The 72,089-nt window shown below is 37.5% G+C and overlaps 1 protein-coding gene across 1 annotated transcript; it reads left to right on the top strand.

Annotated features, from left to right (window-relative positions):
* The first annotated feature begins 23,467 nt into the window (after positions 1-23,467).
* On the top strand, positions 23,468-27,569 carry LOC130880805 (zinc finger BED domain-containing protein 4-like). Its single transcript, XM_057780023.1, is given in 3 exon segments — positions 23,468-23,940; positions 24,024-25,794; positions 25,796-27,569. Coding segments are annotated over 3 exon segments (3,516 nt in total). The 5' UTR covers positions 23,468-23,743; the 3' UTR covers positions 27,344-27,569.
* Positions 27,570-72,089: the final 44,520 nt, after the last annotated feature.

The following is a 72,089-nucleotide window of genomic DNA, read 5'->3' as shown; positions in this document are numbered from 1 at the left end:
CTACATATTCACATTGCCATCACCAACTCTGTAGTTAACATTTCTGTCTTTCATGACAGAATATGAGCCACTTCCTCTGAGAAATATTCTAAAACTTCTAACTGCTGCTGTCTTTGTGTCCAGAGCTCAAAAAGGTTGTTCTAAAAATGATCTTTCTTTGTTCTCTTTCAACTTTCCCATTAATATTCCAAGATATTTTTTTACCTCTGAACACCATGAAGGCTCCTTTTTTTTCCCCAAGGCAACACAATTTCTGTTCTGCCTTCCTATGCTTATTACAGCACACTCCCTAGTTGGTTTTAATATATGGTAATTCATATACCAGATATGATGGGTTTCATTTTCATAATACATAAAATTCTTGGATGCAAAATTAATTTAGATCATGCATCTCCAATTTCTGTACCTAATAGGAAACTTAATATCTTGAATTTCCAATAAACTTCATGTCATCTAGTAATTTTTAGTTTCTTTTGTCTTTTGATTTAGTTACTTCAAGGTCTGCAGGACAGTAAGGAATGCATAGGAAACAGACACACTGCATCTTATTGTCCTCTACCCAGAGACACTTACTATTTATATTTCAGAGCAAGGTTTTGGAAGAAGGCAAGGTCAGCAGTGAAACTAACTTATCAATATACATATGGCTCCAGACTGGCATGGATTTCTCTATTCTGACCAATAAATCTAGCCTTTTGCCTTCAGGGGCAGGTATCGAGTCTTTTGTGTATTATTTTCTATTCAACAGCAAGATTTGTAAAAGCATAGATAAGCTGTACGAGGGGGTTATATTCCATTTTTTTTCACATATTTATCTTCAGCGCCCATTGTGATGGTGATGGTGACCACAAGTGTTCTGTTTATTAAGCACACCGTGTCACGTTATGTGACATCCTCACAATGACTATCTCTAATAATCCTGTCAATGATAAACAGCGTTACCTCTGTTTTATAGCAGGACAAAAGAATAAGAAGGCCTGAAAGCCATGATAACATAAAACTTAAAATGTAATTTTAGAAGACATCCTGGTAATTCAAGAGGTTGTATTCACTTGCCTTCATTGCTGCCCTTCATTTTGAGCATCCAAAAATTTATATTCATTTGTGGGTAGCTTCAGTTGTGTAGTGCTATCATCCTTACACATTCCCTTTTTAGCTTCGATCTCTCCCCACTCTGGACTAAAAGGCAGGATCACATGTAGCTTGACTGTTTCTAACAACAGCTCTGTTCATACAATGCTTACAAAATATGGTTCACACAAAGCTCACCTTCACGTATCACACCGCTGTTTACCATTTAGGGTCAAAACCAATATATAGAATTTGAAGTACCTAATCATGCATTTCTTACTCCAATGCCAAGGTGGCTTGCACATGGACATTGCCGAGTACTTTCTTGTAAACTTGAATATTCATTCAGCCTCCTCCACTTCTAGTCGGTCAGTTTTAGAATATGATCTCTTTTTCCTTGTGATGCATAAATTCATATTTTATGGTGCCAGAGAATTTTATATGCAGGACCACAATTCTCTGTTTTTTCATTTGTATCCCTTTTTTATGATTTTTTTCTAATTTATAAATGATTTTATATCTTCCTCTCCGTATTTAGTAAGCAAAAGTGCCTGACTTACCAATGGGAATTACTTGCTATCGCTCGACCATTTCGTTCATCTACTCCCCTGATTTGTTGCATTTTGCCTTTACACTGAAGTCTCCTTTTTCTTGTCTAGTTAACAGAAACTCAGAGTTTGAGTATTGTGTTTCTTCTTCGTCTTTATTGATCTTCATTTACTGTGATTATAACTTTATTTGAAATTTATTGAATATTTATTTCAAACATTTTATTCCCTAAATCACTTTCTACAGCTTATGTTTCCTTCATATATTTAGTAATTGTGTTAATGTATTCACCCCCAATTTTTATGTTTGCTTTCAGTGCTTTTATAATTAACTTTTAAGATATAATTAAATCTTAGATTAATCATCATTGGTATTATATCAACTATGTTCCTCAAATTACTCATATCTAAAATGTATTTCTTTTCCATATATGTAGTCTTATTAAGTTTTCAGATCTCAGACTTTGCCTTCTAAACCTAGACATTCAAAATTTGAAACTACCCCAGTAAAATTGACATAAGTTCTTGTTTTCAAGACAAAATACATATTTTTGTCTCCAATTAAACTCATCTTTGAGGTTGGCTAGTTCTATTGAAAAACTCTGCAGCAATGGTAAGATATTCATTCCAAGGACTCTGTCCACAGCCACAGTTTACTTCATCTATATACTTAAAGCTTTCCCTATTCTCTGTACACGTTGATATAAAATAACAGTTGGGAGGTACGATCCTTATTAGATCTTACAGCATACTTTCAAAATCTGCCTTTGGAAAATGTGTAATTATTTTGAGAGAGTACATTGTGTGATATGGCATGTCTATTTTAAATAGAAATAGAAAAGTGAAATGACCACTATCTTTATGTAAATATTTCCTGTTGAGTCCCTACTTTGGCATTTATTCAGTGCGGCATTACTAAATCTTCCCCATGGTGAATGCCTCATTTTTAATCCCTAATATTTGTTTGGTTCTTTCTCTACTTTTAATAGCAAAACATACTTTGTCGAAAAAAATAATCTTGAACTAATTATATATTATTCATACATAAAAAAACCTTACTTCTCTTATGGTTCTGCTGTCTGTACCATGGTATTATTCTGTATCCACCTTAGGTGACACAATTAATATATCACATGCCTTCCCAGCCACAGTAGACTGTATCCTGAAACTGTGAACTAAAAATAGTAATTTTCTCCTTTTGTTAGAGTATTTTATCACCACAACAGAAAAAATATTAAGCCACCTTCTTACTATAAAGTGGAGAATCCAATTAGACCCTCCTATGCTTATGATCTCATTTAGATCTCCACAGAGAATATCTCGAAGTGCAACACATTAGTATTTCCAAGCAAGTAAGTGGGGAACACTCACTCAGTCTGTAAAACACACTCATTGGTTTTCTCACCTTCCAAAGACATGGAGTATCTCTAACATCTAACTGGATCTAGGCTTCAGTTTGCTGTGTTGAATATTATTTTCTTCGCAATACTATTGAAATGATTTGGTAGAATATCTCCTGTCCTCAGCCTGGGCTTCTTCTTATCTTCCGTACAGTATGGGGTGGGATGACAGTGAATTATAATTACAAACCGGTGTTTCTTTTTCACTAACACGACTAACCAACTGAAGTGGTTTGGCTAACATTAAACAGATTGCCACCTGGGGTTTGACAAAACAAAGGTAACAAAGTTTCTAACTATGCACTTTTTTTCTTTACAGTTCCATAGCAGCTGGATACTAGATGAGAGCATTTACAACTTGGAAAAGAGTCACAGCTAGATGTTCTCAGAGGACTTCTGGGACCACTTGAGAGGACACCCTCACTGAGAAAATGGGCAGAAAGCAGGTTACAAACATAGGAATAAGAAAAGTGGCAATTCGTCCATATCTGGCAAGCCTTGAAGGTTACAAGTCCCTGGAGAAACAAACTCCCAGTGTGGGACTTCGAGGCTTTGGCGGGAATGAGTCCCCATTCTCAAAGCTGTTCCAGGAATTTTAGAGCTACTGGAGTTTAATTCTTGCCCATTAGAAGCCTCAGATGCAAGGAGTCACTTAGGAATCTTGATGAGTCTCCACGGAGCTTTGCCTTTTCTTCCCGCCAAGCTCTCCTCATTTCTTTTTACTGCAGTTCTGGAGTGTCCATATTTATATAAATAAGGTGAGATTTAGAACAAATCATGGAAGACTATCAAAAAGATAATAAATTCTTGTCTTTTTTGGTTCCTGCAATAATGTAAGTACATCCCTGGTTTGGTTGCACTGGTACTCTGTCTGTCAATAGTTGGAAGAGCCTTTCTGACTGGCAGAGAACTCAAGGCCCAAATTGGGCAGGAAGTTCTGCATATGGTGGGAAATTCAATATGGGAGGTGAATTCCAACCATCTCATCATTCCCCAACAGAAGTTCCTAACTACGTACTTTTCTTCTTTATTTTTATACACAGCAATACTTGGACAATGTATTATTCTTAAATATCTGAATGATCAGATTCATATAGACATCTTTAAATCATCACAATATTGTCAGTGACTTCAGGTACTCAATGTACTCTTTTAAAACTGAAAGAATTATCCGACCAGGACAAGCAAACCAGCTGGCAAGCAGATACTGGTACCCTTTATCTGTTAGCACAAAAGGCTGAAATATTTACTAAAATGTTGCTAATTCTTATTTTGGTTATAAACACATGCATATAAACCTGGCAGGCCTTATTCTTTTTATTCTGGCTATGTGGCTTTTATCTTCTTTTGTAGATATTCTATTTGAGGATTTCTGTTGTCTGTTTCAAGGTCCCAAGGCAGGTATTCAATCAATGTTTTAAAATAGTGGGTTTTTTTAATTTGATTTTTTGTGTTATAGTAAAATTAATAAGCAAAAAGAAAACTGTAAGTTAATTGCATATTTTCCTTTGAATTCACATTAAAGTAAATATCATAAATAGGATTTACTTCTTCTGAGGTACATTTAAAGCAATCTCTCAAATAATGAGAAAGTATAAAGTGTAACAGAGTTACTGATTTTCTGTAGGACAACAGTTATACAGCTATGTGCATTTAAATTCTACTTCTTACCATCATAATCCAAAGTTACATGTACTCACTGCAGTGGTTTGAATAGAAATGGCCCCTATAGGGTCATATATTTGAAGGTTTAGTTAAAAAGAAGTGGTGCTATTTGAAAGAATTAAAATAATTAGAAGGTATGGCCCTGTTAGAGGCAGTGTATCACTAGGGATGGTCTTTGAGGTTCTAAAATCCTGTGCCAAGCTCGAGACTCTTTTCCTGCTGCCTGTGGATCTAATATAGAAATCTCAGGTGCTCTTCCAGCACCATGTCTGCCTGCATGTAGCTACGCTCCCCACTATGGTATAATGGACTAAACCTCTGAAACTGTAAGCCAGCCCCAATTAAATGCTTCCCTTTATAAGAGTTGTTATTGTCATGATGTCTCTTCACAGGAACATAAGAGTAAGTAAGCCACTCCTTTTCCTTTTCAAAGAAGTTCTGCTTTAAATGGGTTGATATTTACAGTATTGTGTTTATTTACACATCTGCTAGAAACCCAAATAATAGGTATTTATCATTTTAAAATAGCATCATTTTTTTTCTTGATTTTTGTGAAATTGATCATAAGTAGTTCATTCTCTGACATTCACAACATTATTAAACAAATATATTTAACCTCATTTTTTCAATTGTATAGCATTTGATCAGACAAAGCCTGCTGCTAAAAGTAATGAAACTCCTGGACAGAATGCTTACTAACTATTGAGAATGATAGGAAAACATGAGAATAATTAATATTTTACTAAACTCACAACGCTGAGATGCTGATGAATGAAGGTGTTAAGAAACTTCAAACCTGATATTATGCAGCCTATAAGTGAAAATAAAATGATAAAACCTATTACAAATTTGCTGAAGTCCTAAAAATTTATACAACTTTACCAGTGATAAGTAGACAGGTTGAAAGTGGCATTTTTCTAAGCCATTAGTAATAATAAAATAATGTTTGCTTTCAAAAGGATTGGACCATCTTCCTATATGATATAAAATATATCAAAATCATCATGTAAATAGGCTAAAATTATAAAGCTAAAGGCAAAAAGTATACAAGTCACAAATGAACATTAGTTAAGACATTATTAGTACATATTCAGGTTCATCAACTTCTAAAATATTTAACATTGGTGATTGTTCAACTTTTCATTCTATAAAAATATTTACTTTGAACAAGGATTATTTTCATAATTTCTGTTTTCTTCAAAGGAGTTCCAGAATTATAAGAAGTTCATTTCTGGCATACCTGGAATTCTTACAGTAAATTTTTGAAATGCGATTCATTGCAATGTTTTAAAAACTTACTGCTTCATTAAAAACATGATGTGTGGGATTGGATGGCAACACAGTGGCAGACCTATTGGCTCACATGTGTGTGAGGCCTGGATTCAGACCCTAGTACTGCAAACAAAGAAAAGCAAAGCCTTCAGCAGCACTATTTTTGACATCTTATTCCAACATAACATAGGTGATTTTTAAATGCAATCTTCAAACCTAAGATGAAACTTTAATAAAGATTTCTAGACGACATATAATTTAAAAATCCTTTCTCCTTTTTGTAGTGTAGTGGACCTTAGTCTCCAAATTGCAATTATCATTCTTTTTTAGACAAAGAAAAAATGTTGAAGGAAGTATCCATTGAAAAATGATCATCCAAACCTCCTTAAACCACCAAGGAATGGTCAAACTGGTATTCGATTTCTGCACAAATAGTTGAATATTTTACCTAGGGTTCAACTCACCACCATATCCTCATGGAAGCAAAGGTGGAAGAATCTTCTGACCATGGTAGAACTAACAGAAAAGTGTTCAGACTTTGCTTGTAATGTATAGTACAGTAGTTTAATCCGCAATGGACAAGCTTTAAACATACTCACTTATCCAAAAAGTTCTACGTCAGGTAGGTGGAAGATCAGTTCAATCTATAAAAGTTTTTACCTAAAGGGGCATGTTAAATAGTAGAAGGGAATCTTCAGTTATATCTTAGAGATGTGCTAAAGGAGTCTACATAAGTTCCTAGGGTAGATTAATTTGCCTTGTAAGGAGATTTAGACATAGGAATTTCAGGGAATTCTACTGACTATCAATACATAATATATTGTTAAACCTGGTGGTAAGAGATATTAAATGTTCAAAGAGGTCTCTGTGATTGCAAGAGGGAACGAAAAACAGTGATATGACAGAAAGTAAATGGGAACAATGGTGGGTATACACAAATGCCTTAAAGAGTCACATGATTGGGAAGACAGCATTTCCTCTCCTGCTGAGAACTGAAGTGATTACTCAAAAAACACAATATCCTTAATTAAGCTGTTGAAGCCTTTTTTCATTGAATGTGAGAGAGGCCCCAGGGACTTCTGTGTTTAAGTAATTGGTGCTGAGTTGTTAGCAATGTCTGCGAAGGTGTGGGAAGATGAGAGGAAATGCATATAGTCAAAGTAAGTGGATTAGTGTGTGTGGTAGGTGGTTGGAGGTTTTAGGAGTTACAGCACAGATCCACACACATTCCCATCTCTTTCTAGAGAAATGTGAGTTGCTAACACAGCCAAGAGTCAGTCTACTGCCAAGTGTTTATTGTCATGATGGACGCTATGCTCAAACTTTGACCCCAAGTGAAACATTTTGTCTATTGAGTTTCTTCTAGTGATGTATTTGGTCACATTGACAAGAAAACAAAACCATGAGCCTAAATCCAATAAAGGTATCAGTTTAATTTCTACCAAAAAATTAAGAATAAATGATCAAAATATTGGAGAACAGAACTCAAGTTTTATTTTACAGTAAGTTTTTTCAACCCTGCAACAGCTCTCAAACTTGAGAATTGCTGACTGAAGGAGAGGCCAGATTTCAAGGAAAGGAGCACTGAAACACTGAGATGGTTTCCTTATTTTTCCTCATTGAAGTATCTTCAACCCTTTACTCAGGTAACTGCTCTCCTAGCAACTGAGAAATCAGACATTTTGACTAAGTGATTTCTTGCAATAAACATAGATGATCTGAATATTACACTGTGATAAACATGTTACTTTTAAACTATTTCTGTTTTGAAGAATTTTGATGATTTTCTAGTTTCTGAGAATGACTGAACAAACCAAATTGTCTCTGTTTCTGTTCATGTGTGACTCGGGAGACTTCCTGAAATCAAGAAAAATGAGCATGGTGTTTTCTGTTGTACCAGCACCTGAATCGCTTCCTGGAGTGATGAACATCCAGCTCCACTGATAATAGCCCAAGCCAAATTAATGATGGAGTCTGGGCAATTGATGCGGGTGCCCTTTCGAAAACATTGATTCTGGTGTACTTTCTTTCCTCTTGCTTTGGAAGATGGTTAGCTGAGGTATTTTTCAAAGTTCCTGATTAACCAAAGAGTATCTGACAGTTTTGTAGATACAGAAATAGGTAGAAAAGATAAACAAATATTTTAAGTCGAACTTGGAGAACCAGGGGGTGTTAGAATGCAGTGCTGCTCAAAATGAAGCCAGATCTCAGACTTTAGTCACTGTACTGTGAGGATTCTTCTCAGAAAGCTACCCTCATCTATATATAGAATTTTGTTCCACTGTGGACAACTGCGCATGTCGGTATTTTGTACAGTTGAAGAAAACACATAAAATATTGACAGAAACCCACAAGGTAAGGTACTGCTGAGAAACTGTTATTAAGCATCTTGAAAGTCCATGTTCTTCAGGCACCTACTAAGCACTATAGAATGAAGATGCTATAGCTGTTTTTTTTTTTTTCTGACACTTAGAGTATATGTTATACCATTATTTTTTTTAAGTCAAGAATTTATTTACTGGGTATTTTTAACGTAGATAATGCATAATCATTTTAAACATTTCTATTTTTCTCTATGCTTTATGTGGAAATGTATTATTTTTATGGATATTCTGTTTGTTCCTTTACTAGTTCTTAGGCATTGAAATATTAGAAAGAATTAAAATAAAAATATACATAAATTTTGGATAAAAGAGCATAGAAAATGAGATAACCTATTTAGTACATTATACTGCAATCAACCACCTTGCCAGTTTATATTCAAATTCAAAATCAAGTCAAACTATGGTACGTTATTCAATGATTTTGTTAATTGTTGTTTTCTTATTGTTCTTTCCCTGATTCCAGTAGATGAATATAAGAGAATTATTTTCTGTCTATAATTACATTTTAATAAATTACCATCGATTATCTGCCAAGTATCCGTGAAAGAATGGTAGATCCAGTTTCTACTTTACTGATGCCTGATGTCAAATAATAACTCAAAATTAAGTACTTGAAGAACTTTATCAAAAAAATTTTAAGGAAACTTTTAAATCACATTCAGCATGTTATCATGGGAGGAAAATTTCAGCACAAAATGAGAAGCTGCAAGTGTAAACATTTAGCAATATGGTTTGCTTAACCCCGGTGTTCCAGGGGAAGTGTCCTGGTCAGGTGGTTGGAAAGGCAGCAGCTGTGAGTGTTACAGGGAGCAGCAGACAGGATGTGAACACCTGCAGTTTGCTCTGTTGTAATATTATTGATGCTTACTTAAAATGCGTAAATATAACACACAAGAAGCATTTATTCTATTATGTTGCTTCCTGTAGTTTTATAATTTAAAAGAAAGGTACTATGAGTTTATATCCAAATTATTACTTTTTAAAAAATTGATTTATGGTATGACAATTCATTTGAAGTATGTGATATATAATGATCATATCAGGGTAGTAAGAAATTTTATTGCCTGGAATGTGTTTAATTATTTTGTGTGTGTGTTTTTGTTTTGTTTTGTTTTTCGAGACAGGGTTTCTCTGTAACTTTAAAGCCTGTCCTGGAACTAGCTCTTGTAGACCAGGCTGGCCTCAAACTCATAGAGATCCACCTGCCTCTGCCTCCCAAGTGCTTGGATTAAAGGCTTGTGCCACCACCATCCGGCTAAAAATAATTTTTATGTAACACGTAACAATTTATATACATTTCAGAACATAATGTGACTTTTGTCTATTTGGTTGAGTTTTGAGACAGGGTCTCACAATATAGTCCTGTCTGGGATGGAACTCACAGTGATCCACTTACCTTTGTCTTGCAAGTATTAGGATTAAAGGTATGCACCCCGAGGCCAGACTCAATATTACATTTTAATAATAATACATATAAATAATATCCTAATCAATATAATTTGCATTTTATCTCATTTATACTTTGGTGTGGATACTTAGAGATCCTCTTTTTACATCCTTAAAATATGTAATATTTTTATAATTGGTATTATTAACCCACAAGTCCAACCAGTGCCTCCAATATGTGTGTACACTAAAGATGAACACACCAGTGGCCAAATCCCGAAAGAAAGGGACTCTCGTTCCTTCAGCAGCCATTGACTTCCCATAGCTCTTTTCTAAGGAGAGGGCCCTCTCCTATCCATGATGGCCTTCTAACTGCCTCAAGCTTGTAGGTCTTACACAAGCAACCACAAAGCTATAGATGCTTTAAATGGAAGTTCACATCAACTATGTCAAGTCCAGTGGTCGGCATTTCACAACTCTCCTCTCTATTTATCAGCTCTTATATTCTCTCCATCTCATCTTCTTTGAAGTTCCCTGAGCCTTGGGTGGGACGTGGTTGATATAGGTGTCCCATCCCCAGCTGATACTCTCTTATATATACTCAGTACTTTGAAAAGTTGTGTCTCTAACACTACCCATTCAGAAGATTTCCTGATCAAAACAGAGAGCAACAGAAATATATGAGTATAATCATAAATGTTTAGGATAGAGCCAGACAGCATGACTGTTCATGATCAACCTCCCGGTGGCCACATCCTTAAGGAAAAGTGACTCTTCTCTCAGCAACTTTCAGTTACCCATAGCTACTGTGATAGAGTTGGATCCTGAAGGTACTCATACCATCCATGCCTAAAATTTTGATTGACTTGAAGTGATGCTTTTCCTCATATGAACTCACAGAGAGTGAGACAGCATACACAGGGCCTGACGGTCCACACAAGGTCCTTTGAGTATATATTATGACAGCCAGTTTAGTTTTTATAGGATTCCTGAGTGTGTGAATGGCTCTCTCATTCTTGTGCCTTCTTTTGGATGATTTTCATTCTGTCTGTTTGTTTTGTCCAATTTTAAAAATGTGTTAGTATTTGTTTTATCTTATTTCATTATATTACATTTTATTATTATCCCTTAGATGTCTGTTTGTTTTCTAAAGAGAGACAGAAAGGCTGTTGGTTTAGAAAGGAGGGGAGGTAGGATGGAACTTGGAGGGACAAAAGAAGAGAAAACCATAATTAAGAAACACTATGTGAGAAAAAAAATATTTTCAAGGGAAGGAAAAATATATTCTGCTTTTCTAGTGTAAATTATTACACCTGATATGACTTGATGTGTGCACCAGTAATGTCATGACCTATAGTTCCTCTTTATACATTTTCTCCCAGTCCTCTGGTTCCTATATTCTTTCTGTTCTTTCTGACCCTCTTCCTTGAACTCCACTGAGCTTTGGATGTTGATATAGATTTCCCATCCACAACTGAGCACGCAGTGTTCTTTATACTCAGCGGTGTGGCCAGTTATGATTCTGCACCAACTGCTACTGACTGCAAAAGGAAGCTTCTCTGACTGAAGAGAGCAGCATAAATCCATGGGTATGAATACTAGAACACGCGTTGAGAGCCTGACCATTTACAAAAGCAACAATAGAAAATTCTCCAGTAGGACCTATTTTCCCCCATTTGTATAATAATGCCCCGGTCATGAACTTACTATCTGTCATGTACCTGTGTTCTACCAACTCCCCTAAATGAATTTCCCCCATGGATTAAAAGTTCATACATGTTTTGTGTAGCTTTTCCTGAACCCTTTTTGGGGTCAAGTTTTCTTTCAACACTTCATTTTTCCAGCCTCCATGCTCCTTTATCCTTGAAAATTTCTGCTACCTGATTTCTACTTTAATGTTATCTGTTGCCCTACTTTCCACCTAGTTGTTGTAAAAACTGTTATAAAAAAAAAACAATTAAATCAGGTTATTTCATCTTGCACTTTTAGGCCCCACAGTATTGAAAGAATTCAGGACAGGAACTCAAGGGAGGAATCTGGATTAGAAACCATTGAAAAATTTTGCTTGTTTTCTCGTTCACTGGCTCAGGTAGTTTTCCTATACATATGTGCCTAGGTATGGCACCTCCCATAATGGGCTGTACCCTCTCATATCAATTGTCTATCAAGATAATCTCTCTTACAGACATGGTCACAGGTTACTCTGATTAAGGCAATTTTTTGATTAACAGTCACTCTTTACAGATGACTGTCAAGTTGACATAAAAATTAACCAGGATATTTATATTTCACAACAGAGCTCTCTAAAGTCCTTCACCCTCATAGTTTTCTGTTTTTATCATATACTCCAAATTAAGCATATAAAACAAAGGATTTTTTTAGCTAGTGTCCACTTATGAGGAAGAATATCTGTAGATCAATGCTTTCTTTTGGTTGAATGTCATTCTGCTCTCTGTGTCAGATGCATAGAAAGCATTATTTTGTGTGTGTTGGTGATCAAACATGACACTAAACTCTGTTACCACTGAGTTACACCTCTAACTTCCACATTTTCTTTAGCTAACAGGGGAGTAGGAATCAAAACTTTAATTGATTTTCAAATCATCCTACCTATCTAGAGTAGTATAAAGAATTGAATGGGGGAGCAGGAGGGAAATGGAAGGAGGGAAGGAAGTGAAAATTTTTGAATGGGGAAAAAATAAGAAATATATTATGCAAAAAATCAAAACAATTATGAAGAAAAATGAAAAAAAAACTTCTTCTGTTGAGAATTCTCTGTTCAGCTCAGGGCCCCATTTTATAATTGAGTTGATTAGCCTTTTACGGTCTAGTTTCTTGAGTTCTTTATATATTTTGGAGATCAGACCTTTGTCAGTTGCGGGGTTGGTGAAGATCTTCTCCCAGTCAGTGGGTTGCCTTTTTGTCTTAGTGACAGTGTCCTTTGCTTTACAGAAGCTTCTCAGTCTCAGGAGGTCCCATTTATTCAATGATGCCCTTAATGTCTGTGCTGCTGTGGTTATACATAGGAAGTGGTCTTCTGTGCCCATGTGTTGTAGAGTACTTCCCACTTTCTCTTCTATCAGGTTCAGTGTGTTCAGACTGATATTGAGAAAAAAAAAGATGTGGAAGAAAATAGAAGTTACCTGAATTGTTGGGATTATAAGAGGTATATTAACTATGGGAACAGTATAGAAACTCTGATAATCACTGTACTACCATGTAGCAATAACATGCTGGATATATATATATATATATATATATATATATATATATATATATAAAATTTCTCATGACTATTACAGGTACATGACATAATGAACTCATAAGGGAAAAGTTTATTTTGAATCACTGTCTTAGAAATTTTAGTTATAATTCATTTTACTTAATTGCTTTTCAGTCCCTAGGAAGACCATCTATCATGGCAGAAGGGTATAATCAAGTGAAATTAAAGCCTTATGGTCAGGAACAAAAAAGCAAAAGGAAGAAACACGGCTTCCACAATTCCCATGGAAGGCAGCTTGACTGCCACCACTTAAAGACTCTACTGCAATGTGAGTACTAAGAGATCATGTAAGGGGCTAAGCCTCTGACGCTTAGACCTTTGCAGAATATTGAAAATCATGCCAAAACAAATAAAGGGATCTGTCAAAAAATGGAAGATTACTAGTTTACAGAGAAATGCCCACAATTTCGTGTTTATAGAAACATTATCACAATACGTACTGCATTCCCCCAGCTTAGAGTCTCATTGGTCAGGTTTATAGCAGTTGTTTCAATGTTGCTAGGTTATCAATGACAAAATTGTTTTATACTGAATTTGAGTAGTCTTCTTTAAAATGTAAGTTAGCTTTTTAGTTGGTTTTAAACAATTATGATATGTCAAGGCAGTAAAATTCTGCAGCAAAGTATTGAAATGATGGCCATACCTACTGGTTTAAAGTGAGTTTGGAATACATAAAACACTACAGCATACTTCTCAAACAATTCAGTGCATCCATATTACTAATTTTCTAAGTCCTGCAGATGCACCAGCTTATCTGTATGCAAATGAGAATGGATACATGATATTGCTTAATGGTAAAGTTTACAACCAGTTGTCAATCACTCAAGTCCTAAGTGAAGAAGGGATGCCACATTGTTCTGGGTGTGACACTCACCTGTAGGATAAGTGGATCAGCTAAATTCCTTTGAAGCTTTCTAGGGAGTAAAAAATCTTAAATAAAAGTATTATTCGATCAAATAGAGATAAGTTTACTTAGATAACCATTCTCCTGATCTTTACTGCATAATCCTTAGCATATCAATGAATACAAAAAGGTTTGCAGATATGAAAAACCATTGCAGTCTTTAAATGACTAGTTGAGATTGTCAGAGAAAGTTCCTGTTGCTTTTCTTATTGCTTTCTTAGGTAATGGCTCACCATAATACAATGTATAAAAGTTGTTTCATACCAGAGACTTCCTAGAGTTAAGAACAACACCAATCAATGAGTTTGTTGGAGAGAAAATTTTCCAGCCCTAAATGTAAACCCTTCATACCTACAGTTTTCTTTTCACATTGTGGCAGATGGCAGAACTGGTTGCAGAAGCAAATAAGAGTTTTCATAGATCATCATCAAATTAAATAACCGAGATTGCTATAAACAAAAGTAATTTAAGCCTACCTTGCAAGCAGGATGACAGCTTTATATTCCAAAATATGTCACCTTTATATTTGAGTCTAATGTAATTTTTCCCTACCAGCAAGATATCATAAAACTAATGATTTTGAGATTATGTCACATGAATCTGATCTCATATTTCTTTATGTATTTTCCATTTTTTGTCCTCTCACACTCTCTGGAAGCTTTATAAATCCCTACCAATTTTATAAACTCATAACACATTTTATAAATGACCCCTGCAGTATTGATTGCAGTTAGTAGCTGTTTGTTGTGAATGTGCAGCTTCTTGGACACTATGCGTATTAGTATGGACAGGTGAGGAATATACAAAAATAAAATATGGAGACCTAAACTAAAGACAAAATTAGTTAAGAACTTAATTTTAAAATGAATGATATGCATATAATTATCAGTAATATTTTCCTACATTTTCATTCTCCAATTTATACAAGAAAATACTCAAATCACAGCAGATTATACATAGGAAAAGTATACAGGTATGTCAGAGAGAAAATATATCTGTCTAGTCATGATTAGTCTTCAGTGTGCTTTATAAAAAGTCCAGTAAGCCAATAATGTTTGCTACTTCACATGGTCAAGCGCAACTCCCTTTTCAAAGTGTCTAATTAATGAATTAATGCAAAGAATGATCATTATCTAGCTAGCCAGCTAATCAAGGAAGGATCTATTTATGCTAAATATGATTTTCTAAAATCAAGAATAGTATTCATTTTCACTTGTAATATAAATCAGAAAGATAGTTGACAGGGTTGTTTTGAGTAACTCAGTACAAAGTATGATAAAAGATCACATATGTAGATACTGCAAAGCAAGTGAAGGTAGAGATGTAATGAACATTTGCTGCTTCAGTTTTCCTTAGCAACAGTCACCCACAATCCCTTCTAACAGAGCAGTGGAAAAGTAGTTAACATTGAAATTCTTCACAAAATATTTCACTAATTTTGATTTGGCTGAAGTATTTTTTTTATCAGGTATCTTATTTTGCTAATTTGCTCAGTTTAACATAAGAAAATGAAACAGATTGGGTAGCTTGGACAGCTAAACTTCACTCAATAGTTCTGTTGAACTATGACATCCAAGTGTCATTGGGACAGATTTTCTCCTGGTGTACAGTCTGTTAACTTCTTGTTGTGAGCTTATAATGCATTTTCTTTCTGCACAACTGAGGAAACCTGGAATCTCTCCTTCATCTCTGTGACTAATCTGTGTCTCATTGTTTAGTGTATGGTTGCTTGGATTTTCCGATGTTGTGGTAAGGGCATGCATTATGGGGTAATCTTGTGCTAGCAGAAGCATGCTTCAAGGTCATGACCCTAAAATCCTAAATTCTTTCTGCTAGGCTCTTTCTCTCACATGTTTTACCACCTGCCAATAGTCCCACAGCTGGTGACTGATGAGCATTTTGGGGAGTAAGTGGATTTGTTGTAGATTCAAAGATGAAGAGGTTCCCCATCCTGCAAGAGTCTATTCTTAAGCCTCTCTTGGTCTTAAGTGCCTCTTTAAAGGTTCCATTAAGTCTTAAAACTTAAACTCAACTGCTTTCAGGGATCACAACTGAATTAATAATATGCAGGAAGTGCTTTAAAATATATGGAGATTACAAATGCTTAAATGAGGAATCAATAGAAATACAAATATTGGAAGATAAAGAAGCGTTGATGCTAGGGGAGGAGGGGTTCTTTTTTTGTAGTTCCACAGTATTTCAAGTTTTTATTCTAGATTGCCATTCTACACTGCAGATTCATTTTTTTCTTTCTGCTATTTTTTTAAAAAATGTATTTATTTAAAAGCTATTTTTCCTATTTTACATACAAGTACCAGTTCTCACTCCTTCCCCTCCTCCCGTTTCCTCCATCTTTCCCCCACCCCACCCCCCATATATTCCTCAGAGAGGGTAAAACTTCCCATGAGAAGTCACTAAAGTCTACCACATTGCTTTGAGGCAGGACCAAGGCCCTCCCCACTATATCTAGACTTAGTAAGGTATCTCTCCAAAGAGAATGGTTTCAAAAAGACAGTACAAGCAATAGGCATAAATTTTGGTTTTACTGCCAGGGATCCCACAGTCTGAGTCAGACATACAACTGTCACCCACATTCAGAAGGCCTAGTTTGGTCCTATGCTGGTTCCCCGCTATTAGTTCAGAGTCGGTGAGCTCCCCTTAGCACAGGTAAGTTGTTTCAGTGAATATTGCTTTCATGATCTTGACCCCATTGCTTGTATTCTTGTTCCTCCCTCTCTTCATCTGGACTTTGAGAGGAGGTGAAAGAGAGGGGGAAAAAGAACTTGAAGAAATTTGATGGCCAAGGTGGAGAAGGACAGAGAGGGAGAACAAGGAAAGTGTTATCTTGATTGAAGGAGCCATTATGGTGTTAGCAAGAAACCTGGCATTAGAGAAATTCCCAGGATTCTACAAAGATGACCCCAGCTAAGACCCTAAGCAACTGTGGAGAGGATGCCTGAACTGGCCTTGCTCTTAGTAAGATTGATGACTATCTTAAAACCTTCATCCAGCAATTGTTGGAAACAGATGCAGAGATCTGCAACGGAGCACTGGACTGACACTGCAGATTCTTGTTAACCTCAGAACTGACAAAAAACAGATGTTCCCGCTTGTGTAGACAGGTAGCAGTACTTGGCCACAGAAGCACTTATGTGCTGCAAATATTTACACCACTTATAAAAGACATAACAAGGCAGATAACAGAGGCATATTATGGGAAAATATTTTAAGAAATTAATAATTGATATGTCATTAACATTATCCTGTCACTCTCATAATAAATGATTGAGTGCCAAAAGGCAATTGTGCTAGGATGATGTGACACCTCTACAATACTATAAACACTTAGTAAAAAATGAGCTTTTTGTAGGAACTGATGTTTCCAGACAACAAAATAAGTGACATATTCATATGGCAACTAAAGAAATAAATTATCGAATGTATATATATATATATATAGCTATTATTGGAAAATTTAGGTATAGATTATGTAGATTACTATTAGGTTATAAATCTGTGCTGCTTTATAGGCCCTACTGCATTTGCTTGTTTAGGTTGGTTTTTGATACTTGATCTTATGTAGGCCAGACTGAGCATGCATTTCAGACTCTACATATCTCTCCAGAATAATGGGATTATAAATGGGCACTACCATATAGGAATTGACAAGGATCTACTTTAAAAGCTGCCTCAATGCAAATTCCATTCTTAATTTGGATGCAGATTTGAGGAATGCAAATACACTGCAATAACTTGACTTAAATTTTTAATTCAATACAAAAATACATATAACAAAGGCAAACTGATTCGTGAAAAATAGTAAACCAAAGTTATTCTACAAGCAGCTGAAATACAATTAAAATCAGTTTCTAAAAGAAATGTATCATATAGTGAACTACAGAAATTTAAAATCTTCATTAATTCTTTCATAAAATTAAGGAAAACTATTCTGTTCATTACACATTCATGCTGAGACTAGAATTACACTGTCATTGACAATCAAATGTAGTAAGAATAAGTAAATGTGTAGATAAGTTTAACCTCAAATTTTTACTTACAGAATTTTCTAAAAAAAAAAAAAACCTGTTATTTCTACTAAAAACAAAAAAAAATATTTCTACTAAGCATATAAAATTGCATGGTATTTATTTTGTGATCAACTCTTCTGAAAATTATCTTTATTTTGTGCTAGGAGAATCAGCACACTGTGTGACTCAAATATTGATGCCGGATTAACTGTGATCATCATTAACACCACCAAAACATGAAGCTGATCAGTCCTTGTCAGTACACACAGACTTTAGTGAACAGTTGTCAAATAGAAATGAATGGAAATAAATTGTTAATTAAATACAGTTTAGAATTGCAAGTCTTTTGTGTTTTGTTGTAAAATTATGTTTCTCACAAGTAAATATACTGATTTCCAAACTGAGATTTCTTTATTTATGCAATATTGAATGAGTTATTAAAGATAAAATAATAGTAATTGTTTTAAGTGAAAGAAATCATTGATGATAAAGATAGGAACTACTTCAAGTGCTTATTATAACACTGAATTTATTTAGAAAACCATTAGATATTACTTTATGGATAATGAAATTGAGACAGGACTGACCACTTTAAAATAAAAAGAAAATGCTAATGGTTATTATGGTATTTAATCACTTGTATAATTAAAACATTAACCATTAAAACTCTTTCTTATACTTGTATCTCAACTAAATATCCTTATAGAGTCAATAATATTTCAGAGAATTTGAACATCTAAGATACTCATAAGTCTTTATGATATTTATGTTACAGAAATCTTCAATGTTTTTTCTATATCTGTGAGTTAGAGTTCATTGACCAGATGAGGGTTCATTTTTATGTTCTGATATTTGTACATTTATTTTTAAACATAATGTAGACTCACACACTCTTAATATAAATAATTAGCATAGATAAAACCAGTTTTGAATCAATTTTATTAATATTAGGAAAATTCAATTTTGTCTAATATGATTCTTTGAGTGGGAATCAAAGGAACAGGGTTTAACAAGAGAAGGAATATTAATTAAATATTTAATAAAAACAGAATGCATGGCACCAAGGTCTGTTTGCTTTCGGTTTGATCTTCCTCACTCTACTTTTCACAATAATTCTCTACTCTCCTGTGATATCTTCCAATATAATTATATTTCACAGACACAGCAGGTGATGCATAAGTGGCTGGCAGCTTTGCGTTTTATTAGCTCTATGTTCCATAAGGTTCAGACAGAAAAGTAGAGATATAAATCTTGAACAAAAATATGTTTTGAACAGCTATATACAGCAAAGAGTTTAAGTGAATTATTTGTGTAGGTTTGTTCAAGGGTAATTCTATTTCAAAGTTAAATACATAGCAATGACTTATGAATTACCACCATCCAAGGGAGGCCTTACTGAATAGTTTGAATGGAAGAGAAAGCGGAAAGACAAACACTTAAGCAACACTGCAATAAAAATGACACTTGAGCACTAAGTCATATGTATAATCTTGTCTTACAGATTTAGGAATGTATTTTAGTTCACTCTTCTGTAGACTCTGTAAATGAATCATAAAATGTGTTGTTTTGGTCAGTTATATAATAAAAACAATTATCAAAACGTGAATTTATTTCAAAATTTATTTTCATCTTTACACCTTAAATTTAAAAAGCTGTAGTATATTTCAAAATAACCATCCAATTTCACTTTTTTTCTTTTTTCTTATAACATAATTTCTCATTGATTTGTTGGGAATTTCACATCATACACCGCAATCCCACTCCCCTCCCAGTTCCTCCATATCCTCTCTTCACCCCTGCAGCACCCCGCACAAAGAACTACCAAAATCAATTTAATACAAGACACTATGAATTTATTTATTTATTTTGTCTTATTTATTTATTTATTTATTTTTATTCTTTTTTAATTAAAATTTCCACCTGCTCCCTGTTTCCCATTTCCCTCCCTCCTCCCACATATTGCCCCCTCCCCCCACTCCCCTCCCCCTATCCCCACTCCTCTTCTCCTCCCCCCACTCCATTCCCCCTCCCTCTCGATACTGAAGAGCAGTCCAAATTCCCTGCCCTGAGGGAAGACCAAGGTCCTCCCACTTCTATCTAGGTCCAGGAAGGTGAGCATCCAAACAGGCTAAGCTCCCACAAAGCCAGTTCATGTATTAGGATCGAAACCTAGTGCCATTGTCCTTGGCTTCTCATCAGCTTTCATTGTCCGCCATGTTCAGAGAGTCCAGTTTCAACCCATGCTTATTCAGTCCCAGTCCAGACACTATAAATTTAGATGTAAAACAAAGACTACCATTCCATAACAGGGTATACACAACCATGTCCAGGGATGTACTCACAGAGAAGCTGATGAGTGAAAACACTTCCAGCCTGCTGAAGCACCATATATATTCTGCTGTAAAACACTGTTGGCATATTAATAGTATACAAGTCTTGATGTCTTGTGTCTTTAAAGAAATATACCTTGTTTAATTATGCTTACAAGTACTCTTTATATAGTATTAATGATGAATGTGTATGTGGAAACAAATGATATACTAGGCTGGGTTCTCTAGAAGAACAGAGCTTATAGAATATATGCATGTATATATATATGTGTGTGTGTGTGTGTGTGTGTGTGTGTAAACACATGTATTTACACACAGACATATTTGGGATTTATTAGAATGGCTTACAGGCTGTGGTATAGTCGGTCTAACACTGGCTGTCTACCAACAGAAGGTTCAAGAATCTAGCACTTTTCAGTTCATGAAGCTGTATATCTCAACTGGTTTTCAGTAATGCCAGTGAAGGAATGTACTTGCAAGTAAGAGTGAAAGCAAAGAGGTAAAGAGAGCAAGCTTTCTTCTTCCAAGTATTTTATACAGGCTGCCAGCAATAGGTCAGCCTCCAATTAAAGTTGGCTCTTTCCATCTCAAAATATCAAAATTAAAGATGGATCTTTCTGATAGAGGAGGGACTATGTGCTATTTCATTGGTTAATAAAGAAACTGCCTTGGCTCTGATAGGACAGAAAATTAGGTAGGCGGAGTAGACAGAACAGAATGCTGGGAGAAAGAAGAAGATTCAAGCAGTCACCATGATTCTCCCACTTGAGACAGACACAGGTTAAGATCTTTCCTGGTAAGCTACCTTGTGGTGCTACACAGATTAGTAAATATGGGTTAAAGCAAGGTGTGAAAATTAGCCAATAAAAGGCTACAGATAACAGGCCAGGCAGTATTTAAAAGAATACAATTTGTGTGTTGTTATTTCCAGGGCTAAGCTAGCCACGTGGGAGCCGGGAGGCAGGAACGCAGCCTGCTGCTCCCTACTACATCTTTCTACCTGAAATGATCCAGATTTCTTGTGTGAACTCCTTCAGCCAATAGCCTTTAAAATGCCAACCCACTTGGGGCATGGTCTCATGTACTATAAATGCAGATGAAAAGTGTGCTCAGCCCTTTTTGCTACTGGATTCGATACAGTTTCTAGCACATGCAGAAGACTGTGAATCACTTTCATTACTGTGACTTTATCCCCAAATAAATAAACGTTTGTTATTTATTCCAGGCTATTGTGGAACTCTTTGGTATGACAACAAATGGGCACCCATGTGTCCTGAGACCACACCATTGCTGAACTCTGCCAAGAACCCTGCATGTGGCCTTCTCCCACCCCACACAGCTGAACTACTCCTCTGGCATCCAACAATATTAGCTACTAATTATTATTAGCTTACTCAAGTAATAATAATAATAGTGAGATTACTTGTGAGCTATTATTTATAACAGTTTACATTGGCTTTTTTATTGATACAAATTATATTTGTTATAGTGAATAAGCTCCTATTTCTCTTTACAATATTTGTGTACCTATGAAAAGTTATTTTGTCATATTATATATATATATATATATATATGTGGATTTACCTCTCCTTAAGATATTTTATATATTGATGAAATTTTAGGATATATTTATCGTATTGCACTAAGCATTTCTACCACTGATCAAGATACACACATACACACACACATACACGCACACACACACATATATATGTATATATATATATCATTTATATTTTGAGGTGGTAATTGTCTTCATTTGCTGCACATTTGTTTAAAGATTGTTTAATTTTTAATGAAGTCAAAATTTATATGAAGCCTTAAGGTATATAAATATTATTAATTACAGGACAATAGTCATCCATGTTTGTCATACTTAGACTAATCAGGTTCTTTAGATGCATAGAGATTGTATTCCACATAGATAGGTAATCTTCGAATACTTCAAAGAACTGCAGAATATGGCATTTAAACAACTTAGGATTCTGTTGACATGAGACACAGTTGCTCCTAGCAGCACTGTTCTATTCCAGAGAGAATGTTGGGCACAAAAAACACCCCACTTGGAGATAATTTTCTTCTTGTCAAAAGAGGCCATTGTGGAAAGAACTGCCTCTAACTTGACTGCTGCGAAATGCACAGTGTCTAAACTGGACAAGCAGGATACAAACAAAAAGTCTGTCAGACCTTGTCAAGACAGGCTAAGACAGTTTTTAAAACTTTCCTGCCTCTGAAAATGGTCTGCCAGACACTCTAGACCTAAGTCAAAGTTGGTTGCCCCAATGTTGCAAATGAGACTTTGGGTGATTACCTTGATAGCCAGTCTTGCACTTTTTGGAAGTTGCTTGATTACACTTCTTGTTTATTCGGGTAATTCAGGTAATAATATTTCCCTTTACAGGTATTTGATGGGGTTGAAGACTAAATAGTCATTGTTAATTTCCTCTCATGACTTAGCAAAGCCATTTTTAGTAATAGACTTAGACTCCTTAGGATAAGATAAATATTGAAACTTTTAGCATATGTTTATTGTTTGATGTTGTTCATGCTGGTAATTCTAATTTTTTTTGTAGGTTTTTGCTTCTTTTCCATGGACAAGACTTGATAATTTTTCTTATTATATATAGCTATGTATTAGGCTTAGAACTCTCTTATCTAGACAGAAGGAGGAAGTGCTGTGAGAACTCCTTCAGCCAATAGCCTTTAAGCTACCAGTCCTCTTTGGGTGTGGTCTCATGCACTATAAGTGCAGACAAAAAACATATGTACCGGGCCCCGCCCCCGACCCCCCGCGCGGGGCCCTGGGAGGGGCGCAGCCTCTGGCGTCGTCGCGGGTGGCGGGGCGGGCGGCGGGGCTGGGGCGGCGGGAGGGGCGGCGGGGGCAGACAAAGCAGCTAATGAATGGGCGCGCCCGTCGCGCTGTCCGCAGCCCGCGGGCCCGCGCTGGCCTCAGGTCTCTGGTGGACCTAGAGTCTGGAAAGAGAACTGGGAAGTGGCGCTCTAGAAGCGTGGGGACAGTAAGTGGCCATGGTCACTACCTCTGCCTCTTCACTTCAAATCTGCATTTTCTGTGTGCCTGGCTTCAAATCCTTTAATTTTGACTTCTGGTTGACCTGATGAGAGGAGGGAGTAGGATATGCAAAAGGACTGTGTGTGTGCCCGCAAGATGGTGGGGCTCCTGTCTTGGAGAAGAGAAACAAGCCTGTGCTGCATGTGTTGGTGTACTCACCAAGAAGTACTTGTTTGCAGCGCTCCTGGAGAACTGCACTCCTCGCCCTGTGACAGTGTGCTTGTGGGAGCCACATGCTCTGCTTTCCGGTGACATGGATGGTCAGCCATAGCAACATCCTAGAAGATGGGATTATGAAAAAGTGAATAAAGTACTTTGGGAGTCACAAGTGGGTATCATAACCAGTTTCTATTCACCTAAGATGTCAGAATAATGAAGCAGCCAGGATAATTATGGTTGGTCATGGAGGATAAGCAGGAAACTTGTCCCAAGGGGGACAGTGATTTTGTTTCTGACAAAGTAAATTTCAAAATAGAAGAAGATGATACTCAAACTCCTTGTCACACTTTGGAAAGAGTGGACTTTAAAAGTGAGCCAGAGGATATGAGACAGACAGACAGTGGCGACGAGCAGGCAGAAATCAGGGCAACACAGGACAGGCCCCAAAAGCTACAGAGAAACCCTGTCTTGAAAAATCCAAAAAAAAAAAAAAAAAAAAAAAAAAAGAAATCAGGGCAACAAGCTGTGCCTGTCAGCCTCCTGGGAAATACTTACCTGCTGAGAGTGAGGATGACTATGGCTCCCTCTTCTCCCAGTATAGTAGCACACTGTACAATGTTGCCATGGAAGCCGTGACCCAGAGTCTTCTTTCTAGCCGACACATAAACTCCAGGAAGAAGTCTCCAGCTTGGAAGCATTTCTTTATCTCTCCTCGAGATAGCACTAAAGCAATATGCACATGCTGCATGAAAGAGTTCAGTAGGGGCAAAAATGAAAAAGACTTGAGTACAAGTTGCCTCATGAGACATGTGAGGCGGGCACATCCCACCAAGCTCATTCAAGAAAACGGAAGTCTATCAGCAGGGTCCTCCTTTCCCTCTCCCTCTCTTCTGCTTCCACCACAGCCTACAGATGTGGGAGATCTCAGCACTGTGCTCTCACCTGTCAAACTTGTCCAGAAAATGGCTCCCAAAATTCCATCCCCTGACCAAATAATGGAAGAGTCTGTGACTGTGGTCCCTTCTGAAGAGGTGTCCTCTGATGTGTCTATCACTAAAAAGTACAGCAGAGAAGAGGCCTTAGTGGGCTCATCCCCCAACCTCTCCATGCTCCATTACGATGACACTTCAGAAAGCATGGCAGAGAGAAACTTTCCCCTTCCCAAAAGCACATCTGGGTCCAGGAGGAGGTCAGCCGTCTGGAAGCACTTCTACCTGTCACCCCTTGATAGCTCCAAGGCGGTCTGTGTCCACTGTATGAATGAGTTCAGCAGGGGGAAGAACGGGAAGGACCTGGGCACAAGCTGCCTCATCAGGCACATGTGGCGAGCACATCGATCCATTGTACTCCAGGAGAATGGGGGCAGCACAGGCATCCCACCATTGTACCCTATGCCTCCTACCCTGCTGCCTGCCCTGCTGCCCCCAGAGGGGGATCTAAACTCTGCATCGTTGTCTCCAGGAAAACAAGTTAAAGAGTGCCCTTCTGCCTCCTCTTCCCCAGACAGGCTGCCTGAAGACCTGTCATCACACCCCAATCCTGGGGGTGTGCCCCGGGAAGATGTGTCCATGTTGTCATCCTCTGATGACTTGGGGGAGGCCTCTGTAGTATCTTCTCCAGAGAAGCAGCCAACAGATGCACTAAGTCCAAGGTTTGAATCAGGTACTGTCTTCCAGCAGAATAAGAAGGTCATGAGAAGACTGAAGTCAGAAGTCTGGCATCACTTTTCCCTGGCCCCCATGGACAGTCTCAAAGCTGTGTGTCGGTACTGTAGCCGTGTCATTAGTCGAGGGAAGAAGGGGGACGTAGGAACCAGTTGTTTGATGAGACATCTGTACAGACGCCACCCTGAGGTTGTTGGGACCCAGAAGGAGTTTCTGGGTGCAAGTTTGGCAAACTCTCCATATGCCACTTTGGCCTCTGCAGAAAGCTCCTCCAAATTAACTGACTTGCCAGCAGTGGTGAGAAAAAACCATCAAGGTGTGTATCCTACCAACAGCAAGAAGACCTCAAAGCTCTGGAACCACTTTTCTATTTGCTCTGCAGATTCAACCAAGGTGGTGTGCCTGCACTGTGGCCGGACCATCAGCAGGGGCAAGAAGCCCACCAACCTGGGCACCAGCTGCCTCTTGAGACATCTGCAGCGATTCCATGGCCATGTACTCAAGAATGATGTCTCAGAGGCCACTCTGCCCCGTTCTTCAGGCATACGGAGGCCTCTGGGCTTGGAGCTTTCAGGGACTTCCTCTTTCCGTGACTCAACTGAAAAGCTCTATGACTCTCACCCAGTTGCCAAAAAAAATCACAAGTCTCATAGCTGAAATGATTGCACTTGACCTTCAGCCATACTCCCTTGTAGACAACATTGGCTTTAATAGGCTGCTCGAATACTTGAAACCTCAATACTCCTTACCCTCCCCTTCCTACTTCTCTAGAACAGCTATCCCAGGTATGTATGACAATGTGAAGCAGATAATTATGTCACATCTGAAGGAAGCTGAGAGTGGTGTAGTCCACTTCACCTCTGGAATATGGATGAGTAGCCAGACTCGTGAGTACCTGACCCTTACAGCTCACTGGGTCACCTTCGCACCTGCTGTCCGACCACATTGTGAGGACCACCACTGCTCAGCACTCTTAGATGTGTCACCGATTGACTGTGATTACAGTGGAAATAGCATTCAGAAGCAGCTGGAGTGTTGGTGGGAAGCCTGGGTGACCTCCATCGGCCTTCAGATTGGCATCACTGTCACTGACAATCCAAGCATAGGGAAGATGCTGAATGAGGGCGAACATTCAAGTGTGCAGTGCTTCAGCCACACAGTGAATCTGATTGTGAGTGAAGCTATCAAGAGCCAGAGGATGGTGCAGAACTTACTGAGCATTGCCCGAAAGCTGTGTGAGCGAGTCCATCGGTCGCCCAGGGCAAGAGAGAAGCTAGCAGAGCTCCAGAAGGAGTATGAGCTACCGCAGCATCAGCTGATCCAGGATGTACCATCCAAGTGGAGCACGTCATTCCACATGCTTGAACGGCTAATTGAGCAGAAGAGGGCAGTTAATGAGGTGTCCATTGAGTGTAACTTCAGAGAATTGATCAGCTGTGACCAGTGGGAGGTTATGTAGTCTGTGTGCCATGTGCTGAGACCGTTTGTTGCTGCAAGCCGAGAGATGAGTGCCCACATGTCTACCCTGAGCCAGGTCATCCCCATGATCCACATCCTCAGCAGGAAAGTCGAGATGCTCTTTGGGGAGACAATGGGCATTGACACCATGCTCAAGTCCCTCAAGGAAGCCATGGCAAGCCGCCTGTCTGCCACCCTCCATGACCCCAGGTACATCTTTGCCACGCTGCTGGACCCTCGCTACAAAGCTTCTCTGTTCACAGAGGAAGAGGCAGAACAGTACAGGCAAGACTTAATCAGGGAGCTAGAAATATTGAATTCTACCTCAGAGGACACAGCCACCTCCAGTGGCTGTGACTCAGGGTCCCCACTTAAAGACACTGGCACAGGGGAGAACCTGTGGTCACTTGTTGCACCAATAAAGAGAGATAAGAGAGAGAAGCTACCCGAAGACATGGTGCTTGCGTATTTGGAGGAAGAGGTGCTGGAACACAGCTGTGACCCACTTACCTACTGGAACCTGAAGCGGTCATCCTGGCCTGGACTGTCTACCTTAGCAGTCCGATTTCTGGGCTGCCCCCCAAGTGCAGTCCCCTCAGAAAAGCTCTTCAGCACACCCATGGAGGCTGGCAGCTTTGGACAGCCCAGGCTCACGATGGAGCATTTTGAAAAGCTCATCTTTTTAAAAGTGAATCTCCCCTTGATATGCTTTCAGTATTGAACTCATGATGGAGCCACCAGGCTGGAAATGCGCTTCAGAGTGCTAGCTATGGTGCCAGGGCTGACTCGCCTGGCAGGGCCATGTAGGACACCAGACCAGGTATCTGGGGCCGCCTGCCAGTTCTCACCATAATATCCACATGTGCCTTACTCCTCCTTCAGGCCAGGTGTCGAGGTGCGTTTTCAGAAGCCCGCTAGAAACAGTCTTGGCAATTATGAAATAGGATGATCAGGTTTAATTCATAACTATAAAGGTTTTTTTTTGTTGGCTTTTTTTAGGGGATAGTAATTTGTTTTACTAGAATGAAGGGAAGATATAAACAATTTTATTGTGTAGGGTTTTTATCCAGTTGTATAAAAACCACAAATCAGGTGCTGTATTTTAATTAAATATTATTTTAACTGCAACAAAACAGCTTTTGTGGCTGTCAGATGAAACCTGTAAATAGGAGGTGGAGGTTAAGCCATCCTGACTGAATAGTTCTTAACCACCGGCTCCAAAGTATATCGAGAAGAGAATATTCTGGAAGCTGTTTACTGTAACAGAAACCAGGCATTTGAAAACAAAACTGAACTTAGTCGTATCATGGAGTATCAGTTACGTGGTTGTTTGGTCACGAGAACTTTTCCATGTCAGGCGTTTGCATTCAGGTTTTACATGATCAGTTAACTCAGAGATACCCTACTTATCATGAACTCCTTGAAATTGGATCCACGTTTTAAAGTCATGCTTAGGGTCTCACCAGTGCATGATAGGACACGTTTACAGCAGATGGCCTGTTGATCAAATCTCCATGCCTCTGATTTATTTTGCGTCTCTACACAATAAAGCTATCTCATAAGAAGTATGCACTGACAACCCCACCCCTCCGTTTGCTCAGACTATAGCTCAGATTCTACTTTGAGGAGATAGCTTGTTAACAGGGAAAGCGCTTGTTTATTGCAGTCATCAGAAAAGCCTTAGGCATTTAGATTTTTTTCCTATGATAGGGAAGATTCAACTATCACCAGGGTATTATTATAAAATCCCAAGGATATCAAAAGGAAATATCAAATGTCAGACTCCAAAGTTTTTGCTTTAATGTCTAAAGAAAAGAATTCATTTTCTCATTCAAATTAATTAAATATTATGGGTGAGACAAATCACTCATTTGCCTCTGACCTTTTAGAAAAAGCTGTTCTTTTGTTGAAATACTGTATGTAGGCTCAGTCTAAATTTGTGTGAACTATGATTTAGTGTATTTATAAATGATGAAGTTGGATTCTGAAATTAAACTTTTTATTTGCGATTTTCAAAAAAAAAAACATATGTAACTTTTTTTTTCTTGGATTTGGTTCCAGTTCCCAGTGCATGCAGAGAACTGCAGATCGCTACCCTTACTGTGAGTGGACTAAATAGATAAACCTTTGTTATACTCCTTTCCTGGTCATTATAGAACTCTTTGGTATAACAACAGAGATTAAAAGTTAAAAGTGGGTCTTCTCACTTCAAATGACTTAGTTAATAAAACATCCCTCATGGGTGTGTCCAGATGATTGGTTTTTGTTAATTCCAGATGTTGTCAATTTGAAAACTGAGAATATCCATCACAGGCACATATGCATTTTACCAAGTAGGTGACCTTCAAATACAGAAAATACAATACAAATTGTCTGACGACATATATTCAAATATTGCAATTGACTGCATTTTTGATTAAAAAGCTTTAGTGAGATTCCAAAGTGTCATGAGCTTTGGGGAATTTCTAAGTTGGTCAGCTGGCCTGGTCAACTTTACATGTTCTTGGTACTATTGCCTGATTTGGTAAGTTAAGAATTACACTTATTGCCTGAATAAGAGCTATTAATAAGGATGGGTCAGTGACAGACATCCAATGTAGTGCCTACTGGTAGGTGCAGCCTTAATGTGAACTGAATTCTGATACTGGGTTTGTAGAAAAGCCACGGAGGTGAGCAAAAGACCTACAGAAATGATCAGCTGTTTCAAATAGGAATTCAACCTTGAGCTGATAGTCCAAAAGAATAATTTCCCATTGATTCTATACAAATAGGGTCAGCATTTCCAGAAAGTAACCTGAAATAGTCCTAGAGAATTCAGGCGCATATGTTACTATTCAAATAATCTCTTTGCATTGCTAATCAAAGTAGCACATTTCTGCATTATTCTCACTCTAAACTAAATGTATCAATTCAAGAGTTTAAATTCCATTTATTTTGAAAATATATATCATAATTATAGTCACACTCTGCAAAATTATATGTGTCTATTTAGGGTGAGTGAGTGAGTTTCATCCTGTAACCAACCTGCATTTGTCATAGAATGTTTTCACATTCAATTTGTAGCTGCAATGTAAAGCAAAATCATGCACACAATTATGAAAAACAACAAAAAGCTCTATGATTTTATTTGCTTGAGTTTTAACAATGTGTTAAGTGCATTAAATACTTTAGAAAGACTTCCCTGAGACAAAAATGACCTCATCTCTGGGGAAGAAGAGGTGAATTTTGTGGATGTAATGAGTTTTCAATGGAGTGACTAATTGCCCATGGTAAAGCTGGGAAATCATGCTGCCAATAACCAGCTTCACAGGTTATTGGGTAAAATTCAATCTAAAGATTAGTAATATAATGGAGTGCCCAAAAGATTTTGAAAACATAATATTAGATGCAGTTGGAAGAGACTTGATACATACCAGACAAAATCTCTTAGCCAGTAAAGAAAAACAAAAACAGTAGCAACAAAACCCTAAACAAATTGATACCCAGACAGAACAAAAGACTATTCCAAAGTCAAATAATTACTTGCTTACAAAATAAATGCTGAGTCCCTAACTCTGGACTCTTAGTTTAGAGTGTTTTCAAACAAATTTTAGTTTCTGAGAAATGTGTTTGATATCAAGGCCATGTATATATTTTAAACATGGGTACAGTTAAAAGGAGGATTTTGTTCTTTTGAGAATTCTCTATGTGTTACTGGTTGCTGCTATTGAAGACACAATGTGCAGTAGTTTTCAAATTCAGATTTATAAAGATAAAATATGCAAAGCTTACTTTCAAACTGTCTGTGAGCAAGTTAAACAAATTTTATGTTGAACCACTATCAGGGCTCACTAATTATCGACATTAAAGTACTTTGTAAAAGTAAGAAATACAGACTGCCAGGGGCCATCACTGTAATGAAAGGGAATTGAATGTGGCAGAGACTGCTGGCACTTCTTTATTTAATGGGATCAGCAACTCTGAGATTTCAGTAAATATTACACAGAAAGATATATTTGCAGCTGGATGTTGCTGGCATTCAGCATTAATCCCAGCACCTAGGAGACAGAGACAGCCAGACCTCTGAGTGTGAGGCCACAGTCACCTACAGAGTGACCTCCAGGGCAGTCAGGTGAAACGCCCTCTTGGAAAAAGCAAAGACACAAAAATGTAGTGAACCACAGTGAAACACATTAGGAGAAGTTTGGTAAACCTTATGGAAGACGTGGTGGAAGGATTGTATGAGCCAGAGGAGTCAAGGGCACCATAAGAAAATTCACAGAATCAACTAAGTGGAGCTCATAGGGGCTGAGTTCATAGATTGAGACACCAATCAAGGAGCCTGCCTGGGCCTGAACTAGGTCTTCTGCAAATATGCTATGATTGTTTAGCTTGAGACTTCTGAAGGGCTCTTAAGAGTGGGAGTGGAACATCTGTGACTCTTTGCCTGCTCTTGGGACGCTATTCATCTTACTGAGTTATCTTATCCAGCTTTGTTATGAGGGTTTGTGCCTAGTCTTGAGGCATCTTGTATACTCTGTTGTGATGATAACCCTGTGAGACCTGTTCTGATTTGAAGGAAAAGAAGAAACAATGGAGCTGTGAATCTGGGAGAGAGGAGGTGTGTGTGTGTGTGTGTGTGTGTATGTGGCGGGGGGTGGCTGAAAGGAACAGAGGTGAGAAATAATACATTGTCTGAGAGAAGAACAAATAAAAAGAAAAAAAGTATTTGCAGAAGTCAGTGTTTTTTAATCTCCCACCTCCTGCTTTATGGCAACTGATACAAAGAGGCTAATAGAATTGAGAACTTTAATCTACCCCAAAGGTTTACAACATGAGAGGTAGGGAGATTGAACTCATCATCGAGTAGCCAGTAATTAAAAATCGCTAATAGAAGATTTCTATAATGAGAGTAAAAGCAAATATGTTTACTAGAATAAATCAGTAGTTTGAATCACTTTGCAGATGAGACTTTAGACAATGATTTCTTCACAAATTAAAAAAAAATCCAGTAAAATAATCCTCTATGGAGGATTGTGAAGTTGAGATGCAGAAATTTGGTCTAGTGTTTAGCATAAAGGATAATCACATAAAATGACTGACATGGAAATCATATCTTTGAGGAAAATCACATCAGAAAAATCACAAAAGCAATTTGAGCTACAAAGCAGTTCAAGTGTTTGGAAAAATAACATAAAGCAAAACAAATAAAAAGAATAAATTGTGTGAATATGAAAAAGAACTTAAAAAAGATTCACTGAAACTTGCAATAAAGCATCCCCCCAAAATATGCCATTTAGTGAAAGATATTAAAAAAAAACAAGATGTGATGAAGCTGCTGTAATCTGATGGTTGACAGTATGTCTATGAAGAAACCCAAGATGGATCTGATACTGTAACAGCCAACAGGCTTGTCTACCACCAGAATAAAGGAAACTTATTCTTCAGAAATTTCTTCAGAAAGATGTTTCTCTGGATGGCCTATAACTGAAGCTAAACAGAACTATGAACAATCCTGCATTCTTCTTGCAAATTTAATACCAAATTTGTAAAAACTGCTTCAATTGGTTTTCAGTCACACTTTTTGAAACTGTTTTCACATATGTCTGCTTTGGTCATAAATACCAATAGTTGTTTCTAGAAGGAAAAATAAGATTTGTGATAGAATGGATATTGTTTCACTGGGTTGTAATCAGAAAGAAAAGTGAGAATTCATTTTTCCTTTAATATTTTGCTTGTAGTGCTGCCCAATAGAAAAAGATATATGTGTACAACTGATTTTGTAGGAAGACAAATGCTTGCTAGGTCTGTCTGTGTTATAGGAGCTGCGGGCTGCGTTCCTGCCACCCAGCTCCCGGCCGCCTGGCTAGCTCATGCCCCAAAATAACAACACACAAACTGTATTCTTTTAAACACTGCCTTGCCCATTTCTATTAACGTGTGTAGCACCTTGAGGTGAGCTTACCAGGAAAGATTCTAGCCTATATCCATCCTGGGTCAGAGCTTCATCGAGTCTGCCCTGGGGAGCAGCTGCATTGGCATCTAAGCTCACTTCCTCTTCCTCCCAGCATTCTGTTCTGTTTACTCCACCCACCTATGTTATAACCTATTAGGGCCAAGCAGTTTCTTTATTAATTAACCAATGACCTTCCTCCATCATGTCTGCTTAAAGGACTTCACAACAATGATGCCTTTACAACAAAGGGATAGTGTTTCTTGGGAAAAGGCTTCTTCTATTCCCGGTTTTGCAGAAAGCATAAAATAAGACTTGAGCTATTTTATGTTGCCAAAAAACAAAGGGTAAAACCAGAAAAAAATGTTCAGCACTATTTGGCATGTATAAAAAGCAAAGGAACATACTAACAAGAAACAAGAGCTTAATGCTCAAAGCCCTAAATTTGAGCAGCAGAATATAATCAAATAATAATACTAACCACCCACACCCAAATGGAACAAATATTTTTAATTCATAAAAATATTTCGCCAAGTGGATAAAATTAAAATGTGACAGTATTCATTTCACTAACTTCAATATGAGAATATAGAAATATAGAATGAAATAGAAACTGTTAGATTATTATACTAGTGTTGTATGAAATAATCACTGACAATCGCTAAAATTAGTGGTAGATTCTTAAGTATAGCAGGACTGGATTATCATGCTTTCTTTTAAAATACTTGGGGCAGATAAATTGTTGATTGGGTTGTGCTTGCTGTGCAGGCTTGAAGACCTAAATTTAGATACCCAGCACTCATGTAAAATATCAGGAATGCGGTGAGCCCCTGTCACCCCAGCACTTGGGCCAAAGACAGGCAGATGCTGTAGGTCAGTGGCTAGCCAATCTAGCCAAAGGAATGATTTTAGGTTTAGTGATAGTGCTCCAGGAAAAATTAATGTGGATAATCTTAGAAGAATATATTGACAGACACTGAGCTCATCTTGTACTCATGTATTCAGAAGTGAGTGTAACACCTACTTCAGATGGAATACTCCAACTACACACATATAATAGGTGCACACACAGGGGCATTATAATTTCTTATAAATGTAAATGAGCACACACAAGTTCATGAAACATCTGGATTTTAAGAAGTGAAACTATTTTATTTCCTTTCAAAGAATTCTCATTTGTGTGTACTCTGACCACAGGAAAGCTGGGTGGTCAGGTGTGTAGTTATCAGCCATAGAAAGCTCACACATACACGGGGAAATGCTTACCCATCACTCAGTGTAATGCATTTTCCTACAACTTCACATAGAAAAGAAATTTCCATACGATCATAGATGCGAAATGTACAGATGTGCAATAATAGTGAGTTAAAGGGTTCTTTTTGACTTACACGGAACCAACTGTCTTATTGTCTTTACTTATCCTTTGATAAAGCATAGCTTCTGATTAGCTGATAATTCTTTGAGAATGTGCTCCCTGAGCGTCCCATAACTACTCATCCCTTCATCTCTTCAGTAGCATGTGCTAGAAGCCAATTCATCAATGTAATGAAACGGAGGTCCTTTGGAAGATAAGGAATAAAAAAGTTATAATGGGGTCAAGTAATTACAATATTAAAATCATTTTCTTTTTTTTCCTTTTTATTTATTTATTTATTAAAGATTTCTGCCTCCTCCCCACCACCACCTCCCATTTCCCTCCCCCTCCCCCAATCAAGTCCCCCTCCCCCGTCTGCCCTAAGAGCAATCAGGGTTCCCTGCCCTGTGAGAAGTCCAAAGACCATCCACCTCCATCCCGGTCTATTAAGAGGAGTATCCAAACTGCCTAGGCTCCCACAAAGCCAGTACGTGCAGTAGGATCAAAAACCCATTGCCATTGTTCTTGAGTTCTCAGTAGTCCTCATTGTCTGCTATGTTCAGCGAGTCCGGTTTTATCCCATGCTTTTTCTGACCCAGGCCAGCTGGCCTTGGTGAGTTCCCGATAGAACATCCCCATTGTCTCAGTGTGTGGGTGCCCCCCCTCGCGGACCTGAGTTCCTTGCTCGTGCTCTCTCTCCTTCTGCTCCTGATTTGGACCTTGAGATTTCAGTCCGGTGCTCCAATGTGGGTCTTTGTATCTGTCTCCTTTCATCGCCTGATGAAGGTTACTGTTCAGGAGGATGCCTATATGTTTTTCTTTGGGTTCACCTTCTTATTTAGCTTCTCTAGGATCACGAATTCTAGGCTCAATATCCTTTATTTATGGCTAGAAACCAAATATGAGTGAGTACATCCCATGTTCCTCTTTTTGGGTCTGGCTTACCTCACTCTGGGCTGGAGAGATGGCTCAGCCGTTAAAGGCTAGGCTCACAACCAAAAATATAAAATCATTTTCAACACTGATTTAGGATAGGATGTATTGAGAATAGATTTTTCTTCCTATATTTTGAAAAAATATATTCCTAAATAAGTTATTGCATATTTAATTAAAATAATAAAATGGATAAAATGTGATACATCAGTGTCTCCATGGAGACTAGCCACAAAATCACCTTCAAACCAAACTAAATAGGTCAGAAATAATTCAGAAGAGGTAAAGAAGGTTGATATATAGGTTGATGGAAGAATAAAGAGAACATTACAATATACCAAGTAAAATATTCTAAAATATTCCAATTATAACATGAAAAACATTCACCTTGCTATCAATACTGATTATGAAAGTCAACACTAGGTCTCAAATGGAAAAAAGAGCATCTATTACATCCTAACAAGAATTATTACCTGAGTACAAGGCATATGATTAGATTACATTTACTTAGAAAAGTTCAGCAAAGTAGGATTCTTGAAAAAAAAAGAAACAATATGAGAAGATGAGAAGATAGCTAATATTATATAGACAATTCAAAGGCAATGAATGGAAGATATATTTTATCTCTCTTTATAATTATGCATTTTGTAGTGAATAGTTTGTGAAATATCATTTCTCTCTCTCTCCCTCTCTCTCTCTCTCTCTCTCTCTCTCTCTCTCTCTCGTCTAGAGAAGGGACATTGAATTTATTCCAGGTCCTAGGGTTGTTCAACCTTGCAAGAATATATTATTATCAATATAAGAGCTATTTTTTTTTTACTGATTTTGCCTGTGTTTATTTTCCATATGCTTATACACCCCAATCCAAAAGTGGGGTGGAGGCAAAAGACTGCTTTAACATGATAGAAAGAAGAAACAGAGCAATTACCACTTCAATATCTGAAACATCAGGCAACTATATCCTGAGTTAAGCATTCTGTTGTTTAGGCAGGACATGCAGTGACCACACCTTAGACCAAGCATCCTGTAGGCAGCCACTCTCTGCCTCAGACCTCTTATCATATCCTTGAAGGAGCAGGAATAGGCTTGAATTCTCTGATTTTTGGTCAAGGTGGAATGGACCCATCTCTGTGGACCATCTCAATACCCAAAGCACCAAGTAACCACATCTTAGGTGAGGATATTTTGTTTGTAGCCACACCTTAAGTTAAACCTCCTGTCAATAGCCTTGAAGGAGCAAGAGTAGGCTTAAACTCTCTGGCCTTTAGTCAAGGTGGGGTGGACCTACTTCTGTGGGCCCCTACAGTAACAACACTGTTTGTTGTATGATTATAACCTAATGGATGTCATAAGCCACATTATAACACTAGGGAGAAGGTACATTCATTTAATGGAGGCAATTCTTAGGGTTTTGAATTTCTACTCTACCGTGAGGCAAGTTTAAGAGCTATTTAAAAAAATAGTACTGCCTGGTTCACACCTCACAACAATTTAAACAGGATCTTTAGGGATCAGACAGTAGCATTTAAAAAATTTCCTAGCTGATTCTACTGAGAAGTCAGGGAAATGGAAGGCAATAACACATGTATAATATTTATAATGCATAATATGGTGCATAATGTGTAATAAAGCATATTTAATAAAGTATGTTCTAACTAAAAGCAAAATGTGTCTTTTACATATTCATTACTCAAATTTCCACTCACCTTTGTTTTGTGGATATTGCTCACTCTTTTGCATCTTGTCATCATTCCTATGTGAATATTAACATTCCCAATATGTTGGAATGTGCTGTGTTGTAGTATTTAAATTATTAAAACATGTAGAATACATCGAGCATAATAGATACATATAACAAGATATGATTTTTACGGAGAAAATGTAGAGAAATTAGCTTCATCAAAGAGCTTTCCTATTTCCTAGAGGATTGTGTAGCATATAAGAAAATAAATTATAATTTCTAAATTTCACAATTGAAAATTCATTTGGTTTGTGGTAGTAAGGGATCTTAAAATATTATAGTGAATAGTGATTATGTAAAAACAAATTCTAAATTTCTCAAGATAATGAATTTCTCTCTATACACAAGACAGGCAGTCATGGTATGTTTCTATACATTTTGATTTTTATGGGGTTTTTCAAGACAGGGTTTCTCTGTATAACATTGGTACCTGTCCTGGAACTATCTCTTGTAGACTAAGTTGGTCTCGAACTCACAGAGATCTATCTGTCTTTGCCTTCCAAGTGCGGGGATTAAAGGCTTGTGCTACCACTGCCTGGCTTACATTTTGATCTAAGTAAATACAAAGCAAAACTTTGGAATCTATATTATGATTCTGATCAGTGAGCTAGTAGGCTAATTGAAGTATTAGAATTTTAGTGGTTTCATTAATACAAAGCTAAATGTGTCACTAAAGACACTACATATGTCCATGTTAAGTTATTTATAACTATAATATATAATATACATATATAACTTTATATCTATCTATCTGTCTATCTATCTATCTATCTATCTATCTATCTATCTATCTATCTATCATCTATCTATCTCTGTATACCACGAAAATAACATTACACAAAACAGTGGGATAATTTTATTTAAATTCAATTCTTACTGCTATGGTAATAAATTGTCCAAAGATCCACAAGTGTTGATAGTTGGGATACAGTCTAGAAAATTCACTCGTGACATTAAATCCATGCTTATATAAAATGTGATGCTGGTTTTAGAGAAATTTAGATAAGCACTGCCACAGATCCTATAGGAATTGCAGAAAGGCTAATATTATGTTGACAACAAAGAAACATGCAGTTGGATTTAACACTGGGATTTCAGTTAAAGCTTCACAATATTTGAAGCAGCTTATATCGTACATCACGAAATAGATTCTCTGAATGTCAGCATGCATACAATGATAAAATATTATTCCCTAGGCACCCATGTTAATATTTCTTCCTTTCAAAATAAATGAATTGACTTTATGAATTCAGTTTGCCTTGATGTTTTAAAAATGTTTGGTAACATAAATTGATCCTGCACCCAGAGGAGAAGAGGTTCTATTTATATTAGTAATTTCATTGATGTTTTATTTGTGTGAATGGTTCTAACACTTGTAATAGCTTTTCCCAGCTAATCCAGTGCCCGTAGGAACTCAGAAACTTTCTGTTCTGCAATTCAGAAAACATTTACTTGATGTCTCCCTTTACATCAGGTTTATAATTTTTTTAATGTATACAGTATTTTGAACTCAGGATGCCAGAGCAGAAAGTGGCTAAGCTGGATAATTTTAATTGTCAAATTGATACAAAGTAGAATCACTCAAGAAGAGACTCTTAATGAGAAATAATCTGGATCTGATTAACCAGTGCTTATGTCTGCGTGGAACTGCAACAATTGTTAATTAATGCTTTAAGGGCCAGCCCATTGTAGACAGTGGGCTGCTGTTGGAGTCTGTTTGTTCATTTCCTGCCACCAGGTTCAAAATAATCACATAGAAACTATATTATTTGCAATACTGTTTGGCCAATAGCTTAAGCATATTTCTAGCCAGCTCTTATATCCTAGAGTAACTTTTCTCCATTAATCTGTATATCACCACAAGGTCATGACTCCAGTAGAGGCATATGTCTCCTATTGCAGCTACATGGCTTCTCAATGACTTCTTCTTTTCTCTCCCAGCATGCAGTTTAGTTTTCCCACCTAGCTCTGATCTGCCCTATCACAGGCCAAAGAAGTTTCTTAATTCATTAACCAATAAAAGCAACACATATACATAAGGACTTTCCACATCAGTGGGAACATAATAGAGCAACATAATAGAGAAGGAAGCTAACTGAGAATAAGCGAGCAAGCATGCATATGTCTCTCTTAGTTCTTTACTATATTGGTTAGTGCTTGATTTCCTGTCTTGCCTTCCCATGTGATGGAATGTACCCTGTAATTGTGAGCCAAATCAAACTTTGTCACCTGCCTTGCTTTGTCGGTGTATTTGTTTAAAGCAACAGAAATAAAGCTAAAGAAGCAGCTGTCAGAAAGAGCCCCATTTTCCTAAGAAAATTTTTTTCAAGAGATTTTTCTTTAAAAGTTTAGTGGATGGAAGGTAGGTTTGTAGGAAAATAACATTATTCAAAAATAAAAACATAAGGCCTCAAAGAAGTTCCTTAGGAAGGCATTAACAGGAAATAAATTAATGTTTTCCACTTTGTAACTTCCAACCCAGTTTTAATATCGTTTCCATGCTGCTGGCTATCTACAATAGATTTAATATTCTATAACACTGTATTTCACGTACTTTCCGAGGGACTCTTTGTGTCTTATTTTAATATACTACATCAAGCTGCTGTTTCCTGCATAAAGGAACTTGAGTGTTATTCTGTTGTTTAGTGTCAGATACAAAGTTCTCTTGGTCGACAAATCTCCCAGGAAAATTAACTCACTAAAAGCAATGGATTTAATAGAACATCTTTGTCAGAGTTTCACTTTTGAGTTTGAGTGCTGTAAACTGGAGCAGGCCCCAACCCTTTCTTTCCTCTTAAGTATCCTCAATGCCCTCCTATTCAGGCATGAAGTTTCTGTTGCATAGGAAACATAGTTAATCTTTGAAAAATGCACACCAGGTTTTAAGTGCCTTGATTTGATTATACACATTTCTATGTACGTATTTACAGTTTCAAAAGGAAGTGTATAAAATGATGAGGCTGAGCTACCAGCATGATTTACTGAGTTTCTCGACAAATGCCTCTGCCTCTAGCTGAAAGGAAAGCTTAAAAATAGGAAAAGAGGGAGGGAAATTCTATGAACTCATACAAAGAAGAGTTAGCTTTGCTTTTTACACAAGCCCAGGTATAAAAGACATTGAGACAACCCAATGATAATAACATCTTAATACTTAATTACATTCATTCAAAATTGTTACTGGATAAGGAGACCAATTCTTGCATTTAAACAATAAAAAGAAACCTTTAAGCATAATCATATCACTTTTTGTTCACAAACCATGAACACAGTTCAGAAAAGATTATTCAGAAGTTTCTCTGACCTATCTACTTGATTTTTTAAATAGAACAACTTTAGAAGGAATTGGTATCATCTTTTTCTGAGTCTTACAGAAATAGATATAACATAAGCAATAAGGAAATACTCCATTTGAATGCAGATCATAATCTGAAAGAGTTTCAGAATATCTAATATGAGTAACCTCTTCTTACCCACCATGAAAATGAGAAAGACCTCTGTAGTGCTATTGATGGATATGAATAGAACATACTGTGTGCAATGATTTTATTAAATCAGATCTCTATTAAGACAGAATGACAGCACCTAAGTTTATACCACTTAGTTATAGAAAGGTTTTTGTGCTTTTTATTTATGTGTGTAATAATTGCATAGGTTTGCCTGCATGTATGACCATACAGCACATGCATGTAGTGCATGTCAGTGCTAGAAAGGGTCCTTGGTCCTGGGGCTGTACTTACAAATGGTTGTTAGTCAGTGAGTGGGTGCTGGCAATTGATCCTGGGTCCTCTGGAAGAGCAGTTTGTAGACAGAAGTTTTGTCCCACCTGTTACTTCAGCCATTCATTCCCAAAGAAACACACAGAAGCTTATGTTAATTATAAATTGTTTGGCCTATTATCTTGCGTTTATTATTAACTAGTTCTTACGATGTAAATTGACCCATAATTCTCTATGTTTAGCCACCTTTGCTCATTTAGGCATTCTCATCTTGCTTCCTCTGCAACTGGTGGGTGACTGTATCTCACCTTTCCTCTTCCCAAAATTCCCTTAGTCCAGTTACTATACTTCCTGCCTTGCTATTTGTCAATCAGCATTTTATTAAACCAATATGAAAAACAAACCTTTAAAGTGTACAAAAGCATTATTTCATAACAGTTCTTTTTTTGTTCTTTTAAAAACAAGACAATTATTTAAAAAGAAGTCTAATCATTTTGTTTAGCATTTTTCCTAACGATTGTCCATAACAACTTGTAATCAACACACTAAACAAAGACAAAGATCTATAATCTCTATTTTCTGGATGTTGGCATAGTTTTCTAGGCTACTTACTACTGACTGGGGACTTTGGTAATATTTGAGGGATGTGGAGAAAATGTAGGATTATGGTCAAATTTTTACTGGAGTATATTGTGAGGCTGGATCAACTCAACCAGTCACCTTGAAGTTGTTCTGGATATAGAACTCAGCAGAAACTACAACAGAGATGCTCTGAAATGTTACATCATTTGGGACATTCATTCCCATTGGAGATTTTTCAGAAGGTCTTCCTTGGTCAAACCTCTTCTCCAAAGTAACATATCTTTTGACTTAAATTTTGAAGTCAAGGTATTTTCATAATATATAGGTTGGGCGAATCCAGCAGCATGTATAATCAGTATAATCAAATGTTCTTTAGCAGCTGTTGCTTCTTCTTCAGCAGTCAAATAATTCAATGACAACATAGTAACTTACAATATCCAGACTCTATATATTTTCCATCTTTGCATTTTTTTTTCTAATTCTGTTTTATTTTTTAATTTTTGCTTTGTTGAAACAGCGTTTCACTGTGTACTTTTGGCTGTACTGGAACTCACTCTGTAGACTAGGCTAGCTTTGAACTCATAGAGATCCACCCACCTCTGCTTCCTAAGAGCTGGGATTAAAGGTGTGCACCTCCAGGCCCAGCCAATCTATTTCTTCTTTAAAAGGACTTTCTCTGTCCTTTTAATTTTCTCTCCAAAGCCTATGTATACTTTTAAGCACACTGTAAACTATTTAAAGGTTTATTTTTCATCTGAATCTGTCTTTACTGTATATCTCTATTTTCTTCTGAACACATGAGTCTTTAATCTCCTAGGCAATGTGGCTAGGATTAAAGCTTTGGCTTTGGTTGCCTGCTCCACCACATTCCTTAGCCTTTTGAGAGTCTAGCTTAATGGCAGATGTACTGGTGGGAGCCACATTTATTGCCACAACTCTGTTGTGTTTCTAGGTCTAAGCTGCCACCACAAAGCCTGGTGCTGACTGCTCATAAACACCATTTAAGTGTTTGGTGGCAGAGCCTTTTTTACCACTAAAATTGAGTCAGGAAGCCTCTCAGAATGAGGTCAAGCCTCTGCTTGCTGCCAGTAAACAGAGTCTATTGAAGAACAGACAGTCACCAAGAAGTTGCACTTGACTCTATTCTTGTCTATCTAAAATCCTTTTTTTTTTTTTTTTTTAAATATTTCTCAAGCTTTATGTAGAAATACTTGCCAAGCATTTGGGTGTCATTCATTAGTACTCTTAACCACTGTCTTCTTTCCAATCCACAGACAGTAATTTTTACCTTTTGTGTTGGTATATTAATTCCTCTTTATCAATGGTATGGCAGGGTACTTGCCAGAAGAAACATGATGCATGTTAATTTTGTCTCACTGAACAGAGGCATATAGTCTATTAAGTTGAGGTAAGGAATAACAGTAGGTAGCTTTGGGGCATGGAGCATGTGGCAAAGACTGTTTACATCAGGAAGAAGAGAGTCTGCCCAAAACAGGAATTGCTATAACCCATAAAGACTCTAGCCCTGTGATTCACTTCCACCATCTTGTCCTCATATATTAGTGTTTCTATTACCTTCTAGGGTAGTCCTTAGATTGATGTTGAGAACAATCTCCTGTCACTTTTCCACATTAATAATTGAGTCATGGTCTCTCAAGTAAACACAAAGCTCACTGAAATGACTATACTTGCCAGCTAATTTCTTTTGGGATACTCTTTCTCTGTTTTTTTTTTTTTGTTTGTTTGTTTGTTTTTTTGGTTCTGTAATTGTGGGAAAGATGCCTCAACTACCCAACACCTGTGTGTGTTCTCGGTATTCAAAATTTTGTCTTCATACTTGAATAGAAAGCTCTTAACCATTGAGCCGTTTAGTTTCCAACTTAGGCAAGTATTCGGTGATTACCTTGAAGGGCATACCATTAATGTAGTAAGTGTTCAAAACTCATTTTCTGTGGATGTTTTGGATCCAAGACTTTGTCTTTTTAAAACAAATAAATGGTAGAGGAAAAATGAAGAGCATGATGCCTCTTTGTAGTTTAATATAATGTAGACTCACTTTCTGTATGATTCCCCAAATCTTAGAGTTTCCATTGTGTCTCTTCAAATCATACGCTCTGGAGATAATAGCTATATTTTACTTCTGTTACCATACATTAGTGTCATTTATATATGGTACCATAGAGATATTCATCAAGACGACTGCTGCATCCATGATTGCTTTCATCAGTAATTATTCCTTGTTGTTATTGTACAATGGCCAATTGTACAAATGCACCATAAAATATCCATCTTTGTGTAGTTGGAAGACAATCGGTTTGCTTTAAATTCAGAGGATCAGTAAAAAAGAAAATTACAGACATTGTGGTACATGCCTTTTTGCTGACACACTACTCTTGAAACCATCTGCAGTAGATTTCATAGTCAAATCATTTGTGTATCTAGGCGATATTGCTGAAAAGTTAATGATAGAAATAGTAATCTTTGATATTTTTAAAAATGACTACTGAAATTCTATATTATATTGATCATAATCAGAATATATGATAATAATTGACTATACACGGTAAAAATCGTCACACTGCAACTAGTTTTTCCAGGGTAGAGTGCTTTAAAATCACAAAGTCAGGGGCATGCCAACTGATATAAGAAAGTAGTACTGTGGAACTAACTGGGGACATTGCCCTGGGCACCTGGGAGCCCCTCTAGGTTCAAGTCTCTTACCAACCCTAAGATGGCTCCCTTAATTAAGATATGTGTTTCCCTACTCTCCTATCCACCCTTCCTTTATCCCAATCATCTGGTTTCCCCAAGTTCCCCCATCCTCCCCTTCTCACTTTTCTCTCCCCATCTCCCCCTACTGTCATCCTACCCCACCACCAAGATCCCAATTTTTTGCCCGGCAATCTTGTCTACTTCCCATATCCAGGAGGATAATTATATGTTTTTCTTTGGGTTCACCTTCTCATTTAGCTTCTTTAGGATCACAAATTATAGGCTCAATGACCTTTATTTATGGCTAGAAACCAATTATGAGTGAATATATCCCATGTTCATCTTTTTGGGTCTGGGTTATCTCATTCAGGACAGTGTTTTCTATTTCCATCCATTTGCATGCAAAATTTGAGAAGTAATTGTTTTTTACCACTGAGTAGTACTCTAATGTGTATATATTCCACACTTTCTTCATCCATTCTTCCATTGAAGGACATCTAGGTTGTTTCCAGGTTCTGGCTATTACAAATAATGCTGCTATGAACATAGTTGAACAAATGGTTCTGTAATATCTCTTGGGTATATTCCCAAGAGTGGTATTGCTGGGTCCTGGGGTAGGTTGATCCCAAATTTTCTGCTTGAGCAGCTGAGGATAGGGAACCTGAAATGGCCCTAACTTATAGCCATACCGATGAATATCTTGCATATTACCATAGAACCTTCATCTAGTGATGGATGGAGATAGAGACAGAGACCCACATTGGAGCATCAGACTGAGCCCCCAAGGTCCCAACGAGGAGCAGAAGGAGGGAGAACATGAGCAAGGAAGTCAGGACTGTGAGGGGCGCACCCACCCACTGAGACAGTGGAGCTGATCTACTGGGAGCTCACCAAGACCAGCTGGATTGTGACTGAAAAAGAATGGGATAAAACCGGACTCTCTGAACATGGCGGACAATGAGGGCTGACGAGAAGCCAAGGACAATGGCACTGGGTTTTGATCCTACTTCATGTTCTGGCTTTGTGGGAGCCTAGCCAGTTTGGATACTCACCTTCCTAGACCTGGATGGACTGGGGAGGACCTTAGACTTTCCACAGGGCAGGGAACCCTGACTGCTCTTTGGATTAGAGAGGGAGGAGGAGAGGAGTTGGGGGAGGGAGAGAAGAGGGGGAGGAGGGGGAGGGAAATGGGAGGCTGGGAGGCGGCAGAAATTTTATTTTTCAATAAAAAAAGAAAAGTAGTACTGTGATCAATGGGTTAATTCCCAGGATCACTTGAATCTCAAACCATGTTAAGGAGATATTGCAAAGACCTATTTGGAATGGCCAGGAAATAGTTAGCATTTTGCATTATAGAAGATGGCCAGATGGCAGCATACCACTCGACATTCCTAAACCAGGGTGTCTTTTGGGACAAGGTTCCAAATAGAAGAAAATGTGACTCCAACAAAGCTTTCAAAAGACTGAGACAACAGTCTGTTCTACAACATAACAAGATTTTGAGTGTTTTAGGACGCACTTTTCTGGCTGGTAGGGATATGAAGTAAATCGTTAAAAAACAATCTTCATTATTTTCATTGGGTGGCTGTTTTTCTTTGAATGTTTTCTTCCACATATGTGCTGGATATAACATCACTCATCTAAATACACAGGAGGGCAACTTGTAGGTTTGAGAGCCTGCCTTTGACCAAATGTGTCTTTCCTTTCTCTATATCTAGGCCCTGTGTACAAAAGATGTGATGGTATATCTCATCTTCTAAGGCATTTTCTTCAGTTTAATGTTACTGACTAGATGCTAAAGTTTCATACTTTTCCTGTATTCAGGAAACTTTTTCTTGGTAGTAAGTTGAAGAAATATAAGATCCACTTGTTTCTCCTTTGTTAGCTTTAATAAGGATTCTGTCTATGTGTGTTCAATGCAAAAAATTACATACTTACATACATCAACAGAGGAACTCTCCCCACATATACAAATTCTTTAAATGAGAGCAGTGACACATCAGTAATCAGAATGAATCACTAACAGACTGAAACACTGTCAATAGTTATTTGGTTATACTTTTGGTAGGGACTGAGCAGATCCACAATTTCTACTTAACTAAAACTGTTTGATAGAGTAAATTTTATGTCTCTGTTATTTTGTCTAAAAGTAGATATCAGAACTTCCTTTTAAAAATTCATTTCATTAATTAATTTAAAATAGAAAAGAAATCCAAATAGCATAAAAATTCACTAATAGATAAATTTATAAAAGAAATGTGGCAATATATGCACTTTAGTACTACTAATTCATAAAAGTAAAGAAACTATGTTATTTATGAAAACATGAGTACAACTGGCAATGACTGAGGATAACACTCAGGTGGAAAGATAATTATAACATGACCTTATTTACATGAGAAACCTAAAACCAAAGAAGGCGAGACTAAAAGGGTGATTTACTAGGTTGGAAAGAACATAAAGAGAAAAATCTCATTCCTAAAGAACTCTAGTTTTTCTCTTGTGTGCAAGGCAGACCTGACTGTGGGAGTTGAAGAACGCAAAGGCAGCACTTCATTTACAGACATTATAAGTGCATTCGTTGTAACCGGATTCAGATGCACATCAAAAATCATGATATGCATCTTAGCGAATATTTGACTTTTCTTTCTACAGGGAACAAATATGATTTCTATTTAGAAGGAAGCTCATCCAAATTAAGAAAAACCTTAAGGATTTGTTCCTCACCAGGCAGGGTGGTGTACAACTTTAATCCCAGCACTTGGGAAGCCGAGGCAGGTGAATCTCTCTGAGTTCAAGGCCAGACTGGTCTACAAGAGCTACTTCCAGGACAGCTAGGGCTGTTAAACAGAGAAACTCTGCCTCAAAAACTCAAAAAAATAAAAAAAGAATTTGTTCCACAAAATTCTGATGAGTTACCAGAACTGTTTTATTCTTTTCATGCAATGCCTATACCTATAGTCACAAAGGCCATCCACTGCATTTCCCTTGAATTTCACTAAAGTCAGGGAAGAATGACTCTATTCTAACCACACATTAATTCATTAAAATTTTCTTTTACAAGTCTTAAAGAATTTTGTACCCATTTAGTAGAATACCAAGAAAGGGAGAAAATGACGTTTTCAAACCACGAAGAGATTTGGGAAATTGATACTGATTTGAATTAATTTACAATGGGCACAAACATTTTTTTTTTAGCCTAAGTTCAAATGTTGGTGTTAGTTGGTAAGGTAAGATGTAATAATAAGTCTTAAGGTAAGATCTCCATAGGAGAGGAAAATTGGAAACATGCAGATTTTTCCCTTCAACTTCCTGATAAATCCAATCTAATAAGTAGACCCAGAATAGCACACACTTTGAATTACTTTGATGTCTTCATGTACTTTAGTTCCATCTACCAATATTTATTGATCTTACTTTGTAATCACATGGTAGCCATTCAGGTACAGGATATAAGACTAAAAATTAAAAGGAAAGCTGATATGTATTTTCTATTGTCACGTGCACAGCATTTGATTAATGAGACTAATGAAATAAAAATGTAATTTTGAAGGAAGAACATAAGTCAGAAATAAGAAAGAAAAAAGAGAAATGGGGACATACCTAATGGTAGAGGATTGAACCCAAATGAGATTCATTCATTGTGTGGCTTTCTATTCTCAATAAACCTTGCAAACATACAAATATGTTTAGATAATTTTCTATGTAGCATATGGATTAAAGATATATGTTCAAAGTGTTGTCTTTTAAATAAATCTCATACATAAAAAATGAAATTATGCAAATTTGGTCATCACTTAAGCTACAGATGCTAATATGACTTTTATTGGTCTTCAGCCAAACACACAGGACAACACATTACTGGCATGTCATAGCCAAGTGAACATGGATGTTAAGGTGCTTAAAAGGCAGTCAGATTCTCTTCTCTCATTAAACCACCCTAACACACACATTCACAGAGAGAGAGAGAGAGAAAGAAAGATAGAGAGAGACAGAGACAGACAGACAGAAAGCAGACAAAGACAGACAGAGACAGACAGAGGTACAACATCAGAGACAAAGAAATACTAAAATTAAATTCATTTTTTTATGACACTCAATAATATAGAACGCTGTCTATGTTAATGTAGGATGAACTATAGTTTATTTCCATAATAGTAAGGGGCATTCTGTGACTTAGGTTTCAAGAATGTGTTTTAAGAATATTGTGCACCAATTCCAGTCGGACAGGGAAGGAACCAGCATAGGTCCAAACTAGTCCCTCTGAATGTGGGTGACAGTTGTATGGCTGGGGCAGACCGTGGGACTCCTGGCATTAGTACCAGGATTTATCCCTACTGCTTGTACTGGCTTTTTGGGAACCTATTCTCTTTAGATAGATGCCTTGCTCAGCCTAGATATGGTAGTGAGGGCCTTTGACCTTCCCTAAAGTAATGTGTCTTACCCTCTCTGAGGAGTGGATGGGGTAGGGTGGGGTCTGAGGATATGTGGAGGGAATGAGAGGAGGGGAGAGAGTGGGAACTGGGATACAGGGATTGGTATGTAAAATAAAAAAGATAGTTTTATTTTAATAGAATGAAATAAAAAATGCTATGTAAAGTAATTCTTACTATATGATAGTTTGAAATAGATGTGTGTTCTATTTGCTCTTATTTGTAAACATTTCATTCATCTTAGGTTGGTTTGCTGTTTTGACAAGTTGTGGAACTTTATGATATGGAGCTTTGGTAGATAAAACATGTCACAGATTGGAGATTTTATGATATCATCCAACAGACAGTTTGGAGTCTGTGTCCTGTGTGCAATTATATTGTACTCTTTCAGCTTCTTGCCCTGGCCTTCTGCTGTCCATCCTCCTCTGCCATAAGAAATTCTTATTCCCCTAGAACCATAATCCAAAATAAATGCTTTTGTCTCTAAGTCTTTGTGTGTTTGTCTCTGCGTTTTTTTTAAACCGGTGAAATCCTACTAAACAACAACGACAAAAACAAAACAAAACAAAAACGTAGATTAAAATAAAATACACAAAACACACATCACATTGCCCATTCTGTCTCTATTTTATTTTCAAGATCTTGTATTTGGATAAATACACACACACACATGCATGCACACTTAAAATTTTTAACAAAATTCCTTTTCTTGGGTGGATGATATCAGTCCTAGGAGCCATGGCTTATTAAGTAAAAAGCCTCAGAGTTCTCCAGAATAACACATGTTATTGCCGTTGCTCTTGGTAAAAGTCATAACTGTAATACCCCATTAATAAAACAAAGACAAAAAAACAAAATAAAATGGTGGTGCACGCCTTTAATCCCAGCACTTGGGAGGCAGAGGCAGGCGGATCTCTGTGAGTTCGAGACCAGCCTGGTCTACAGAGCTAGTTCCAGGACAGGCTCCAAAGCCACAAAGAAACCCTGTCTCGAAAAACCAAAAAAAACATATGCAGGATCTCTCTCTCTCTCTCTCTCTCTCTCTCTCTCTCTCTCTCTCACACACACACACACACACTTATACTGAAACTGACTGGGAAAATTTCTGTCTATGCCTAGTTTTTGTAGTCTGAAGGTCCTATGCTGGTTGCTGGATGAGAAAGGACATCAACATCAATGTTATTACTCAGCACTGAAACCGTGTGCTCCCTGTAAGATGTGTTTCCTGGTGCAACAGTGGAATGATTTTTATGGGGTAACTAAGTGCTTTTTGATTGAGTTTGAATCTGTTTCATTGGAGGGAACTTCACTCTTGGTACTCTGATCATAGTAAAAGCCAATGGTTGTAAATCTCATAACCTTCGAGTAGAATGTATTAACTGGTCATGTTGCCAAGATCCTCTAAATAGTTATATTTGTACCTATAGAACTGGGTTGCTTTCAATATTAGCAAGAGAATGATTATTTGCAGTATATAGCAGTCAATAGACAAAAGAATACTGGTCAAAGTGCTAAGAATAGGATATTAATTGTTAAGTTTTAAATGGTGCATCTATGTTATTGTCACTACCATAAAGGCACAAACATCTTATGGAAGAGGAGGCAGAAAGAATGTAAGAGGAGGAAAATAGGGAGGGAAGAGTACTACAAAATGCTGTCCTCTGGATATGCCGTTGCTATCTACTCATGATGCCAGACAGAGCACCTATGGTTACTGACTCGAGACTTACAGGAAAGCAAATTAGCCCCAGTTCCAGCATTGAAGGTGCAGATGGTCTTCAGACCACCTCTTCCTACTGAGGAACGTCTGGAAGTAGTTAGCTGCAGTAAAGAGAATCACAGTTTACTGAGGATATGGACATTGGTAGATTACCCATTCTCTAGTGGATTGCTGAATACTCTTGCATATATGGACACCAGGAACTGGATTTAATGGATTAAAAAAGAACAAGGTTAGAAGGAGTTTAGGGAAATAATAGTGATAAAAGATCATATAACAATTTTATACATAAAATTCTCAATATATTTTTAAAAACTTTAAAAAATGGCAATACAATAGAAAAATTTGACATTTTGAAGAAACATTTGTATAAAAAACACATGAAAATGACTAGTTCAGATACAAAAGGTCACCGAATTTAATAATCAGTAGTTGTTTAAAATTACAAATAATGAATCCATTATTCAAGATTCCTTATCAGTGATAAAACTTGAAACATTGATTACATTAAGACAAAACACTTCAACTGATCAAAAGAATATTAAAACTGAGAAATATAATCACACACTGTGGAAAAAGATAGTCAATAAAATAGCAGACAAAATAATAAGTACATATTTCCTCATATATAGTTCTAAATCTACATGAATTCATATATATAAATTATTGTATATAAATAATTGTATACCCATACTTCTAGATCTATTTATGTATTACATTTCTTTATATTCCATATTCCTATACACATTCACAAATAAATGAGAAAAGATGTTAGCATATATTAAAATAAATGAGAAAAATATATACAAACTGGCAGATATAGGAGCAAAATACTTTAATTAGTACTTAACAGACCAAAGCATATCCATCTTAATGACCACTGAAGATATACAAAAACAAATATGAATTAATCATTCTCTGATATAGTACTGTGATATCATTATTTGTTCACCAAAATAACAAAAATTCAAAATATATGAATATTATATATTGCTTAGAACACGAAGCAAAGTAAATTTATAGGTTTCAGTTGTATAATTTTGTAAATGTGGCAGTTTTTTCCAGACTATAACAAATGTATATCCTGTGGCCCTGTAAATTAATGCCTAATAAATCTAAATGTGTATGAACATCAGTGGATATAGCCAAGAATATTGTCAGGCACTTGAAATTATGCTAAAGTTCAATATGGTTACATAAATGTGTATAAGAATATCACAATAAAATAACAAATAAGGGAAATAGTAAAGAACTAACAATGTCATTATTTGTTACATAAAATGTACGAAACCAGGAAAGAGGTGTTTGACTGTGAAGGTCAGGCCGTGGTTATATTTAAGAAGCACGTTGGGGGGCTTTGTGGGAAACAGGTGTAGTGGAAACTTCCTGGAGTCTAGAAGGGTGACCATAGGGAGGAGGAGTCCTAGTAATGGAGAATGAGGAGTCGGAACTGGTCATCTTTTTAGACAGGCAAGGCTTCCAGTGGTGGGATGGGGTAACATTCGGTTGAACTGTTGACAAATGGGGTCCTGTAGAAATACATAAACAACCCAGTTTGATGGTAGAATCGAGGGCCTCTTCTTGAAAACTGACAGCGGGTTCCCAGTTGGTGAGGACAATACTCACACAGTCGGTTGATTGTGGAGAGGTTGAGCTGGTGCCTTCACAGAGCCTTCACTCCTATGTTCTTGTCTCTTTGGTGCAGGAAGCTACTCTTCAGGCTACAATGAGAAATCTTGACACCAAACCAGCCACAAAATGCTCAATCTGTAATCTGTTCTGCCTGCAAGATGTGTTGGGACAATGGTGGCAAAGAACTTGTGGGAGGGGCTAACCAATGTCTGATTTAACTTGAGGCTCTTGCCACCAGAGGGAGCCAATACCCGACACTCCCTGGGAGGCCAAGAACAGGCAACTGGATAGCTCAGAGACCTAGGGTAGACCCAAAGGGAATTTGAAAACAAAACAAACAAACAAAAAGAAAAACCAAACAAACAAAAAACAAAACAAAGCAATGATCAATGAAATGAGTCCTAATGATATTCTGCTATACTCATAGATCAGTTTCTTGTTTAGTTGGCATCACAGACGATTCCTCTAGCAGTAGATGGGAGTGGGTGCAAAGATCCAAAGTCAGACATTAGGTATGCAAATGAGTCTTAGCTGGAGGTCTTCATCAAATCCTTCTCTCCGAGATAGGTGGATCTGACAGAGGAGGGGAAGAAAAGACTGTAGTAGTTAGAGGGTATAGAGGGCACCAGAAGAACATTGCCAACCAAATCAACTAAGCAGGGCTCACATGTGTTCACAGAGTCTGAAGCAGAGCGTGGGGCTTATGGCTGTTAGCTGTGGGAGTGGTTGTGTCTCTGGCTCTTAAGCCTGTTCTTTGGACTCTTTTCCGTCTATTGGTTTGCCTTGTCCAGCATCTTTGTGAGGGCTTTTGCCTTGTCTTATTGTATTTTGTTTTGTCATGTTTGCCTGTCTCATCTCTTTCCTAAATGGAAATGCAGGCAAATACATCCAGGGAAGAGGGGAGAAGGACAGGGAACTGAGAGAAGTAGACTGTGGTTGGGATGTATTGTATGAGAGAAGAATCTGTTTTCAACTTTAAAAAGGCATATTTTTGCGGAGACATCAGGGTGAATCTTCTGGATGCATATATCTAGTATTAATTTATAGAGTTATATTTTGGCTATAAAGCTTTTTGTTCGTTTGTTTTTGAGGAAATATGGTTTGTCCTTGGGCTATAAAATTAACTTGAGAGGCACCAGGAGAGACAGCAGCGGGGTGAGTTTGTGACCTGACTGGCGGCGGCGGAAGCAGCCCTGGACAGGGAACTCTGAAGTTCCTCATCCCCCACCCTATACTCCCTGGGCTCCCTGCAGGGGCTCTACACCCTGCATACTGCCTCTCTCTTCTTGTCCCACCCAGCTTGCATCCAGAACCCTTCTTCCTTCTGCCCCCTTTCCTCTTTGGGCACATAACACCATCCAGCTCAGTCTGTCTGGCGCTGGGGGCAAATCCTCAGGGCAAGTAGGCAGACGAGACTTCCTTTGTCTCTCCAGCCTGCCTGCATCAAGCAAGGTCAGGCCTTTGTTTACAAACTACCCAACCTGCATGGAGATCTGATCTAGGCACCAGGAGAGACAGCAGCGGGGTGAGTTTTTGACCTGACTGGCGGCGGCGGAAGCAGCCCTGGACAGGGAACTCTGAAGTTCCTCATCCCCCACCCTATACTCCCTGGGTTCCCTGCAGGGGCTCTACACCCTGCATACTGCCTCTCTCTTCTTGTCCCACCCAGTTTGCATCCAGAACCCTTCTTCCTTCTGCCCCCTTTCCTTTTTGGGCACATAACACCATCCAGCTCAGTCTGTCTGGCGCTGGGGGCAAATCCTCAAGGCAAGTAGGCAGGCGAGACTTCCTTTGGTTCACTGGCCTGCCTGCACCAAGCAAGGTAAGGCCTTTGTTTACGAACTACCCAACCTGCACGGAGATCTGATCTTGGCACCAGGAGAGCCATCAGTGGGAGAGCTAATCTGGATACCAGGAGAGCCGTCTTTGGGCACGGAGATCTGATATTGGTACCAGGAGAGACATCACTGGAGCACCAGGAGAGCTATCACTGCAGGGTGCCATCACTGGGAAAGTACATCAGTAGGCAAGGAGACCTGATCCGGTAAAAGAAGATCCATAGGGGAGCATTCGGAGAAAGAGATGGGCAGGCGCCAATGCAAGAATTCACCCAACAATCTGAAAAACTATATGAAACCACCAGAACCCAGCGACCTCACAACAGGAGGACATGAACACCTTAATCATGAAGAAGTAGATAAAATTGACTTTATGAAAGTGATTGACGCCCTTAAACAGCATGTAAAAAATGCCCTTATAGAAATGGATGAGAAGTATAACAGAAAGTTTGAAGAATTGAGTAAATCAGTGAATGATACCCTAGGAAACCAAGGAAAAACAATCAAACAAATAATGGAAACAGTTCAAGACTTAAAAACTGAAATGGAGGCAAAGAAGAAAACACAAACAGAAGGCCAGCTGGACAGGGAAAATCTAGGTAAACGAATAGAGACTACAGAAACAAGCATAACCAACAGAATATAAGAGATAGAAGAAAGAATCTCAGATTCTGAAGATACCATAGAGAAAATAAACACGCTGATCAAAGAAAACAGCAAGGCCAACAAATTCTCATCACAAAACATTCAGGAAATATGGGACACAATAAAAAGACCAAACCTAAGAATAATAGGAATAGAAGAAGGAGAAGAAGTGCAGCTCAACGGTCCAGAAAATATATTTAATAAAATTATAGAAGAAAACTTTCCCAACCTAAAGAAAGATATACCTATGAAGGTTCAAGAAGCATACAGAACACCGAATAGGCTGGATCAAAAAAAAAAACATCCTCTCGCCATATAATAATCAAGACACAAAGCATACAGAATAAAGAAAGAATACTAAGAGCAGCAAAGGAAAAAGGCCAAGTTACTTATAAAGGTAAACCGATCAGACTTACACCTGACTTCTCTATGGAAACCATGAAAGCCAGAAGGTCCTGGATAGATGTACTGCAGAAACTAAGAGACCATGGATGCAAGCCCAGACTACTATACCCAGCCAAGCTTTCATTCACTATAAATGGAGAAAACAAAATTTTCCAGGATAAAAACAAATTTAAACAATACGTAGCCACAAATCCAGCCTTACAGAAAGTAATAGAAGGAAAATCACTAATCAAGGAGTCCAACAATGACCACAGTAACTCAGACATCTAGAAACCCTTTACCAGCACATCTCAAAGAAGGGAAACACACAAAATCTACTACTAAAAAAAATGACCGGAGTTAACAACCACTGGTCATTAATATCACTTAATGTCAATGGACTCAACACACCTATAAAAAGGCACAGACTAAGAGATTGGATACGAAAACAGGATCCAACATTCTGCTGTTTACAAGAAACACACCTCAACCACAAAGACAGGCACCTACTCAGAGTAAAGGGCTGGGATAAGGCTTATCAAGTAAATGGACCTAGGAAACAAGCAGGTGTGGCCATACTAATTTCTAACAAAGTTGACTTCAAACTTAAATCAATCAGAAGAGATGGAGAGGGACATTTTCTACTCATAACAGGAACAATTCATCAGGATGAAATCTCAATCCTGAATATCTATGCCCCTAATATAAAAGCACCCACGTACGTAAAAGAAACATTGTTAAAACTCAAGGCAGCCATCAAACCGCACACATTAATAGTAGGAGACTTTAATACTCCTCTCTCACCAATGGACAGGTCAATCAGACAGAAACCTAACAGAGAAATAAGAGAATTAATGGAGGTAATGAATCAAATGGACTTAACAGACATCTATAGAATATTCCACCCAAACAGGAAAGAATATACCTTCTTCTCTGCAGCTCATGGAACCTTCTCAAAAATCGACCACATACTCGGTAACAAAGCAAACATTCACAGTTACAAAAAAATATTAATAACCACCTGTATCTTATCAGATCACCATGGATTAAAGCTAGAATTCAGCAACAATGCTACCCCCAGAAAGCCTACAAACTCATGGAAACTGAATAGTCAACTACTGAACCATACCTGGATTAAGGAAGAAATAATGAAAGAAATTAAAGTCTTCCTTGAAGACAATGAAAATAAAGAAACAACATACTCAAACCTATGGGACACTATGAAAGCAGTCCTGAGAGGAAAGTTCATAGCACTAACTGCCCACTTAAAGAAAACAGAGAGAGCACACATTGGAGACTTAACAGCCCACCTGAAAGCTCTAGAAAAAAAAGAAGCAGACTCACCTAGAAGGGGTAGAAGACTGGAAATAATCAAACTGAGGGCTGAAATCAACAAAATAGAGACACAGAAAACAATTGAAAGAATCAATAAATCAAAAAGCTGGTTCCTGGAGAAAATCAACAAGATTGATAAACCCCTATCCAAACTAATCAAACGGCAGAGAGAGAATTTGCAAATTAATAAGATCAGAAATGAAAAGGGAGACATAACCACAGACACAGAGGAAATTCAGAGAATCATTAGATCTTACTACAAAAGCCTGTATGCCACAAAACTGGAAAATGTAAAAGAAATGGACACTTTTTTAGATAAATACCATATACCAAAGTTAAACCAGGACCAGGTGAACAACCTAAATAGACCTGTTAGTCGTGAAGAATTAGAAGCAGTTATCAAAAACCTCCCTTCCAAAAAAAGTCCAGGACCAGATGGTTTCAATGCGGAATTCTACCAGAACTTCCAAGAAGACCTAATACCTATACTCCTTAAGGTATTTCACAATATAGAAACAGAAGAGTCATTGCCAAATTCCTTTTATGAAGCTACAGTAACTCTGATACCAAAACCACACAAAGACCCAACCAAGAAAGAAAATTACAGGCCAATCTCACTCATGACCATCGATGCAAAAATCCTCAACAAAATTCTGGCAAACCGAATCCAAGAACACATTAGAAAAATTATCCATTATGATCAAGTAGGCTTCATACCAGAGATGCAGGGCTGGTTTAACATACGCAAATCTATCAATGTAATCCATCATATAAATAAACTGAAAGAAAAAAACCATATGATCGTTTCATTAGACGCTGAAAAAGCATTTGACAAAATTCAACATCCCTTTATGATAAAAGTCTTGGAGAGATTAGGGATACAAGGGTCATACCTAAATATAATTAAAGCTATATACAGCAAGCCGACAGCTAATATCAAATTAAATGGAGAGAAACTTAAAGCCATCCCACTAAAATCAGGAACACGCCAAGGCTGTCCACTCTCTCTATACCTCTTCAATATAGTTCTCGAAGTTTTAGCAATAGCAATAAGACAACATAAGGGGATAAAGGGGATTCAAATTGGAAAGGAAGAAGTTAAACTTGCATTATTTGCAGATGATATGATAGTGTACATGAGCGACCCCAAAAACTCCACCAAAGAACTCCTACAGCTGATAAACGCCTTTAGTAATGTGGCAGGATACAAGATCAACTCCAAAAAATCAGTCGCCCTCTTATACACAAAGGATATGGAAGCAGAGAGGGAAATAAGAGAATCATCACCTTTCACGATAGCCACAAAAAGCATAAACTATCTTGGGGTAACTCTAACCAAGGAAGTGAAAGATCTATTTGACAAGAACTTTAAGGCATTGAAGAAAGAAATTGAAGAGGATACCAGAAAATGGAAAGATCTCCCTTGCTCCTGGATTGGGAGGATCAACATAGTAAAAATGGCAATTCTACCAAGGGCAATTTATAGATTCAATGCAATCCCCATTAAAATCCCATCAAAATTCTTCACAGATCTTGAAAGGACAATAATCAACTTTATATGGAGAAACAAAAAACCCAGGATAGCCAAAACAATCTTATATAATAAAGGAACTTCTGGAGGCATTACCATCCCTGACTTCAAACTCTATTACAGAGCTACAGTAATGAAAACAGCGTGGTACTGGCATAAAAACAGAGCAGTCGACCAATGGAATCATATAGAAGACCCGGATTTTAACCCACAAACCTATGAACAACTAATTTTTGATAAAGGAGCTAAAAGTATACAATGGAAGAAAGAAAGCATCTTCAACAAATGGTGCTGGCACAATTGGATGTCAACCTGTAGAAGAATGAAAATAGATCCATATCTATCACCATGCACAAAACTCAAGTCCAAATGGATCAAAGACCTCAATATCAATCTGAACACACTGAACCTGATAGAAGAGAAAATGGGAAGTACCCTACAACATATGGGCACAGGAGATCGCTTCCTATGTATAACCCCAACAGCACAGACATTAAGGGCAACATTGAATAAATGGGACCTCCTGAAACTGAGAAGCTTCTGTAAAGCAAAGGACACTGTCATTAAGACAAAAAGGCAGCCTACTGACTGGAAGAAGATCTTCACCAATCCCGCTACAGACAAAGGTCTGATCTCCAAAATATATAAAGAACTCAAGAAACTAGACTTTAAAAGGATAATTAACCCAATTAAAAAATGGGGCACTGAACTGAACAGAGAATTCTCATCAGAAGAAGTTAAAATGGCCAAAAGATACTTAAGGTCATGCTCAACCTCCTTAGCAATCAGAGAAATGCAAATCAAAACAACTTTGAGATATCATCTTACACCTGTCAGAATGGCTAAAATCAAAAACACCAAGGATAGCCTTTGCTGGAGAGGTTGTGGAGAAAGGGGTACCCTCATCCATTGCTGGTGGGACTGCAAACTTGTGCAACCACTTTGGAAATCAGTGTGGCGGTTTCTCAGAAAAATTGGGATCAACCTACCCCTGGACCCAGCAATAGCACTCTTGGGAATATACCCAAGAGATGCCCTAGCATATGACAAAAGCATTTGTCCAACTATGTTCATAGCAGCATTATTTGTAATAGCCAGAACCTGGAAGCAACCTAGATGCCCTTCAATAGAAGAATGGATGAAGAAAGTGTGGAATATATATACATTAGAGTACTACTCTGCGGTAAAAAACAATGACTTCTCGAATTTTGCATGCAAATGGATGGAAATAGAAAATACGATCCTGAGTGAGGTAACCCAGACCCAAAAAGAAGATCATGGGATGTACTCACTCATAATTGGTTTCTAGCCATGGATAGGGGCCACTGAGTCTATAATTTGTGATCCTAAAGAAGCTAAACAAGAGGGTAAACCCAAGGAAAAACATATAGATATCCTCCCAGCTATGGGAAATAGACAAGATTGATGGGCAAAAAATGGGAATCTTGGGGGGTGGGGTGGGATGGGGATGAGGGGAGATGGGGAGAGAAAAGTGTGAAGGAGAGGATGAGGGGAACTGGGGGAATCGGGGTGATTGGGGGTAAAGGAAGGTTGGATGGGGGAGCAGGGAAACTCATACCTTAGTTAAGGGAGCCACCTAAGGGTTGGCAAGAGACTTGAACCTGGAATGGCTACCAGATGCCCAGAGCAATGTCCCCAGTTAGTTCATTGGGGCACCTGAGGATAGGGAACCTGAAATGAACCTATCCTATAATCATACTGATGAATATCTTGCATATCGCCATAGAACCTTCATCTAGTGATGGATGGAGATAGAGACAGAGACCCACACTGGAGCACTGGACTGAGCTCCCAAGGTTATAATGAGGAGCAGAAGGAGAGAGAACATGAACAAGGAAGTCAGGACCATGAGGGGTGCACCCAACCACTGAGACAGGGGGGCCGATCCATTGGGAGCTCACCAAGGCCAGCTGGACTGCTACTGAAAAAAGCATGGGATAAAACCAGACTCTCTTAATGTGGTGGACAATGAGAGCTGACGAGAGGCCAAGGAGAATGGCACAGGAACTTTCATCTGGCGATGGATTGAGAGAGAGACAGAGACCCAATTTGGATCAACCGTCTGAGCTCTTAAGGTCCAAATGAGGAGCAGAAGGAGGGAGAACATGAGCAAGGAAATCAGGACCACGAGGGGTGCACCCACCCACTGTGACAGTGGAACTGATCTATTGGGAGCTCTCCAAGGCCAGCTGGACTGGGACTGAATAAGCATGGGTTGAAACTGGACTCTCTGAACAAGGCGGACAATGAAGGCTGATGAGAAGCCAAGGACAATGGCACTAGGTTTCGATCCTAATACATGAACTGGCTTTGTGGGAGCGTAGCCTGTTTGGATGCTCACCTTCCTGGACCTAGATAAAAGTGGGAGGACCTTGGTCTTCCTGTAGAGCAGGGAATTTGGACTGCTCTTCAGTATCGAGAGGGAGGGGGAGTGGACTAGGGGGAGGAGAAGTGGAGTGGGGATAGGGGGAGGGGAGCGGGGGGAGGGGGCAATATGTGGGAGGAGGGGGAGGGAAATGGGAAACGGGGAGCAGTTGGAAATTTTAAGTAAAAAAGAATAAAAAAAATTAACTTGACAGTGTTTCTTCTGTTTCTGGTTCTTCTTTTCACATGGGATTGATATTAACTTTCTTACACCATTGATAGAATTATCTGTAATTTTTTTTTCTGCTACTGGATTGTTTGGGCAAAAAGTGAGAGCTCACATCTTCCAACAATCTATTGTCATTCTTATTGTACAATAAGTAGTTAATGACACATCTCCTTTTTCTTACATGATCAGTAGCATAGAACAAAGGGAATTTTTTTCATTATGCTCAGCATCACATTATCAGCATGTATATGGGTCCCACATATAATCAGGCAAATATTGACAATTATAATAATAGTGTTTTGATATGAAATATATCTTGATAAACTCTGATGTTTAACCTCTGAAAATTAGCACAATTTAAAATTCTCTGAAATTATTTAAATTTTCCATAACAAAAATATATACTTGTGCATATATATGTATATATATGCCACCAATGAATATATTTTCAGTACACAGCATAAAATAACATGAATATCCCTTTATTTAAGTTTGTAATAATATAAAAATATGAACTGCATTTACAGCTGTCCCTCTCCCCTTGTCTGATTCAATTCAAATAAATATACCCTTTCACAGTGTTAAAAGTGTTTACATGCTCATCTCCTGTACAATCATTAGTAAAATAACCAATATAGATTTAGTTGCAGCAGCTTTACATTAATGATAACAACAGTATTTACAGGGAGAAGAGAAAGAAAAGAGGCACAGAAATGGCACTGAATGAGGGAATTGTTTTGAATTCAATTCAAATAATAAGTTCTACATTTGAAATTATTTTGGTCAGTGAATCATTGCTTTTCAATTTAGGGAATGTAAAACTTTATACTATTTTAAACATTGATGAAATTTATGTTAGACAAGGAAATTAAATAATTTCCTAGGCAAATAACAAAAGCAATTTTATAATGTCTTAATATATAGATGCACTTCATTAAAATGGAATTTAAATATATTTTTATGACTTAAGATGTTCTTATAAGTCACTACTATTTAATTACTTTATATCTTGGATTACTTAATTGCATAATACCTGGAATTACTTTATACCCTAGAAACACAAATTCTGCAACATTTTACAGTATATTATTTTTATTAAAAATATTCTTAAAACCTACCATTGGTGTCATGAAGATATTGTGTTTTCCATTTTTAAATGAAGCAAATTTTTGCAGTTTCAGATTCTTTGAGATATTCTATTTTTATCATTTTTTCTGAAGAATATCTAGCTGTTGCACACTTTTTTCAGCTAATATCTAATTGAATTATTATAAAATGTCAATCTTTAGTTCTTGAAAATTCCATGCCTCATATATGTAATTTTGAGAACAATGGTAAAGACTTTAAAAAAGGATATATATGCCTTTTGGATCTTTCAGTTTTCTCTAAGTTGATCTCTCATATTAATGCACTTATAATTTGCAATGGATATTATGTGAAATGATTCTAAATATTATACAAAAAATGTGAACATCAAGAGAACAACTCTTTTAAAAATAACATTAAATGAGAGTGAAGATATTATACTTTAGGGCTCAGTCTTAATTTTTCATAAGGACCAGCTGTAAGTTTGATTTATATTTGCTTTATTCCTACCATATTTCTTCTATTTTCATCCCCTAAAAGCTATCATAGTACTGGTGAGACAAACCTTCCTAGTAAATTCTCAAGTAAGAGCACAACTCTCATTTTTATTATTATAGAACATTGTCAGTAAATGACGTCATGTAATGTATTATTTTTGGATTGACAATTTTGGGCATCAAAATTCTGTCTGTGAAACTTATCCTTGCTGATATCCCCAGTAAAGGCTCATTTGTGTTCTTTAGTACTGTTAATTATATTCTTTTGAATATTTCATCATCCTCTAAGTATGTTCTACTGTTGATGAACATCTGGTTTGCCTTAAATTGGGATTGCTGCAAAATATTGTTATAATAGACATGATCATCTAGGCATATATCAAATTTGCATTGCCTATATAACCACAATGGAATACTGTATCATAGGTTTTAACTGCTATCAAATTTGCTGTAATTACTGTAAAGAATGGGCAAAATATTACAGTGCCATAAGGACTATATGTGAGTTTTATTGATTCTACACAGTGGACTAAAACTTGGGGTCCTTTGCTTTTCTTATTTATTTTGGTGATTAGATGATATGTTTTTACATTTTTATTTTTATTATTATAATGGTAATTAGTCCTGTATTGTATGATTCTGAGGCTCTTGATAATCCGTAGTATATCAGTTTTTCTCTCAATTACAATAGGCTTACTTTTGAACATAGTAGTTTACCTTATCTCTCTTATATTTCCTGTTGTATGACACTATAAAGATAAATAAACTGTCTAATAAACTGACTACGTAGCCTGGCAAGTCACATGATACATAGTGGAAGTGCCCAACATAATCTTCTGACCTCCATATGAACTCACATATGCAAATATGTACATATATAGGCTCTTTCCATACACATACATGCACTCAATCAAATACGAAAAGATACTCTGGGGTTATTTTGAGTGAATCAAATATAATATGTTTACAGTAAAATAGAATGAGAATGTTGACATATTATAGAAGATGAACTAATGAGTAGTGCACCATGTTGTTATGCAATTGTGTTTTACTTAGTTTGGTCTTATCAAGAAGAACTCTATAACAAACACAAAAATACAGATAGACACAAACCCAAACAGAGACACCTGTACACACACAAGCAGGCACACAAAGGGGTTAGGGGAATTTGTAAGAAAAAAGAAAAATCATATATTAAATGGAAATAGAAATATGACCCCACCAGGAGAAGACCACCCCAGAGAGAGGATGTTGGTGCACTTGGTACTCAGGGTCATTGGTCTCTTAGTTTTGTATATTTTATTAGTTGTAGTTTATATCATCTGTCTTCTGATTAACAGGCTTTAACTATCTCTCACTTCTCCAAATATGTTTTCTCAGAATTGGTAAGAGTTAGAAATTATTTAGTTAGCTTTGAACTTTCTCTAAAGCCTTGTGTTTGAGCTTATCATGGATAGTTGATTAGACTATCCTTTTATGTGTAGGTAAAGACACTTCTATTTGGAGAGTGATACATCATGAATCAGGGATTAGAATCTTTTATCAAGGAGGAGCAGAAGGAGAGTGAGCACGAGCAAGGAACTCAGGACTGCGAGGGGTGCACCCACACACTGAGGCAATGGGGATGTTCTATCGGGAACTCACCAAGGCCAGCTGGCCGGGGACTGAAAAAGCATGGGACAAAACCGGTCTCGTTGAACATAATGGACAATGAGGACTACTGAGAACTGAAGAACAATGGCAATGGGTTCGTGATCCTATTGCACGTAATGGCTTTGTGGGAGCCCAGGTAGTTTGGATGCTCACCTTAATAGACCTGGATGGAGGTGGGTGGTCCTTGGACCTCCCACAGGGCAGAGAAACCTGCTTGCTCTTTGGGCTGAGGAGGAAGGAAGACTTGATTGGGGGAGGGGGAGGGAATGGGAGGTGGTGGCGGGGAAGAGGCAGAAATCTTTAATAATTAAATAAATTAATTAATAAAAAAAAATCTTTTATCAAGATGTGAGGACTGGCTAGGAACACAGATGATAAGGCTTTCTTGTAGACTCCCTCTCCCAACTCCATTGTTCATCTCTGTCTTCTATTTAACAGTACTAACATAGACTCTTGGGCTGTACATAATTGTTCTAATCTTTTACAGATCATGAGATTTGCTTAAAAATGACAAAGAAAACTGACCACACAAGCTATCCAAGCTATAACTCTTCATAGAAATTCACAGGCAGGATCTAGGAAAACCACACTTATTTCCTTTGTGCTGAATTTTATAAGTAAAACTTTAAATTTCTGCCAATGAAGTGTTGATAGATATAGATGGTATACTATGATTTAAAGAAAGCACAGTGTAAACGGACAGGAAAGGCAACCAAATTTGTAATGAAAAATCTGGAATTCACACAGGAATAAAAATTTGTATTAGATTGAAAATAGTCATGACACATCCAGGAACTAAATACGTAAATCAGGAGAATGTCAGAAGAAACTCAATGAACCACAAAAGACGAGTAAACTCAGTTTGGCTAGGATATAAAATGCATGTTCACTGTTAGAAAATGCCATTGTTATGATCATTAAATCAGAGTGAGAAAAGACTCATTTATATATAAATAAATCAATGTCTATGTATTCTACAACAGCAAACTTTAGCTCTGACAAGCAATCTCCAATCAGGCAGTGATTACCAAATGCTTGCTGTGTAACAGTAACTTTTTCATGTTTCTGCATGATCAAGGCTGTCTTAAGAAGAATGACTGACAACTTTGCTTAAAGACTAAATGAATGGAAAATGTTACTTGAAAGTGAAAGATAATGCAACATCTAAGGCTGATTTAGCTTCTTAGATCCATCTAGCCACATTTCAGGGTATGCTAAAAATGACCATCCTAGTCTTTTGCTTACATTGTAAAATTCTATTATAGCCTAAAGACCTTCTTTCCCCAAATGAGATTAGAGAAAAAAATGTCTCTTTCTTGTTTGATGAGAAGAAAGAAATTATACAGCATCCCTACAAAACAAAAACCTATGAAATTGGTAATTCTAATGTTTCTTTAACTTTCTAAAAAACTATCTGCACATGAATGACATGTATCCTGATATGTCACTTGGTAGAAAAACCAGAGCTAATATGTTTTGTGAGTTTCTTTGCTTGAGACTTAAAGAACTTTGCTTGTTCTCAGATTATTTCAGGGGCTATTCTAATATGATAGTTTATAGTACTAGGGAATTAAACTTCCAACCTTCCCAAAATGTTTACCCAAGTTTAAATAATAACTTTTAATCATTTGCTTAAGTTCATTCTCAAGAATATCTTTAAAAGATATAACAGAAATGTTTTGCTCATAGGCTGTCTTATTTATTTTCAGTAATAAAGTTCAAACTCTAATTTCCAGATGTAGTATAAAAACAGATTAAAACACTTGTGAAGCTGAGGGTGTTTGAATGACATCCTAGATATCTTTTCTATATTTAATTGCCATTTCTTTTTAATGTATTTGAATAAAATAAAGAATAAAATGATCTTTGGTTATGTATCTTGACTGGATTAAAACACACTTAGCAATACAGAACTAAAAGAAACACAGCAGAGTTTTATACATATATGGTTCTTTCTTCTTTGTTCAATTACTTGTTTTACTAAAGAAAACATCCATGATTCTAAAATCAGCTGTCCAAGTCTAACTCTTTAGTGATATGTTTAATTTTATTTCAAGAAACAGTAGGCCGGGCGATGGTGGCGCACGCCTTTAATCCCAGCACTCGGGAGGCAGAGGCAGGCGGATCTCTGTGAGTTCGAGACCAGCCTGGTCTACAGAGCTAGTTCCAGGACAGGCTCCAAAGCCACAGAGAAACCCTGTCTTGAAAAACCAAAAAAAAAAAAAAAAAAAAAGAAACAGTAACAATTTTTATCATCACCATTATCATTACCACCATCTCTATGACTATCATCACCACCACCATTATTGTCACCCTCATTATTAGCCTTGACATCATCATTATCACAATCACCATTATCAATAACTTCATGACAGCTAGTTTACACCCTGCGAGACCTATATCAATACTGTAATCAACTTCTGATGTTTGTGGTATATTATCCTTATTTGACAGGTCAAGACATGAAGTCACAAAAAAGTTTACTTCCTTTCAAATGAGACAGAGCAAGTAACAAAAATCTGATTGGATTTTCCCAGATAACTCTACACTATAGCCTCACAAGCCCTCTACCACTTTATCTCCGAAAGGTGCACATTTTTTACAGACTTCCATTTTTTTGCAAACTGTATTGACACTTTGATGAACATAACTTGTTAACTAGAGTAACCATGCATCATCTGTTGAAAATTAGTTGTTTGTAGGTTTACTATACAAATTCAGAAAGCAAATGCCTACTAATATCAACATTACCAAATTGTGTTTCAAAAATGTCCTGGGTAATGTATAGTTATGTAAAAACAAGTGTATTTTCACAAGAAAACATGCCTAAGGCATGACACATGCACTTTCTATAATCATGTTCTATAAAATAAACATCTGAATGACTCATTTTTGTTCTGCAGCTAAGCTGTTGCAAAGAAGTAACAGTTTACACAAAGACTTAAATGAAAAGGTTGTCTCCTTCAATTGAACCCACGTCATAATTCCAAACTGTATAAAGAAAGTATTCATCTGTGCAGATGTTTAAATGAAGGCCATAAGCAATAAAATCACTGCCATTTTACTCGTAAAACATTGAGTACAAAGTTTCTTCAAAAAGAAATTGATTAAAATATTTTAGTAAAGAGCTAGCATGAACTATAAATCATTTTCCACTTTGGAAACAAGAAGAAAAACTATAAAAGCTGAATATCACTCATAAAACAACTGCATTCTGTAAAAGATATACTTACCACTACCTATCACTAAGGTTCTTGAATTTTTTGAGAGCATTAATGAAAATCTAAGCAAGAACACACAAGATATAGCTTGATTTCAATGATTTTACAAGCCATTACTTCAGTCTTCTGGGTAATTTTGTGTTACAAATAAATTTAACTTTTATAGAACTATATTGAGTATGAAGGAGAGATGAGATGCATACCAGGAAATGAGGTAAGAAGTATGATAAGCAGCGTATATTTAACTCATGCTGTCATAAAGCAAAACTTATGTTGCAATTTGAATGTAATTGGCTCTCATAAGCTCATAGGAAGCGACAATTTTAGTATGTGTGGCTTTGCTGGAGTGGATATGACTTTGTTAGAGGAAATGTGCCACTGTGGGGGCAGGCTTTGAGGTTTTCTATGCTCAGTATACCATCCAATGATTCATTCAGCTTCCTGTTGCCTGCAAGACTTAGGACTACTTCTCAGCTACTTCTCCAGCATGGAGCCATGCTCCCACAATGATGATAATGAACTAAACCTCTGAAACTGCAAACAAGCCACCCCAATTAAATGCTTTGATTTTCATTTAAAAGGAACCAATAGTCCAACGTATCCAAAGAACCTAAGTAATAAGGAGAACCCTACGAGAAACATACGTAGATGACTCTGGGAAGGGGCAATAGACAAAATCTCCTGAGAAAATTGGGAGGATGGGTTGTGGGGGAGAAGGGAAGGCAGAAGGGAAGGAGCAGGGGAGAAGGAGTGGAGAAGTAGAGGGAACTACCTGGTGCAGATGGGGGAAGTACAGAGACAGAGAACAAGGAAAGAATTATCTTGATTGACAGAACCGCTTGAGGACTAGAAAGAAGCTGAACACTAGAGAAATTCCCAGGAATCTACAAGGATGACCCTAGCTAAGACCCTAAGCAGTAGGGAGAGGATGCCTGAATTGGCCTTGTTTTGTAGTCAGATTGATGATTATCTCAAATGTTATCATAGGACTTATATCCAGCAACTGATGGAAGCAGATGCAGAGAACCACAGTGAAGCATTGGCCTGAGCTTCCAAAGTCCAGTCGAAGGGAGGGAGGAAAGAAAATATGAACAAAGAGGTCAAGTCCATAATGGGGACAACCACTGAAACAGCTTACCTGAGCTAATGGAAGCCTTCCAACTTCAGCCTGACAGTAAAGGAACCAGCATACGACCAAACTAAGCCCTCTGAATGTGAGAGACATCTGTATGGCTGGGACAGATTGTGGAGCCACTGGCAGAGAGACCAGGATTTATCCCTACTGATTGTTCTGATGTTTTGGAACCCATTCTCTCTGGAGGGATGCCATGCTCAGCCTAGATGTAGTGGGGAGGGCCCTGGTCCTGACTCAAAACTATGTGACTTTGTTGACTCCCCATGGGAAGCTTTATACTCTCTGAGGAATTGATGGGGTGTGGAATGGGGGTGAGAGTAGGGGAATGTGGAGGGAGCAGGAGGAGGGGAGGGAGTGGGAAATGGATTTGGCATATAAATGTAAAACTATCTTTTGATAGTTTTTTTTTTTAAATAAAAAAAGAGTTGCTGTGGTCATGGTGTCTCTTCACAGCAATCAGTTTGTTCTATCTTAGACAGAATTGGTACCAGGGACTGGGATATTGCTATGATAATCATGCCCATGTTTTCGTTTGCTTGGTTTTTGGAGGAATTTTGATTTTAGTACTTTGGGTTAAAAAAAAAAAAACAGTTGGATGGTTTTAGTACTGCTTAATGGGATATACCAATAGGAACATGAAAGACAATAGTATTGAGTTTGCTTTGATGAATTGTGGGGCTATTTCAGGAATTTTAGTAATTAGCTTAAAGGTCATTCTGGTGATATTTTGGTGAAGAATGTGACTGCTTTTAGCCTTTGTCCAAAAAGTATATCTGAGTTTTGGATTAATTCCATTTGCAAAGGAAATCTCAAAACAGCCTAGTATAGACTCTGTGGTATGGCTATTAATGGTAACTCTAATAGAGATTTATAATGAAAAGGAGCAAACTGAGCAAGAGTAAATTACAAAAAGTACAGATTAAGCGGCACAGGAAATGGAATGGAGTTAAATTTGTGTTTAAAGAGAAAAGATCCCAGCAAGCTAAGTTTCCAACTTGGCAAAAGGAATTAATGAAACATTTAGAGCCATGTGTGCTGGTATATGCCTTTAATCCCAGCACTTGGAAGTCAAAGGCTGGCAGACCTCTGAGTTTGAAGCCAGCTTAGTTTACAAAGTAAGTTTTAGGACAACCAAGCTTACGCTGTGAAAGACAAAAAGGTGATGAAGATGTAATTCAATGAGGGAGCCATGTTCCAGTCCCAGCAAGCAGCAGAATTTGGCAGCTTCAGTCATGTGATTCTGGCTTTAGCATCAAGGATAGAAGAAAGGGCCTAAGAAATTTGCATTCATACATAAGGAAAGTTACTAGGGCAGGCATGTGTCAGGGATTTCTCTGAATGGAGGCCTAGAGAGGAAACTGAGAAGCTGTGAAATTGAAGCCTGGATTGCCTTGGAGGTGTTTGAGATGCCAGAGTCATGTGATACTTGCCTAGGAGGCTCTTAACAGGGAATGGATCCATCCCAAAAAAGAGAAATGTGTTGCAGTGAATAAATCTGAATGGTGTTGGAGACCTGAAGAGTGTTTGGACATCAGTTATGGAGATGGAGAGTTGAAGTTTGCCCAGCTGCTTTTCAGTCTTGTTTTGGTCTAGTATTTCTTCATTGTGTTCCCTTCTAGATGTTTTGAAATGGTAATGTATATCTTGTGCCATTATATGAGCACATATATTATCTGCTTTTTTATTTTGATTTTACAGGGGATTACCATTAAGAGAATGCATGAAACCCATAAGAGATTTTAAAATTTGTATTTTAATATGTTTCTGAGACTATGATAGAATATTGGGACTTTTGAATTGGACTAAATGCATTTTGCTTATGTTGGCCTGAGAGTGGAATGTGGCAGTTTGAAATGTAATTGTAACCATAATCTCATAAGTAGGTAGCCCTATTAGGAAGTATGGCTTTGTTGGAGTAGTTATGGCCTTATTAGAGGAAATGTGTCACTGTGGGACAGGATGTGAGGTTTCCTATGCTCACGATACCATCCAGTATATCAGTCAACTCTTGTTGCCTGCAAGATGTAGAACTCTCAGCTATTTAACCTGTACCGTATCTGCCTGAACTGATGTAGATGGTCTTCTATCTATCTGTTATTTCATTGGTTAATTAATAAAGAAATTGCTTGGCCTGATAGGTTAGAACATAGGTGGGTGGAGTAGACAGAACAGAATGCTGGGAAGAAGGGAAGTGAGGCAGATGCCATGCCTCTCCTCTTCAGGTCAGACGCGATGGAGCCAGCCGCCAGGTCAGACATGCTGAATCTTTCCTGGTAAGACACCACCTCGTGGTGCTACACAGATTGTTAGGAATGGGTTAAGCAAGATATGAGAATTAGCCAAGAAGAGGCTAGATATAATGGGCCAGGCAGTGTTTATATGAATACAGTTTGCATGTTGTTATTTTGGGTGTAAAGCTAACCATGCAGAGCTGGGCAGGATGAAAAACAGGCCTGTCCACAGCCCACTACAAATGGTGCCCAGACATGGATAACTGAATCCACAGAAAGCCTGAGAAAGCTTGGGAAAGAATAGAGTAAAGCATGTTTTCTGGGTAGCAGCAATTTCTTATGTCTGCTCTGCTTGCTAGAGGCAAACAAGCACTCTCATACAAGAGGGGCTTCCTGACTCAGCTTTAGCTGCAGCTCTTAAGAGGTCCTGCCATGAAACACTTAAATGGTGTTGATAAAAGCTGACTGAATGCTTGTTTGTTTTCAGCCATAGCAGGAAAAAAGTTGTGCTGTTTTAAAATGCTGGCATTCTGGTCTGTCCTACCAGGGCAAACTCTGACTCTTTCAGGCAGGCGATCCAACTACAGAGTGTTTGAGTGTGGTTTCTGAGTGCAGTGCTGCAGCTTGCTTGCTGGCAGGGACCTTGAAACGCCACAGAGTTGTGGCAATAAAATGGCTCTAGCAGTACCTCTGCCATGAGGCTGGAAAGCTAAGGAATGGTGTGGATCCAGCCATCAAAGCCACAGCTTTAACCCTGTCCTTAAATACTCATGTAGTCAGAAAGAGGGAGATATAGTAAAGAGAGATTCAAAGAGAAAAAAAAACTCTAAATGGTTTACTGTGTGTTAAAAATATATGCTGGCTTGGGAGAGAAAAAAAAAGTTAAAATTCTTTAAAAAGAGAGAGAGAGAGTAGTTGGGTGTTGTGGTACACACATTTAATCCCAACACTTGGGAGGCAGAGGTAGATTGACCTCAAACTGTGGCAGGACACACCTTTAATCCCAATGCCTGGGAGGCAGAGACAGAAGGATCTCTGACAGTTCAAGGACAGTCTGGTCTACAGAGTTATTCTAGGACAAAGATATACAGAGAACCTGTCTCAAAAAATAAAAGTAAAAATAAAAGAAATAGAGGTTAAAGTAAAGCTGCACAAAGATGGAAAATACACAGAGAATCTTGATACTGTATGCTATTATGCTCTGTTTGAATTGTTTGAATGCTGAGGAAGGAGCAACAGCTGCTAAAAGATATTTGTTTATAAATGCTGCTGAACTAATCCAAGATAGATATTTTGAAAATACCTTGACTTTAAAATTTGGATCTAAGGACATGATGCTTTGGAAAGGAATTTCTTCTTTGTTTTCACAGAGGATGAGATCCTGTGGATTGCTTCTATCCCAATATATGATAAACCACACCCCCCTGAATGGTTGCTGTGAACACCCTCAAAAAATTACTTTGTTCAACTAACGACTGAGATGAACCTGACACACAGGTTACACCATGAAAGATCTGATTAACAGTGCCCCCATTCAGCACGAAGCAGTTTGGTGAGAAAAAAAAACTGTGCCCTTATTCCCAAATATTGTTTATAAATGTTCTTTTACATTCAAAGGGGAATATGATATAGATATGAATAATTTGCATTGATATAAATTTTGCCTTATTGATAGAAATTTAAGGTCAATTTTATTATATGTATATGTATTTCTGATATTGATTAAAGCATTGTGACTGTGTAGTTCATTTAAAAATGTAATGTCTATAGGTTGTTAATGGATAATCAGCAATAATAGTCAAGTTTGTAGTCATGTTAGTTAGATTTTCTAGGTGTGCATAGATAAATTTCATATAGGCATTCTTCATATCTTTCAAAGACTACAGAATATGGCATTTAATGTTTTAATAACTTAGGGCTTTTCATGACAATGAGACACGTCTGTTCCTGGCAGCACCAATCTACCTCAAGAGGAAGATGGGCATCGAAGAGGCTCCTTATGGAGTTTGATAGCCATTTGGGCAAGAAACTGCTCTTGCTGGACTGATGCATAGACTTGACTTAAAGAACCCACAGAGAGAGGACTGCTAAACTTGCCTAAAGGTGAGATGATTCTTTGGGGTTCCTGACTCATGAAAGAGTCTGCGAGACATTCTGCAGGACATAGCAGATAGTGACTGAACTGTCTTTGAAATTTTCTGCTTAATGGAAATGTCTGCTGGATATTATGGTTCTGAAGGCCAAATATGGATGCCCCAATGGTACAAAAAAACTTTGGGTGACTGTCCAGGCAGAGAGATGTCTCTGTCATTTCTAGAGTTTGGAAGTTGCTTATTTCTTGTTTACTCAGGTAATATTATATCCTTCTGGAGTCTTTGATGGAGTTGAAAAATAGATAGATAGTTATAGTTTTTCTTAGTTATGATAAAAGATGAAATAGATATTAATATTGTAACTGTAATTCTTGCTTTATAATTGTTTTGTTATATGTAATTTTACTGTTAAAGTGAAAGCCTTTTTTGTTTAAACAGAAAAAGGGGAA

The sequence above is a fragment of the Chionomys nivalis genome, chromosome 1 (assembly GCF_950005125.1).
Source record: "Chionomys nivalis chromosome 1, mChiNiv1.1, whole genome shotgun sequence".
In the NCBI taxonomy this organism is placed as follows: domain Eukaryota; kingdom Metazoa; phylum Chordata; class Mammalia; order Rodentia; family Cricetidae; genus Chionomys; species Chionomys nivalis.
Note: the sequence above shows the minus strand (reverse complement) of the source record. Positions and strands in the feature narration are given on the sequence as shown.